The sequence below is a fragment of the Geospiza fortis genome, unplaced genomic scaffold (genome assembly GCF_000277835.1).
Source record: "Geospiza fortis unplaced genomic scaffold, GeoFor_1.0 scaffold138, whole genome shotgun sequence".
NCBI classification, from domain to species: Eukaryota; Metazoa; Chordata; class Aves; order Passeriformes; family Thraupidae; genus Geospiza; species Geospiza fortis.
In genome coordinates, this window is record NW_005054307.1 from 580313 (window position 1) to 652401 (window position 72089).

A 72089-nucleotide genomic window follows, 5' to 3' on the forward strand; every position below is an offset into this window, starting at 1 on the left:
GATCAGCTTGGAAGTTTGCCCTGCCAATATAGGGCAGGTTGGCTTCTTTTAAAGGGTCTGGATAGCTGAGACTTAAGCACCAGCAATCACACAATTTCTTCAGAAGACTGGTTTGTTCTTTGTGTCAAGGGTAATAAGCGTTCACCCTGCAACTAACTTTAGTACGACTAACAGAGCTTCACTAAATCTGTAAATCTTCTAAAAATTAACATTATAAATAGAATTTGGAAATAAGCTGTAAGTGAGGTTTGAATTTAAATACCTGAACTATTTTCATACTGACCAGCTGTATAGTCATATTTGTGTATGTTTGGACATTTTATTCAAAAACAGTTGGTTTTATGTATAAAGAACTTTTAAGTTTTTGGTTTTTTTTCTCAGGAGTCTTACTGCTGAAGTCCCTTCAAGAAGTGTGGAGTCAGGGAAAGTTTTGTTTACAGTCAGCAGAAAGGGTACCATCCTGATGATTTAGTCCCTTTGAATGTCTCAAAATCCTTAAGACTATAAAGCACTCATTAGAGTATACAAGAATTGGGCCAATATCTGTTGTGCTTCCTGCAGTGTACCAAGTTGTACAATTTTTAAGAAATCCTATTAAAATACCAAATGAGATTTGAATCTCTGTACCCATATGCTAAATTGCAAAACTGGAGCATAGGACAAAAGGTCACTGTTTTATTTATTAGAATTATAGAGCTTTCTTTGTTAATTATGCATTCATCCAACTCTGACTATACATCTATCTAGTTTAATTAAGTCATTTAGAGTGCTTATCCCATATTTAGAACTTAAACTTTTTTGAATGATGTGATTAAGCATAATGGGTTTTTGACATAAAAAGACCATCATTAAATGCTATCTTCTGTGTGCATATCTTTCTTATCATGCTTGTAATGCTCTGCAGAAGTTTTAAAATGTATTTCTGAGGGTGTGAATATGCTGAATCTTCTTTTTGTATTGAAATGCAGATGTGCAATGGGATCTCATGTTTTAGTTAATTCTTGCATTTACCATGTTTTTTGTTTCTTTTTTCAACTAGAAAAAAAAGTGTGTCCTAGAATGGTTTGGGTTGGAAGAGACCTTAAAAATCATCTAGTTCCAACACCCCTGCCATGTAGCAGGAATACTTTCTGCTAGACCAGATTGCTCAAAGCCCCAAAAGCCTGGCCTTGAACTGTCAGGGTTGGGGCATCCACAGCTTCTCTGGGCAGCATCAATCCAGAGTGCGCTCAGCAGTGCTCACTATCACCTTCTATCTAATCTAAACTTAGTCTCTGTGTGAAGCCATTCCCCATTGTTCTGTCACTACATGCCCTTGTGAATAGTTTTTCTCTTTCTTATGGGCTCTCTTCATGTACTGGAAGGCCACAATTATCTACTGCATTTACTTCTTATGAGTCAACAAAACAACAAAATCTTCTACTCAGTTGTGATTTTAGTAGTGTGGATTTTGTGGTTTATATTATCGATTGAAGCAATTCCTCAGCTTAAAGAGAATTTAATAACTTGCAATGCATTTTTTTTAATTGCTGCGCTTTAATTACACTTGTCTACATACTTGTATGTTTAATTTTTCCCAGCCTCACACACTCAGAACAAAGCCAGTACAACTCATATCTCCTGCTAAGTTCAACTAGGAAGAAAATAGAATTTCATCTCAAGGTTCCATTAAACTTTTAACTAGGAAGAATTAAATAATTCTGATTATTACAGTTTAGATCTGCGAAAGTCTCCTCAGAGCTGTGATTTTGCTTTTTGATCTTGCTCTCAAAAAATAATCAAAGCTGCTTTATATAGGAGCCTGAATTTATATTCTTTTTCATTCTCTATAGGATTTTTAAAACTTTTTCAAAAAAAGTTGATTTTTTTAATCCTATGCCTAAAATTAAAAGATGAAATCTAAATAGTTCCTTGAGAGAAATGAGATGTAGCTCCTTCATATTAAAAGCTAAAAAAGGGCTCTCTGCAAATCTGGTGTTCAATCTCTGTTTGTTTTCTAAATGTCAACTGCAAGACGAGTTTATTTAAATACTTTCTTAGTGTTACTTGTTGACACAGTTGTCTGAGTTCCCATCAGGGTGTCATTTGATCGCTGTTAGGAAAGGTGTAAATTAGACAACATCAGCAACCAAAAAAAAATATTGAGAATCTTAGAGCTGGAACAGTTTGGGTGGCCTATAAATACTTGTCATCGTTGTGTTTCACACTCTTGGGTCTTGGCTGAAGCATGCTTTCCATATTGAACTAGAGACTAGATTGAATTAAATTTATATAAGCTTTGTTGACTGCATTGCAGCATTGTGATGGTCTAAAAATGATTGTAGCTCAGATCAGTCAGGTTTTCACTGCCTTGATTTTTTAGATTACCATGCGTGCATGTGCAGATATGTACAGGCATGCATCTGTCTATATAGATAGATAGATCAAGTATGTATGTGTATACATGGGTATATGTAAATGCACTGTAACCTGTAACTGGAATCTCGCTGCTTTTTTGTACTCCTGGTGGCTGCCAGTGCAGGTGGAGTTTTGCCTACTGCATTTATGCCAGACATCAGCCCCCAAAATCCCACCAGCCCCACATGTGCTCTTGTGACTGCCTTTAACTTCTTCATGGGCTTTTCAAACAACCCTTGCCTCCCTTCCACTGCCCAGGTATCAGTTGCTGAAGTGTCCCTCCCTTGTATTTATGTGGAAAAGTATACTTGTGACAGTAATTTGGTGCACTCATTGACCCGCCTGTGGCTTGACTGGAGAAAGGGATGCCTTTTTAGTCTTGCACCTTGTTTGATCTAGGGAAGAAACAAGATTACTTGGTTGTAGAAAATAACATGTTTAGATGTGTAAAACAAGGCTGTATTGTCTCTTCCTGTTCTAGCACAAAGTCTGCTTTTTCCTAGGAGAACTTTTCTCACGGTGGGGATAGGGGAAGAAGTGAGGAGGAAGGGATCTCAAGAAAAAAAATGCACTAAAGGAGAATAGAAAAGAAAAATATGGCACCTTAAAGGATGATAGTTTTATCTGAAATAAGAGATGAGGAACAGTATTTGAAAGAAAAATGCTGTAATGTTGGCTAAACTGGATTAGTGGCCCACAATATAATGGGGGACATATTTGATAGCAATATACTCTTAAAAACAAGGGTAATTTTCATTTCATCAAGCAGAGCTTATATCTGGTTAAAATGTGTCAAACATTATAAAAACTGTAAGTATTGCTTTGGAGACCTCAAGTTGTATGAATATAATATTAATTATTCCTTTTCTGTATGTTCTTGTTTACAGACCAGTCTTTCCATATGGGGATGGGGAAGTCTTGGCCTTGTGCTTTTTCTAGTAACTTTTGGACCCTTCGCTATATTTTACTTTGCATTTTATATCCTCTGCTTTGTGGGTGGGTAAGTATATTACTTAGTGTTTTGATTAATTTGCTGTGAAAGTAAAATTTTAATGGGTGTGTTAGCAAAGAGCTTGCTCTGAAAATCTGAAGTGGCTTTATGTAATTAATGTTTCCCCATTTGAGCACCTCTTTATGAGCGAAATTGTTGTAATTGAAATTCCAATTTAGCTATTTTTAGTGGATATTAGAGGACAAATGCTCACATAAAAACAGTGGTAAATTCAGTTTATACTTTTTGTTAGTGTCAGTTCTTCTCACAGGTACTTCTAAGTACATTTCCTTTTCTATCACAATCTCATTTTCCTATCCAAGGCACTTGATTCATGAGAGTGGATGTTGTCCTGTGTGTGTGGAAATAATTCTGCACTTTGAACAAGTAGATCAGTTCAGCAGCTGTAGACTTTTCATATGTTATCTATATAGGCAGGAAGGGAGCAAATGTGAAGTTTAGCACCATTATTACATTGTATATTATGATGTTTGCCTTGTAACCATTGAAACATTTTTAATGGCAAGTTAGAATATCTTAGTGGGATATTCTTTTTACCTTCTTATGTGATACCATGAATGTATCAAATGTATCAGAATGTATGTATATTCCTGTGTATCTCATAAAAATGTAATAGAGTGTAGTAGCTAGAATTAGAACTGCTGCACTTGGGTTTCAGCTGTGTTAGGCTTGGTATTTAATCTCTGAGAAATCAGAGTAGTCAGTCTGTTAGAAAAGGGATTTAGTTAAGGGAAAACTAACTTGAAGTAAATGCTTTTATCTTGTTAAGTCTTGATACGGGTATGGTTGGCATATTTTGTTATCTGTTTGTCCAGGACAAAAGTCAGAGTTTATCCAAAGGGCAAGAGTGCATCTGCTTGCTGTTTTGTCTTACCACTTCCTTAGTACTTGCAGGATGGAAAATGACATGGGATATAATAATTTCTTAAGACAGTATCCTTCGTTCTTGCACAGTTTCAGTTGTTTGGTTTTTCAAAGCTAACAGTCAAAGCAGGGCCTCAGAGCATGTCTGAAGTCAGCTACAGTTTGGCACCATTAAACTGCATGTGGTGCCTGAGCTCGCTCATTCTCAAGTCAGCTCTCATATCTCTTTGCTGTGGTTATTGGGCTGCTTTGATTCATTTTTGTAGCTAGTCAGTAAACATTGATCTTGTTAAGGATAAATTCATCTAGTGGTAGTGTATCTGTTGGAGCAGAGTGTTTACTTACATATATAGATGTGAAGACTAAGCCCTTGCAGTAGAATGTCATCACTTCATTACTTTATTATATACATCTTGGCTGTGGCTGTGATTTGGCCCTTTTTTACACTGTTAATCTTTTTCAGAGTGACACACTTACTTTAACATGCAGCACACAGAACCATGAGTTCTAACTAGGCCAAATGGGTTTATATCTAAATTATTCTTGCCTGCTTTTTTTTTTTGTGTTTAATTAATTCCGCTGAAGTTTCACAAAATGCTTGGTCATTCTTCTGTTAGAAACAAACAGAAATTGTTACTTCATAGCTTTTGTGCTTATAATTAGTAATTATATGTCATAACATCATATATATAAATTTAGAAAACAAAACTTTAGTTTTGGTTCATGATTATAATGGTTTCCATAATATTTACTGTATGCTTCTCTGGAGTAAAATAGCTGTTTTGGACATGGATTTTTTGTGACTGAATTTTTTGTTGAAACTTGGAGTTCTTACCCAATTTCACACAGTCTTCTAGGTCTTTATGTTTTGTTCAAAAAAGAAGTGGCCCGTGTCAAAGCTTTCTGACTCCCAGTAGCCAGAAGTCCAGCTTCTGTCCCATTTTGCAGTTTTAACAGAAGAAAATGCTGAATCACAGCTGGTTGCAGTCTTAGTATTGACCTAAGCACTTAAATAATATATCAGTGAGCTGTGCAGGAAGACAGTGGTGATGCTGTATCTGTGTCAATGTAATCAATCTGTTTATACTGTTTAATTCCTATAATGTGCTGATTATTTCTTTTTGATATGCACTCAACTCTGTGATTGCACAGATGGCTTGTAGTAAATGTACTGTTGTTTTTGGTGCACATGGAAGAATACTGAAACCATTTGTATATATGAATAAAAGTTCAAAATCACAGTTTCTGTGTATTTCATTTTGTTTTGTTTCAAGACTGATTTATAAAATGTTAGCCTTTTTCCATTCAGTAATCATTCACTTAGAAAACTGACCTCAAAAGCAGGAGGCTAAAGATAGATACTGTTTACTTAACCTGTGTAGAATATTACAGGGTGGTATTCTTTTTTTCCTCTCATTCAAGTACTGGTGTAGACCCCTTTAGCTGAGTGCTGAGCCTGTCTGTTATCATCTGCTTTTCCTGCTTAGAGTGTTTCCTATCTTTTTCCTTCCCTCTTTCAGCCCTAAGGAAGTGAAATAGAAATGATATGAATTGTGGTTTTGCCAAATATAAAAATTGAAATTTCTTGGAAATTTCAATTGGTATTTCTTGAAATCAGTTGCTTTGCCATTTAAAAGTATTTGCTCTGTCATCAAATCCCATCATTATTGATAATTACGTCGATGTATATGTGACTGTCTGGCTCCATTAATGATTGCAACTGCTGACCAAATCAGGAATGGTTCTGTAGCTGCTTTTTGACTTTCACAAAGCATTCAGCTGAGACTGTTACTTTTCAGACTTGAGGGGAAAGAGATAAATCTGTGGTCTTCATTTTTTAAATCTTTTTCCTTTGTTTTGTTGTTAATCTACCCTCGAAAAAGCTGGCCATCCAGTAATTTTTGGAAGAATTTTTTTTAAATTAAGCAAAACTCAGTCTTTTCCTTTTTCTGGTCTGTTCATTTACAGAAGACTACAGAAGATTTCTCATTCAAGTATTGAAAATCCTCTTGATGAATTAAATAAGCATTTACACTAGAAGATTCAGGTTAGCTAACAGATGTCCTGAATGTTCAGGCTATGTATCCTTCTCTAATGCTCACAAGATTTTACATTAGAAAATAAAATGTGTTAGTTTCTGCCAGAGAAGAAGCAGCTCCTAGCATTTCAAGCATAAAACTGATAATACTTGAAGGCATCTAAGAAGATTAGCCTTTTTTAAACCATATTGGTGGTATTAGTATTTTTGAATGAGTCATTAACTTTAAAAGTATCAAAATATTTGAGATAAAACACAGATATAATCTATAGGTAGTTATTTCCAAGGCTTCATTCATTTGAGTAAAAGAAGAGAAGCAACTGGCTGATAGATGTTTGAAGTTAAAGTTGATTTTATGCCAAACTTGAGTATACTGTTTTCTTTAAAAGACAACTGAAGTTTCTAATAGCAAAGTCGTAGATAATCAAAAGAAAATCCAAACTTAAATAATTAAAAACAAACCAAAACATCAGTGAAATTAATACTGTGATTTTTCTAAGCAACTTCTTGTCTGTGAACTCTGATAGGTGTTATGATTTTAAAGTTGCAGGGAGCAGGAGGGCAATTAAATCTGCTTTTATTTCTTACTGTCATATGGCAGGTAAGGATGGCTGTAATGGAGTTAGAATATCCAGTGAACTCCTCTTATGTGTTGTCAAGTTACTGATAATAATTTGAGTAGTTTTTTTTTTCCCTCTTTCATGCAATTAACCTCACAGCTTCTGAATTACTGGGCCTCTGGGGGACTTCAAAAGAAATTTTTTGATTTTGGGAATTAAAACCTTTAAATGGCACATTTTAGCTTGAATAGGATTTTTTCTGTAGTCTTTTAAGTGAGAGTATCATATATCAACAGCAATCTATATTAAAAGAACATATTACTTCAGCACATTTCTGGCCTGGAATAGCTTTTTGAGTTCCTGTGGTCACAAATGCTGGTCAGCTGGCCTTTAAATGGAATGCTTTGAAATTTGTGTGTGTTTAACCATCCCAAGATTAATCTATTTCCTTTTTTTCTTTGCTTGATATTTCAAAGGCTACATCCTCTGCTTATGCTAGAATTGGGACAGACACTAGGTTTTCATCTATTTCTTAGTAAAGCCAGCTTGATGTTCATGTGTTCTTGTGCCCTAGTGTCATAAGCTGTAAATAAATTCTTGCTGTTCTAGAAGGGCAAGCACAATGTCTAAACATGTGCAGTGGTTGCTTATGCTTGCTGCATCAGTTTATTCCTGGACTATGATTTTGTGGCTTACGCTACAGTAGAGCAACCTACAGAGTTTATTTCTTCATAGTGTTGGAGTGTCTTCATATAAAAGCAACCAAAGCAACTCCTGTATGTACGTACCCCTCTTCCCAAGTGCTAATATTTGTGAGCACAGGCAGTGTGCCATCACAGCAGGCACACTGTAGCATAGACAATGCTACTTAGATCTCCTGTGTGGTAAGAATATATCAAGACAGACAATACAAGTTCGTACTTAGGGTTGTGTCAGTTATTTTGAGCAGCATGTTACAGTGTGAAAAAGCATGAGAGTAAACAGTGAGGACTATCATGTACTGTCATTATATAACTTGCTGTTAAATATTTTCTAGAGGTGAGAAAACGTGGCTGTTGTTGTACTTGGTCTTTCTTTTTCCATTTTAGGGGTTTTGTGGTTACTCTTTTATTTGGAAAAAGCAATTCAGAAAAATACCTTGAGCAGTGTGAACATTCATTTCTCCCTTGTACATCGGTTGGGATCCCTAAGGTAAGGAAGGTTTTCTGGTCTTCAGTTATAGATCAGATTTTATAACTTGGTTAGAAATAATCAGTTTTAATGTAAGAATTGTGCCCATTTCTCAAGGTAAAAGAACCTGCTTTTATCTTTTGAGTCAGCTGCAATGTGTAAATGAAATGACATATTTTTCCTTTATGAAATACAAGTTTTTAATAGGTTATGGAAAGTTTGATTTAAGTATTGTTTCTTTGTTGTGAAAAGTGAGTATGATATGACTGGCTAATATCTGTGAGGAAATTACTAAACCATTCCTTTCTAGACTACTTGTTTGTCTTGGTTTGTTTTGGGGGGTAGTAGCTCTTTCTTGCTTTTTTGTGCAAGATTGTCGTGACTTATTGTCACTATTTAGGTGTCTCCAATTACTCGATCTGTAGTCTCTCCACTTTTGATCGTGATCAAAAATTTGCCTGCCTAACTAAGAAAGTCAGACTGTTACAAAGTCTGGATTTGCAGTGCTTCAAGGATGTAGAGGTCATCTTTGTCTCTCTTCAAGACAAAGCAAAAATTCTGGAAAGGCATAGATGAATACAGAGCAGCAGTGAAATCCACTTTTCAGCTCTGTTCTTTTCTGAATACCTAACAGACACATCATTTTGGTTGATGGACTCGATTTCAGGAAATCTGCATCAGTTTAGTACAGAAAAAGTTGTTAAAAGCCAGGAGGTAGAATTTCTAGGAATTCCTGGTTGATGAACCAGTGCCATCTTCTTAGCTCAGAAATTTAGATATATCTTGGTCTAATCCATTTGCACTCGTCAGAATAAACACTTTAACCCAAAGATTGCTAATTATGGTAAATTTAATCTCACAGCTGTTCTGACTGAAGCATCCTGTTATTTCTTAGCTGTCAATTCACTACACTTCATGTCTGTCAAAGGGGTTGAAGGTTCAGCATTATCAGTAGCACATAGAAATTTACCTTGTAATTCAGCAGTATGTCTTCTAGTCACAGAACTTTTTCTATGACTGGTTCATTGCTTGTTTGGTGAGTGGCCTTTTCGCTTGAGTCTTTTAATATGTTAAAATAAATCTGAAAGTATACCCTAAACTTTAAAGTAAGGTCACTGCTCCAGATGAAAAGTACAAAGGTTAAGGCTGAAAAAGGAAAAGTCAGCAGTCAGTTAATGTTTCTGTTCTGTTAATGAAACCTCATTTTGGATAGCTAAGATTCTCGGTGCCATGTAGACTTTAGTGCTTCTGTTTTATAGTTTGTTAGTTAATGTCCTGTGTTTTGGGAGCAGATTTAGAGAAGTTTTTCTGTTTTTTAAATTTCCTCTACATGCTGAAACTTTTTTTTATGTTAATGTTGTATTTTGGGTTCAGTATGTATGTACTGGTTGCTTTATAAAAGAATAAAATCTTGTGGAGTTTTTTGTGTTCTCTTTGCAAATTCAGTAGTTTGACATCTGATTTGAGTACAGACTATTGACACAGCACTTTCCTCAACTGACCTGTCTCAACTAATCTCTGGATTTAAGTTTTGTAATACATAGGTATTTGTTTTTAGCTGACTTATGAAATGCTATTTGTAGCTGTTCACCAAATAAAATCTGTTTGTCTTCTACAATAGTGTTTTCTCTTTTGCCACTGCGCTAAAGTAGCGTTAACAAGGGTAGGTAAGCTTTGCAGTAGCAGTGCTAGTAGAGATGAGTCCCAGCCAAAACCAAACATTTTGTTTTGTGATTCCTATTTGCTATTTCTGCATTAAATTGCTGCTGACTCATATAGAAAATAATATTTTTAACTTGAATTTTTTTTCATGTTTAAAGTAATTTTGGACGTAAGTGTCTTGAACAATGAATATTCTTTCTAGTGGCTGGTGTGTATAGATTATACTTCTTCCATGAACCTGAATTCACCTGAACATGAAAATATTTTGTGGTAGTCTGAGGAGTAATCTGGTGATATTGGTTCTTTATAAGATGCTCATTTCATCAGAGTTATATTGATAGTTTTGGGGCATTTTTAGTACTTAGAGATTTTATTTAGGCTAAGAAAAATGTTCAAATGCTTGATTTTACAGAAATTAGTAATAATACAGAGCATCAGAGTTATGGCTGGATGTAATGTGTAGAATGTACCATACATTACAACACCAGATCTGGTGCTGATCGGTTTCCTTGATTGCTGCAGATTATATTTACTAGCAAATATATAGTGAATACCTCACATTAAGGAGAATACTTAGAAGATTGTATGCCTTTCTACAATTTGTTTGTTTGTTTACATACAAACAGGGAGGCTTAAAAATTAGGCTTAGACTTGCTTTTCATTTTGCAAGTCACATATAACTTCTGTGTCAGGAACCTATAGGATGGTGCAATAATGAATTGGCTCTGCAAGATACACAGTTGTCTGCAGGCTTGTATTAAAGCAATGTTGAGTGAAAGGTAAGTTTATAGCAATCTGAACTGTTAACTTGAATACTGCTTTCAGTTGAAATTACAGTTTCACTCCAACTTCAACAGAAGTATGTAATGTTTGGTTATGATACTTGGTGTCTCTAAGCTTTACCCAAAAGACCAAGAGTAGGCTTGGTACAATGTTCTCAAAGTACAGTAAGAAAACAGTGATAACAACTTACAAGCAGTAGTGGTATGTTGGATCCCTAAATAGTCTTGGAGTCTCTTCAAGTCAGTGGGTCATATCCTATGTCACAGATTTGAGGCAGATATGTAAATACCCTGTGTCTTGTCTGCTCATGAAACCCCTGTGACTGCAATTGAGGAAATAGTAGTGCAGTCTAAATGGGGCATATTTCATATTTGACAGTTAGCTAGCAGTTTCAAAAGAGGACTTCAAAAATACCCATTAGTGCAGTGAAACAAAAATCTGAAATAACTCAGTGCAGTTAGATGCTTGTGGAGCCTGGATTTGTTTGTGTTGCATCTCACTTTGTGGAGTCTGTCTCTTGCATTCCTCCCAGGTGATTCCTCCCTGCTTAAAATGAAGCAAGGAGAGGTGTCAAATATAATAATAACAAGTGATACCCATTTTTCCTAACCAATGATTTACTACTGGTAGACTGCATCAGGCTAATTGTGAGTGAAGTGACAGTCAAGTGGAACAGTTGTCATGTGAGTTGGGTCCTTCCTTTAAGTCTGTGTTCTGTGTCAGCATCTGGAAGGCAGAAGTAAAACCAAAAGTGCTTTCCAAGTGAGACTAGAGTCAGCTGTTGTACCCATAATGGAATAAAAACACATACTCTGCAATTTAGATATTTTCAGACATATCAAAAGCAAATTAAATTATACTGCAGGCACACAAAGATTTCACTGGAGATAAAGAATATAAAAAAATGGTCTAACCTTGTAGTTGGCTCTGCTTTGAACAGAAAGGTTGGACAAGATGAATTCCTGAAATCCAGGTCAAAACCTAGATCCTGTGAGCATATGAACATTCAAATTTTTTTACCAAGTAATCTTGCATATTCTCTGTGTCCTTCTCTTTCTTGTGCCTGCTGCTTTTTTTACTGCTGTATTTTCCTCTCTGTTTTCCAAATGTGGTTTTATGCATGCAGTTCTTCAAAATTATTTTGACAGTTTTGTCTGGTAATTTGTACTATGCTGTGTTTAGTAAAAATGTTTAATTATTTGGCTCTGTATAATTTTGGTGGTTTTGACACAATCAACATAAAAATACTTTGCAAATTCATTAGTCTATAGGTGGAATATGCTAATTGTTTGAATGTGACCCAGTCTTATTTATATTAAAGTAGCATTGAAGGTTCACTTGCCTTGAAAATTAAAAAAATATACAGAATTTTGCAACAAAGTATTTCTGTGTTGTGATACAGAGTTGCTTAAAATAGGAGGATGATTTTTTTTTTCTGGCCTCAGGTATTTCACTGCCATTCACTGTTAACTGATTTAAATGAACGATACTTAGGGCAAGTTTTATTCACATAGAATAAAAACCTTGGATATATGGTTTATAATTCCTTCATTTATGGTTTTGGCAGTTCTTTTTTTTTCCAATGCGGTCATAACTTTCTCTCTAGATCAAAGAAATTACTGGTTTATTTGAACAATAGTGTAAGTTGTTGGGTTGTTATTTCTATGGAAATAGAGGAGTTTATTGCCGATTGCATTGAAATTTTGTAGAAACACACTGCATTAGTCCACTTGAGAGAAGCACTGACAAAGGGAGTTCTTTTTCAGTATGTCACTTGCCAAAAGTCAGCTCTGATGAGGTCATTCTTGGAGTTAACTGCTTTGAGATGCAAATCCTTCTATAAAGTAATTTCATTACTTTCCAAAGGCTCATCTGTTGAGTATCAATGGTGCAAAAAAAGTAATTTCTCTTCTGGCATATAGAATAAACTGAGGTGGATAAAGAAACGAAAAACCCAACTGAAAATTATCTGCCTGAGATTGTACAGTCAAATTCACAAACAAGAGGGGGACTGGAGCCTTGCACAAAAACTACCTTGTGCTGTTGTGTCTCCCTCTTCCCTCCTTTCCTAACGATTTGAGTTTTATTTCCTTCTGATTTAGTAATTTAGCAAACACTTGCTCCTTTGTATTAAGCAAGAAGTAGATTTTCAGGAGTTCCTCATCATTAAGTACTATATAGAGAAAAATACAGAAAATATTGCTGCCCAGAGAGGTGGTGGATGCCCCATCCCTGGAAACATTCCAGGTCAGGTTGAACAGGGCTCTGAGCAACCTGATGTAGCTCAAGATGTTCCTGCTCATTGCAGGAGGGATGAACTAGACCTTCCAACCCAAATAATTGTGTGATTCTATGATTATATCTTCTCTATAAATTATAATAATGTAGAAAGTATATAAAGTCATTACTGGGTGTATACATATGTATCATAAGCAGTAGAGCTGGTTTTTAATTGGAACTAAACCCTGCAAAGTTACATTTCCCAATTTCTTTCAAGTGCATAGAAGAAATGAAACGTGAAGCCAGACCTATTAAGATTGACAGAAGACTGACAGGTGCAAACATAATTGATGAGCCTCTGCAACAGGTAAGTTCTAACCAGGACTATTTATTTTTTACTTTTATTCCTTTGCAAGTATTGACTATGTAATGCAGAAGAAGTTGAGTGACAAATAGAATTTCAAAATTTTACCGTATATGAGAGTGATAAATGAAAAACCCATGGGAGATGGGCCAGGATATTGGGCAATATTGGAGTATGTTTTCAGTATATTTTCTTTTCACAGTGTAGTGGTGATAAAAACAATTTGTGCAAACCAGACTGAAAAAAAGTTTCAGTGTGTAAATTTTATGGTTTCACTCCCAGTTTCATAATGGCAAAGGAGTATTGTTCACTCGCAACCCTTTAGAAAAACTGCTATTGTGTTACCAGGCACAAAAAACTGTTGTATATTTTTTTTGTCCTTTTTCAGTAGTTCTTTTTTATTTTAATTTTCTTTCCAATTTCAGGTAATCCAGTTTTCCCTGAGAGACTATGTGCAGTATTGGTATTACACACTTAGTGATGATGAATCCTTTCTTCTGGAAATTAGGCAGGCTCTTCAGTATGCACTTGTTCAGTTTTCTGCCAGGTAAGATATGTTTTTATTTACATCAGTATACTGTGGGTTGTGTGGTAGTAGGTAAATGGTTAGATTTGTCTACTAGAATAGTTCACTGCATTTTACAGAAAGAACATATAAAAATTTAAGATTATAAATAAGAAATACGATCTTTTGCTGATCCCCTAGGGGAATAATGGAGATGACATTGTTTGAAGTCATAATCTTTTGCAAAATGGCCATTTCAAAATTTAGATTGTCTAAAATCACTGAACTGCTATTTTTTTCTTTTTTTACAACTTAAGCATTAAGTTTGTGAATCATTACTTCTTTGTATTCTTCATGTAAAGAGTAGGGCCACTCCCAAGGTAAGTCTGAATTCAGTCCAAAAGTCTGAATTCAACATATGTATCACCTGAGATGATTTTTAGAAGCAGTATGGCTCTTCCATGTGTAAGAACAATGGGTATTTTAGAAAGAATAGTAGTCTGGGAAGTGAAATAGAATGTCACATATGCAAACCTTTTTTTTTAAAACAGGATTGATTGAGGACAAATGGATAGTTTGTTAATTACCTCTTATTTCTGCTGCTGTTCCCTGACTTCCTGCTACTTGATTAGCAACTTGTCTGGGAAATTCACTTCTTTAGAATGGCTGATTTCTTAGTCCAGATGCCACGTGCCTTTATATCCAAATACTTGTTTATTAAGGTTTTATTTCTGGTGTTTATTCCACTTATTGTTACTTGCTTTCTCTGCAGAAGAGTTTGTGGGTCACCTAAATATAAGTAACTTCTTGGCAATTTTAAGGTGTTATCCCCTCCCTCTGTTGACTTGACAGTGTAGATTAGTGTGCTTTTCTGACAGTGAGGGTCAAAGATAGAGAGCTGGGTTTAATACTAGGAAAAATAATTATAATATAATTACAAATATAACTATAAATATAATAACATATGATATCGTAAAATAATAAAAATCCTAGAAAACAGTATTGAAATGGTGAAAACAATGCTAAATAAACTGTTACAGCAACCAACTTATGCATGAAATGGACCAGACAACCCAGCTTCAGTGTTTTTGTCTGTTGGGCACTGTCCATTTCATTGGACAGTGTTGAGCAGTGAGTTTGTGTCAAAGTAGGTCAAATTCTTTCAAGTTTATTTTTCTTTCCTACAGTACTATAGCTCTTCAAAAATAGGCACATTTCCTGTGCAGTTGTGTTCTGCTGTCGAAAGCAAATCAATTTCACGGGCCTGCAGCAGTTCTTCTGCAGAAAAAATGATGTAGTGTATTTATAATACCTGTAGTTGGATATAGCTGAGGCAGTTTAGGTTAGTACCATCACCTGTAGTTTCATACAGCCTGTCAGCTTCTGGAGAGAATGAATACAGTGGGAATTTAGTATTCCCTGAGAGCTGCAGCTTTGGGAGCCTGTGGTAAGGCTGCCATCCAGAGGTTTTGTGTGGTTCTGTCTTGTGCAGATGGGGAATCTGGATTGTTTGATCAATGGCCCTTTGGGACAGCTCTGCTTCTTATTTACACATCTAGATTTTGCAGTAGTCTTCCCTCTCTTCCAGAGTTCCTTATCTCCTTCTCCCTGAGAAAAGAAAGAGTAGGTAAGGGAACAAAGACAAAAAAAGAAAGTGTTGTAGAAGGATTCCTGTTATAACATCTTGAGAGTTTAGGCAATAAAATACTTAGTGTGGTGTAAGAGCTATTACTGGCATCAAAGTGCATTAAACTTACTATGCACAATCAGATTGCTAGGTTGCCTAGTAAGGCACAGATAGCATAAAAATTCCTCTATTCTTTTCACACCACTAAGGAAGTAGTTTTATGTAAATCTTACAGTGACTTTTCTGATCTAAACCTATTTGTGTTGTCAGAAGAGTATGCTAAGAACCTCATATAAGCTGTGGAATCAGTTGTTGATTGATTAGATTGTGTTTAGTTTCAAGTGTGTGTTTTCTCACTGGTACGTATTCTACAAGTTCAGAAGAAAATTATGTTCATTAGATGCCTTCCAAAATGGTAGAAAGTATGGCTGAAAAAGACCTGGAGAGTATTTTACGTTTTGAACTGTTTATATCAGGACTTCGCACAGATATTTGACAGTGTCACAAATCAGAACACTATTCTAGATGCAAATGTTGACTTCCAACTAAATCAAACATAAATATTAATGTGCTGCAAGAGTGGTATTTTACAATATTTAGGTTTTCAGTGGATAGGCAATTAGGAGACTGATTTATTTCTTTGCTTTCCATGTTTATTATCAGTGTGATTCTTGGCAGGAAGGAATGAGAGGTAGGAATTTATTATTGTTGTGTTCACAATAAAATAATTACTTTCCACGGACATCCTTTACTAATAGGTCAAAGGAAACAGACTGGCAGCCTTATTTCACTACACGACTTGTTGATGACTTTGGCACTCATCTTCGAGTTTTCAGAAAAGCTCAGCAAAGGATAGCAGAGAAAGGCAATCCGATGAAAGGTAATTTGAAGTATTTTTTTATTTGAGTCTGAGTAGGCTGGTATCTTATGTGTGTGAAATATAGTTAGCCTTATTTTATAATTCAAGTTCTCTCTCAAGTTTCTAGACTTGACAAAAACATGCTTTTTAAATTTTCTTTTGCATAGATCAAGCTGAGGAACTTGTAGATACATTCTTTGAGGTTGAAGTTGAAATGGAAAAAGAAGTCTGTCGTGATCTAGTCTGCACTTCTCCCAAAGATGAAGAAGGTCTCTCAATATTATCTTCTGAGTAAATCTTTTAGTATGGGAAACTAAATTAAAATACTAACAATTGCGTTCACAATATGAAATGTATTAAAATCTTAGCATATGACTTCCAAAATGTGACAGTCTACCATACATGTATATTTCCTCTGATTTGTACATAATAATGCAATAACTAAAATGAAGCATGTACCTATGTAAGTCTTCCTCCTTTCATTGGAAAAATGTTAAGATAAAAATATTTTTTCCTGGGAGGGTGGGGATGGTTTTGCAGATTCTTACTACTTTTTGGTAGATGTGCCTTCCTTATCACTATTTTGTAGTCTTCCTGAAAAAAGCACTGTATTTTTAGGGAAAGTGTTGAAGGAGACAACCAAAAAACTGGAAGATGTTAAGTTAGGGAAAATGCATTTAAGTTAGGTTGTTGGGGTTCTTTTTAATCTTGCTATTTGGCTTTTGTTGTCTTGGGTTTGAGGTAGATCTTTTTCATCAGTGCTGCTTATATTCCATCTCAAAGGTGTTACTGTAATGCTTGGAATGTAAGAGATACATGATTGTATGTTTGAACTCAGAATTAAGGGTTTATCTATGGCATTTGGTGATACCAGGTAAGATGTGAAGTAACATAATGTAAAATTGTGCTGAGGGGTTTTTGTTTTCCTTCTCTAGGATTCCTAAGGGATCTGTGTGAGGTTTTACTGTATATATTGCTACCTCCTGGAGACTTCCAGAACAAGATCATGCGATACTTTGTCAGGGTAAGTACAGACTCTAAAAGCCATTCCAATTCTTTGTTTTAATGTCATAAAAAAATTTTCAACTACTGGTCTTATTTTCTAAAATTGATCTAATTTAATATTAGGGTATTTAAAAGCAATAGGGTCTTGATAAGTATTTAATAGCAGAGAACAATTTGTCTCAGATGTTTTGGAAGGTTATTTTAGCTCCAGAATGACAAAAGCATAAGAAAGTGGATGTTGTTTATTTTGAGGTTGTTTTTTCTTGAGGAGGCTTTTCTTGTAATTTCTTGCAGTTGCAAATTACATTTGTAGTGTTAATTGGAGGAAAATATGGTAGTGCCTATTAAATGTTTTCTGTAATTACACTTTTGTGTTTTAAGCTCTACACAGTGATGTTTAAATTATTGCAGTTATACTAGCTTTATAAATAAATGTATAAAATGATGATATAAAAATCCTTTGTTTTTTAGGAAATCCTCTCCCGAGGAATTCTTCTTCCATTAATAAACCAGCTCAGTGATCCTGATTATATTAATCAGTATGTCATATGGATGGTAAGATATGAAATGTTTTAAATCATTTCTATTTCCAGAACATTTTCATATAAAGCTTTGCTTGTATTCCCTATAATCATGTTGGATAGCTGTCTGGTATAAACATTACCAATGGATATGTTGGCAGAGATAATGAACTTAAGGCTGCTATATTCAATTTTATACATACATACACATGGAGTCTATGTATCTGCCCTCTTCATTTTGATTGTTCAGCAAAAGGTGCTTGACTGAGGACTAATGTATCACGAAATGTAAAGTTCAGTCCTCTGACTGTTCTGCTTGGCTGTTGGGGAAGCATGGCAGTACCCGTGGAGGTGTTTTTCCCTGACTGTGTTTACAGTTTGGCATTTCAAGCTTAAGAGGCTTCAAGACTGAAAACTAAGAAACATTTATTTTCTGCTAAGGAATTTCAGGGCAGTTATTCTAGGACTGTTTCTGTTAACCCTAAATAATTCAATTAAATGGGCAGAAATAATTTTTTTACTTCGATAAATCTCCAATGCACCTGCAAGAAAAGTTTTTAAAGTAGTATTGTATAGTAAAACTTTTTAAAGTAGTATTATATAGTAAAGCTAACATAAATAGAATATTTGTGCTTTAATTAACAATCTTGATTCTTTGCAAAGCAAGTTAAAACTTACTCTTAAACGTTATCCTGTGTAGTTCATGAATCAAGTTTGATTTTTTTTTTCCCCTAAGTTCTCTCTTTTTGTTCATATATTTTGTCTTATAGTGTACATTCAAATTCCGTGAAAACACCCTTGCATTTCAAAGTTCTTCTTATGTATGGAATTATGGAATGGCTTCAAGGGTATATGTACAGTGTTTCCTTCACTCCAGCCTCCTTCATTTCATGTAAAAGTTTGCACACATTCTACAGGAACCTAGCTTTAGTAAGAAAAAATAGTGCTCATCTGGACCAGAATTTTCAATTTTCAATTCCCCTTTCCTCCTACGTGTGTTCTTTATTTGTAACTTGGCCTCATTCTTTATTTACTGAACACTGCCCCCGGCTGCGTCCAGGGATAGGATTCTGAGCTTTTTATAAAGCTTGCTGTTATGATAGTGATGTCCCAAATAACTAATTTTCAAAATTGCTTTCTGAGATGAAGAAGCAAATGTGCTGGGCAAAAGATAAGGAAAAAGTTTAATACAAGTCATATGAAATGGAGATTGTTGCAGAAATTAAGGTCAGAAGTAGGACTGAAATAAATCCTGGCTCCTTTTGGAACCTTTGACATAAAGTCACACTTGAATGAAAAGATCAGTTTCTGGAAAAGAGAAGTTTAATTCCAGGCATACCACAGTCTGATACTAATTCTGTTGCAATAAAATACAAAGATTCAATACAAAATCAGAATTTAGTTCGAACTTCTCTCTTCACTGTGAAATTCACAAATTTACAAAATGTTTTAAGTTCAAGCACTGCTTGTACTATTACTTTTAAAAGCAGATTTTTAGGGAGATTTTCCCATTAACTTTGATCAATGGTATCCAGTCTTCATTCTTTCTGCTTCGTGCAGCTCATGTCAATGCTCTTCTTCAGTACAGACCAAGTATTACATTTCCATATCAAAGTAAGCATTTATAAGAGATATGGGTGAAGTGACATTTTTAGCTTCAGATGATTGAGTTCTGATGCTGTCTTTTCCCTCAGCACCTGTGTGCACATGTTGTAAAACAGCCAACCTTTCCCTGATCTCCATGCTGCATTCACAGCACAGTTTCCAGTGATCTTGGCACCACAGCAGGCTTCTTTCACTTGCACAAATTCCTTTGAGTCCCTAGAGCAGGTTCATTCTATGCCAATACAGTTTCATTCTATGCCAATGGTAAAATTGTATGTATTTAAATAGCTTAATAGTGTTTGCCAGGGTATCTGAATTAAGGTTCCAGAGAGGAGTCATGTAGATTTGTTTTTCCCTCAGTAGGTTATGATTACGTGGTAGAATGTTTTAATTATTTTTGTAATTCTGTATCTTAAGAAACCATTACTCTAGGAGCATGTGTACTTGCAGGGGATCTTGGTAAAGCTGAACCCTTTCAGTGATCTCACCATTTTGTGCCTACTTAGCTAAGGTGATAATAGCAAAAGATGGTGGATTGGATTTTGGAGATCTTCATTAAGGAGGTTGATGGACTTTCCATGTTGTTGTACTTCTTGAAAACAGAAAGTGATGGTGTGAAATAGTTTTTGACAATGCATGCTTTTTCTGTTTTAGTCCATGTAAAATTTCAGTACCAAAAGGAAAATTTAGAAGTGTCAAAGAACTTTCAAAATGCCACTTTGCAGTGCTGTATCAAACCAATTCACTTGAAGAAGTATCGTGTCTTGTACTTATAGCTGTTTTGCGTTACTTACACTGTAAAACTTTGTGTTTCAGATTCGTGATTCCAACTGTAACTATGAGGCCTTTATGAATATTATTAAATTAAGTGATAATATAGGCGAGTTGGAAGCTGTGAAAGATAAAGCAAGTGAAGAATTGCAATATCTTCGATCTCTAGATACAGCAGGAGATGGTTAGTGCTGCATTGTTTTGCAAAATATGAAGTGCACTTAGAAGGATGATCTCTGTAGAATATTGCTGCAATTAAAAAATAAAAGCTCTGATGCAACACAGTACAAAGTATTTTATTTTTTAAAAATTGCATTAAAAGTGATGAAACTCGAGTTTTCATTTTCCTAAGTGTTTTGTTGGTTGGTGTGTGTTTGATTCCTTTTTGTAAGTACAGAGAATTTGGTTAACTAAGTGTATTTCTGTTAAATCAAAACTGCCTGACTAGTGATTCTGAATTTCAGTAATATTTAAGGTATTAATGGTAGTCAGTTAACCATTAATCTGAAAAAGAGAAAAGAAAGATATTTCTTCTTGTTCACTTTCATTAGCAAGGTATTTAAACTGAAAAAAAACCCCTGGACTTTATTTAGTCATCTGCATTGCTTAATTGTCTTTGTTTTTGCTTGCAGATATCAACACTATAAAAAATCAAATAAACAGTTTATTATATGTTATTAAAGTATGTGATTCAAGAATTCAGAGGTTGCAGTCAGGAAAAGTAAGTGTTTTAAAATTTTTTTAGTTTCAAAAGAGTGAAGTTGCAAATGACTGACTAGTTGTTCGTTTTGCTTGTTTTATAATTAAGGGTTGATAGAGGTGGTATGTTTGACTTCACTTAGTTTCTTGACTCTTAATTTGGCCTAGATGTGGTTCCAAGATAATGTATTATTCTGCATGTATTGACTATTAAAATAATTAAGCATTCTATAGCTTTGCTTAGTTTTTTGACTCTCTTAATTTGGCCTAGATGTGGTTCCAAGATAATGTATTATTCTGCATGTATTGACTATTAAAATAATTAAGCATTCTATAGCTTTACTTAGTTTTTTGATTCTCTTAATTTGGCCTAGATGTGGTTCCAAGATAATGTATTATTCTGCATGTATTGACTATTAAAATAATTAAGCATTCTATAGCTAGACCTGAAGATATTGCTGTAATAGCAAGAAGTGTCATATGGGCAGAAGAAAATGTGACAGAAATGAATTTAAGTTGTGGTGACCTGCAGCCCATCAAATGCTGACATTACTTCTTGTTAATTAATTTTCTGCTACTGTCACTGCTGATGAGGTGTTTGGGGTTAATTTGACCTGTAGAGTATTACATGAACTACAGTATTAAAATCCAGCTTATCATGTAGCCGAACAGCTGCAGCTATTTTTGAAGGCAAATAATTAAGAAAACATGACCTTCTAATCTAGACCTTCATTTACTAGTGATCATGAAAAGAGCTAATCATTGAGCTGCTACTTTATTGTATGTAATTTTTTTAACCTATATGCTTTGTAGTAAGTAGAAGTTTTAAAAGTTAGTTTAAAAAAGCTTATGAACACACTGAACTGTGTCTTACAGGAAATAGATACTGTGAAACTGGCAGCAAACTTTGGAAAACTTTGCACGGTCCCTCTGGACCATATTCTGGTAGACAATGTTGCACTACAGTTTTTTATGGGTAAGTGTTAATTTATCTGATCTGTTTTATTTACAAAGAATATGCTAACTTACAGGACTGTATACTTGGAATGGCTAAATGTCAGTACTAAGAATATCCATCAGTTTTGTTGGTGGTTTTAATCCTTTTAATGCAGTAGATGGAAACAGTCCAGGAAGTTCCTGGAGTGTGTGGGAGGTACTTCCTGACATTGGTGAGGCAGCCAGTCTAGAAAGGCTCCTGTCTGAGCCTGTTGTTTGCAAATAAGGTGATATGATAATCTTGGGCATAAAATGAACACCCTCAGTCAGTGTCCAGATGACACCTAAGTTGGGCAGGAGTGTTCATCTGCTGGAGGGCAGGAAGGCCCTCTAGTGGGAAGAATGCTGAATTTATGGTCTGAGATCATTTGTATGAGATTCAATAAAGCCAACTGCCGAGTCCTGCATTTGTGTCAACCCCAGGCAGTGCTGCAGGCTCGGAGCAGAGTGGCTGGAAAACTGCCTGGCAGAAAAGCACCTGGGGGTGCTGATTGACAGCAGCTTACATGAACCAGGAGTGAGTCCAGGTGACCAAGAAGGCCAATGATATCCTTGTTTGGATCAGCAGTAGTGTGGCCAGCAGGATTAGGGCGGTGATTGCTCCCCTGTACTCAGCACTGGTAAGGTCACACGTCAAATCCTGACCTTCACTACAAGAAAGACATTAAGGTGCTGGAGCATGTCCAGAGAAGGGCAACGAAGCTGGGGAAGGGTCTGGAGCATAAGTCTTGTGTGAGTGTCCCAGGAAACTGGTGTTTCTTAGGTTGGAGAAAAGGACACTCAGGGAGGACCTTATCACTCCCTACGACTGCCTGAAAGGAGTCTGTAGTGAGGAGAGGGCTGGTCTCTTCTCCTAGGCAGCTAGCAATAGGGAGAGAGTAAATTGCCTCAAGATGTGCTGGGTGAGGTTTAGATTGGGTATTAGGAAATAGTTTTTGACCAAAAGGGTGAAGCATTGGTTTGACAGGCTGCCCAGGAATGTGGCTGAGTCACCATTCCTGGAGGTATTTCAAAGACATGTAGATGTAGTGCTTAGGAACATGGTTTAGTGATGGACTTGCAAGTATTAGATTGGCACTCTTGAACATATTTTCCAATATAAATGATCCCATGATTCTATGAACCTATTTTTTGGAAATTCAGTTTGAACTTTGTCTCCATTTGTATCATGCTGTACAAGCCTTATATTCACATGGTAAAAATGGATTCACTTTTTACATGTGCATTTGAGGATTCAGTGCTTAGTTCCTAGACTTTGCTCTCAGGTTTTTTTTACTGATTATCACCAATATGTATATATGTATACATATATACACATACTTGTCACCAATATACATATGTATTTTTTTAATAGACTCTATATGGCAAGTGTTCCAGATGTATAACCAGATCCTGGTATTCCATATGTAGTCAACATCATAGAGAATTGCTATTCCAAGATGCACAACAGTAACTAAGGTAATGTGGTGTCTGTTTTCTGTAGATTACATGCAGCAAACTGGTGGCCAAGCACATCTGTTTTTCTGGATGACAGTGGAAGGATACAGGGTTACAGCACAGCAACAACTGGAGGTACTTCAGAGTCGGCAGAAAGATGGAAAACATCAGACTAATCAGACCAAGGGTCTATTAAGAGCAGCTGCATTTGGAGTTTATGAGCAATATTTATCAGAAAAGGTGGGAATAACTTCATTCTGCAGTTTGGTTATTCTTTGTCCTGATACTTCTTTGATATAGTTATGGCTAAGTTAATATAAAATGGTTGTTATTGCATGTTGACATTTAAGCTATTGCATGTATATCTTCCTCTTTTGTGTTCCCTTTCATTTATAAAGGCTCATACTGCCACTGACTGCCTTGTCAGATGCACTGTATTCCTCAGAAGTTAGCTTTCTAGAATACACAAACTAGAGACAATGTAAAGACAGAATAAAAAAGTCTCTCTGCATATACTGTCCTTTTCCTTCCTTTTATTCTGCCCTCTACTCTTGCCTGCCCCCTTAAGAAGTGTTATTTAAAAAATGGAACTGAGTATTTGTCCAAACTTGGATTAAATTGGGTTATCAAATGAAATAGCTTCCTGTGCCTCTCTACAATTTTCTGTGTAAATTGCTCAAATATCACCATTGGGTATCTTTCAATAGGCAGTAAGGATTCCTCTGTGGAAGAAACTGCTCATCAACTTGTATTGACAAAGCACCTTTGTTCTGAATTTGTGTGTGCATAAAAACCACCTCTCACTCAGAAATGGGCAGTTGACAAACTGTTAGCCTTTCCTCCGATATTTCAGAACTTCATCCTATTATTTTTTTATTGGCTTGTTCTTGATTTCTGAATCTTAATCTTTTTCATAAATAAGTAAAAGCTGTTTATAAGTCTGAGTAAATTTGATTTAGGTACTGCTTCAAAATGTATGTATAAATTGTTTTGGAGACATTTCTAGTATTTAATAGTGAAACTTCCAGGTTTTATTACAAACTCTGAACTTGTATTGGGGGTGGATGGGATCTGACTCCTGTCATATGTTCTAGACAGTTACAGAGATACTTGTGAAAAAGAAATTTAGTTTACTTAGAGAGTTGCAGCATTGTATTGGATTTTATTTTATAAAGTAGAACTTTCTCATTTTTATGCTGCAAAAGTTGATTTAGATCTCTATGACAGGCATCTCCAAGAGTTAATATTGATGACAACTTAGTAGCAAAACTTGCAGAAACACTGAACCATGAGGATCCAACACCCGAAATCTTTGATGACATTCAGAGAAAGGTATATTCGTCCTTTATTTCGTAAGAACTGTAAATGCTATAGAGTATAAAACATAACTCTAGATCCTAGAAAAAAATTAAAATTCCTAAACTCAGAAACCTGTGTAACTATTTTTCTGTTCTATGAAAATCACACTCTTTTAAAATTGTCAACTTTTGCTTTTCCATGCATTAGCCCATGGTTTTCAAAGCAGTAGACAGGAGTAAGTGTCCTTCCTGTATGAATCTAAGTATGAAACACAGTTTAGAATTTTCATGTTTTTATTTGTGTTAATGCACCAATTTAAGAAAAATGTCATGAGTAGACTAAGACATACAGTTTTTGTTCAGTTTTACTTATCTTTTTCATAGTGAATGTAATGGTCCCATCTTAAATCCTATAGCTGTTCCCAGAAATTATTTTGACTCGTCCTTTTCTGCAAACTTGCACAGTGAAGCACTCAGAAGTAACAAGTACTGAAGAAAAAACTAATATATTTACTACCTGTAGACTTTTATCATTCAAGTCTAATATATGTATTTAAAAAGGAAAAATGAATTATTAATATTCTGGCAATAACTGACATACCCAGTCTGAAATGTTTTTATTTTAGATTGTTACTTTGATGTTATCATTCATGCTACAAATTAGTGATATGAGTTGTTGAATTTAGAATCACACTATCATGCGTGGGACTTCTCTTTAAGACTAGTTAAAGCACCTTGGGAAATCTGGGCCTTCCTTGGGAATTCTGCTGAAGAGCATAAATTTCCCTTATGTTACAAAAGAAATGAACTTCCTCAAACCTGGGTGGATTGGGTTTTTTTTGTATTCTTACTAGATGAAAGTACTTGAACAGTGGTCCATGAAAAAAAAATTAAAATATTCTAGAATTGACATGAGTATCCAAGCATTATGAATTAATTTCTGCTATGTATAGATACTTGTGTATATGCTGTACAGGTAAATTGTTTAAGGTGGTGTGGTTAAGTCTTTGTGAGGTATGGCTATATTGTATTGGCTAAACAAGAAATTGTCAGAAAGGTCACATATAGTGTCTTCCCTCCCCGTCTTCCCCTCTTCTCACCTCTTGCCCTAAGTGTTTGCAGGTCTACATTTATAGTTTATCCACAAGGAGGGACTGAGATAACCTTTTTTAAAATGGATAAAGACCAAATAGGTTTATACTGCAATTGGAAGGGTTCAGAACAGAGGACAGAAGCATTTACAGCTATGGTGCTACTTCCCTTCCTAGATGTGCATGTCTGATTAGTTAGATATTTTCTGATAACCTTTCCATTAAGAGTAAGTCAGAGACATGTATGTACAGTCTCTGTTTAAGTAGAATTTCTGAAAACTAGTCTGATTAATTAAAAAATGCAATAAGTATTTCTGAAGTTGGCATTTCTGTTTCAATAAGGTGTATGAGTTGATGCTGCGAGATGAGAGGTTCTACCCTTCGTTCAAGCAGAACGTGTTGTATGTGCGTATGTTAGCTGAGCTGGATATGCTGAAGGATCCCAGTTTCAGAGGATCAGATGATGGTGAAGGAGGTGAGCTCTGTGTCTGTAAGGGGTATTTCCTGGGACCATTCTTTTCTCTGTTTTAAAATGAAAATAAAAAAATTATCCACACTGTTTTTAGGAAATTAAATACTTCTGTGGTGTCTCACTTCCTCCTTGTGATTTTGTGTGTAAACTCACATAGGGATTTCACTGCAGTAAGTTGATTAATCTTACATAAATTCTTGTCAGGTCTTGGTAACTAGTTTGTCACTAAAAAAATATGCGGTTCTTCCGTTCTACTTTTTTCATGAAAATATTTAAAATTCTTCAGTGTATTGGGTTCTTTTGATACATAACTATACTCCTCTCTGGAAATAGAAATTGAAAGTACATAGGAAATGTGGCTTTTTAAAGCAAATAAAATCATTGTTCTTTTTAACTGAAGTAAAATCCAGTGGAAGTTGTTTTCACTGTTTAACTAGCTCCTTAACAAAGGAGTACCATGTGGGGATATACATTTTAAAAAATGTTGAAGTATTTATGTAGAATCTGTATAAACTAGCATTTCTTTAAGTGTCCTTACTGGCAATTTGAAACACTTGCATGTTGCATGCAGCATTTTACCCAGTGCCACAGTTCTCTTTCATTTTCCATGTTTTGTGGATGCATTTTAATTTATGTGTGGCCCTACAGTGGGGGAAAATCTTCTAACCTGGTTTTTCCTTTCATTTTCCTCACTGCTTCCAGAATCTTTTAATGGGTCTCCTACTAGCAGCATAAATCTGGTAAGTGCTTGTATTTTTTTTTTGTTCTCAACAGTAGAGAAAGTATGATAAAATAGTTTAACAATGTACATTACAGGTTTCACTTCACTGCAGTTGAATTTCTAGAAAAGTTTTTGAATCAAATTGAAACACACAAGTTATTAATTACTCTGTAAGATAAAACTTCTCCTTTTTGTATTTTCCCATGTTTAATTACATTTTTCATTGTTTCTCACAGAAACAGTTAATTTATGGAAAGCATTATTTCTTACCCTTACTTGCTTTTCTGAAATAGATATAAATTTGGACTTGTGTAATAATAGGTGAAAGCAAATCCTTTGAAACAGAAATCTCAAAGAATTAAATTCAAATAGACTGTAAAATGAGGCATTTAATTCTATTTTTGTTGGTTGATTATTTTTTTTCATTAGGACTTGATTTGGACACATTAAGTATCTGGAATTTATTTCAACCGTGAGTCTTTGTTTTTTTTATCTGTCCAATTTCAAGTTCAATTTTATTTTTTAAAGTTATTCTTGACCTGTGTCAGTTTGTCAAAACCTTTTCTTTGTTAAATGAGCGTGCCTAAGCCAAAAATCCAAATACATTTATTTGAAAAGGAGAAATCATGAGAAGTTTGGTATATATCTACCCCGTGTTTCTGCAGACAGTGTGTAGCTGAGCCACAAGGTATGCAAAATTCAGGTGGGCATATGAGAGTATGTTTCCAAACCTTTTAGTTTCATGAAGGTTTACATAGAGATTTACAGTCTGCATGCAGTTTCCTGGATTATGTGATGTCTGCGCCCTTCTAGTTTGTTCTTGGAAGGTGCTGCAGCTCCTTAGCAGTTCCGTTGCACTGATAAGGTCATGCTTGCATCAAAAGGAATGAGTGTTTTCTAAAGGAATACACGTACCATTAATGTTTACGTGTTTCAGTGTGGGGGTTTGTTGGTTTTGGGGTTTGTGTTTTTGTAGGTTTTGGATGTTTTTTTAATTTAAATTGGGATTTTCTTTCCTATTATTTTCCTGTTGTTGGCATCTTGAAAGGTAAAGAAAAGGGGAGTTGTTTAGCTGATACAATTTATGCAAACTCCTGGTAGATGCAGATGAAAAACTTAGCCATATTTTTTCACAAGAGCCTTTTAACCAACTGATTTCTTTAAAAGATGTTTCAAATGTCTTTTAAGTATTCTTTCTAATAATGTTGTGACATACCAAAGTTATGTTTTATGGATGAGGATTTGTCATTGTGGTGGCTTATCTGGCTAGTGGTTATTTGCTGCTTCATTTCAAGTGAATTTCCAAGCTAAGTTAGAAAGTCCTAAAGTCTTTACCAAGCACTGTTGCAGTGCAAATAGGTATTTGCATGAGACTCTTCAAAGACTTGATTTTTGTTTTTGTTGTGATAAAGGTATTTATAGAATACTACATTTATTATAAAGAGTTAGGAACATTCTAGGAGAAATACATAAGTAAATTTCTCTGTATACAGAATTACTTTTGCTTTTCTGTAGTCCATATTGTTCAGGGTGTTCGGTGCTTTTACAGGTGTTTGAATAGTGGTAGATTAGTTTTTGCTGGCTGAATTCCACATCAAGAGTAAATTTCTATACACATAGTTTAGGTCCCTTGTGTTAGTCTGTTACATAAGAAAAATAGACCTTGGAAAGGTTACTTCAAAGGTCAGGGAATTTCTGTACTTGCAGCTAATGACAATGTATTAAATAAGATTGGGTTGTGATATTTTTAGGTTTTTAATTAACTTGTGTTCCTGTGAATATATCTAATGGTAGAGATATTAGCTCGTATTAAATGTCTGTCTGTTGTGTTATCTGTTCAGGTTTCAACCTTTTAATTTACTTATATTAATAGTTGCTGTATAGTGCCTTGCCACAGTAGTTGAGTGTTTCCTAAAGTTTCTATTATAAAATAAATTGTCTGCAATTCCAACTTTCACGGTAAGAATTTGGAAGAGAGGCTCAAAACTGTTTTGAAGAAAAGTTGTTTTACAAAAATATCTTAATTGCTGCCTTTTGTTTTGATACATTAATCTACTACCTTAAATCAGTGGGTCACATTTTGGGAGTATAAAATTATTGTAAATATTTATAGACTCTTGCAGATTTCCTCTGAAGGATCCCTAATGGGAGCTTTGCATTGAGTAAATAGAAGGATTTACACAGGTGTTCCAAGACCCTGAAGGGCAGCAGAAGTGGCTGGGTTGAACTTTTGGCAGTCATTAGCATATGTCAGCTTGAACCCCACTCAGTAATCACAAAGAAATCTGAACTTGAGTGACAGTGAAGGGAAGCAGGAAAACAAGAAATAATGATGCCTTTAAAAATATAACAGTACCTTAGCGCCAGTATGGTATAGCAAACAAAATGTTCAAGCAGTTGACAGTTATTTGTATTCTCTTATAACATCACATCACTTCCATCTTATTGATAAACAAATCCTAGAGCTTTCAGAATATCAAGCACTTTATCCAAGCTTCCCCAAATGCCTTCTGTTAGCCAGTCTCAGGTGAACTCTGCTCTGAAATTGAACACTGCAGTATAGAGCAGCACACCTGACAGGGTCATGGCTGTCCAAGGGACTTGCTCAAGAATGGAATAAGTCATAGTGTTTTGTCCAACAATGACTGAAAGTAAACATAAAGATTAAAGGAACAGCCCACTTATGGTGATACTTAACCAGAATAACTCTCCAGCATCCAGTAACTTATAGATTCTTGAGGTAAAGATGATGTCTGCTGTCAAAATATTTTTGCATAAATTCATCTGTTCTACTGTTCAGCAGACATAAACTTCTAGCACTATAGCATGTTGTGGTAAAACAGATTTCCCCAGAAGGGTTTTTCTTTCTTCTACCTTTTCTCAGTCTGGGACCTTGGTGCTACAAATCTACAAGCATATTGTTCAGGAGACTCTCTACTGCAACACGTTATTCAAGCCACTTTTAAGTTGCCTTTTATTCAATGTCTAGACTTTATAACAGAAAAACTACCTTCAGTAGTAGACATCTAGGCAGAGACTGATTGAGGTGATTGAGGCAGACAAGAGCCAATCCTTGAAGAGGACTAGAGGAGGAAAGGAGTATTATGTTGGGATATTGTGGAGTTGATAATGATTCAGATGAAGAAGAGGCAAGAGCAGAGTCTTTAAATAATTGACATTTAAGTTCAGCCTGTCTTTTGATTGTAATCTTGTATATTGTTTTATGTTTAAGGAAACAGAGAAGAAACTGAATTGATGTAGGTAGAGATTTTAGTTTGATATGGGCATGGCATTGCTAACCAATAAGTCCTATTGTAGGTAACTTTTCATGATAAGTCACTATTAAACCGGCTTGGTTAATTTATAAAAGACAGCAAATAGCTATATTCATTCTGAATATGTTTCCTTCGAGAATTTGAGAATTATGGGGTAAAATACATAAAGTAACTGGGATCTGAGTGTCTGTGAATTCTACTTAGGTGGCTCCAACTCTTTTTTTTTTTAATCTGGTAATTTAAGATTAGGATGCATAATTTTAACTAAAAACAAAGCTTCTCTAAGAGACCCATTAGGTTTCTTTTGATCCCGGTAATTATTAAATATGAAGACAGAGCATTAACCAACTGAGGATGTACCTGTTCATTTTTTATGACAGAAAATATTCCTGAGGAGAATGTTGGCTGGTTTGGTTTTTTGTTTTTTTTTTACATCAAGCAGAAAAACTTTCAGTTTCTGCTGCTGTGTAATGTTTGTGTAGGGCATAAAGATATTTGAAAGAAAGCAGAATGCTATGAAGGTAAAAGCCAGAAGACCTGTTACACAACATCTATATCTCCCCAGTTGTGTGGGAGATTTTCTGGTTTTGTTTTGGTTTTTTTTCCCAATGCTCAGGAAAAGACCATTTTTAGCTGTACTTCCATTAGGATCGAGATATCAAACTGAAGTGGCAAATATGTTTGATCAAATATGAGTGGTCACAAATCTATGTGTGAAAATGATGGGGGAAATGAAATGCTCTATACTGTGCAAAGGAATGGCTTTGGTAACCAAGGAGTACAAACACCTGCATTGTTACAGTGCACTAAGCTTTTAGTATTGTGAACTGAAAATTTGAAAATTAAATAGATTAATCAAAACACATCTCAAATATGATGTATTTCTGATCTTATTTTTTTTTCTCATTTTTTCCTCCTACATTATCTCCCCACCCTGCAGTCCTTAGATGACCTTTCAAATGTCCCCACTGATGAGACCGTTCAGCTCCATGCATACATCTCAGATACTGGTAAGTGAATCTCTTACGATGTGTGATAACTTTTTTGCCACCATTTATTTTGAGTTTTGTAATATTACAGGCCCTTGAAATCCTGATTGTCTCATTTTTTTGGCCTCATAAAACATTCGAATTCATGTTTTCCATCAAGTCTTTTTTAGAAATCTTTCCAGTATTTGTTCTGTAGGTCACAGACTATATATCTATACTTAAAAAGTGATTTAATTTTTATTTCATATGGTATTATTATTATTATTACTACTTTTATCTCTGAAGAATCATTCATTAAAATTACTATTGAGTAGGGTTTATTTTAGCAATTACTTTTAGAAATTCTGAAAGACATCTTTCTTTCTAGTCACAGAATTATAATTCCTGACTGTTTCATTCTCTTAGTATAATATTTTTCTCTTATTCTTTGTGCTTCCCTACTGACTTAGCTTAGTTTAAGGAAGCAACTTCTCTTGTTATTGTGATGGCATATTTGGTTATCTTTTAAGAAACTTTGCCTAGAAAGAAATTATTTTTCTTTATTACATGAGAGTAAATAACAAAAAATCTCATCTATTATTGGCAAATACTCTAGTTAAATGAGATTACATCGGGCAATTAAATTGTGATCTTCAGATACTTTTTTGGTAGATTTTAATATGCAATATGCTCTTAAATCTATGCATTTATGTAGTGGACACATGCTGTCAGCAAGCATTCAGCTGCTTTACTTTTTAATTAAACCTGTTCCAACTCAGTGTGAGGGCAGTATGCAATCCAAGTGTAATGGTAGTCAGTCCTCAGGGAAAGGGGAAAATGAGTTGGAAGTTGAGAACTGAATTCTGCTTTTTAATTAAAATGGCATGTGGTACTTTTTTCTGAATTGAACTTAGAAGTTTCATCATTCTAACCTAAGAAAAAAAGGTAAACTTAGAACTACATAATAATATAATTTTGAGGGCAGCATGTATTGATAACTACCAGTCTGACTTTGAATACATAATGCTCCAGCTGTAGCAGGAGATGTGTACAGGTTTGTATTGCAAGATGGTATTAAACTGCATCTGTGAGCAGGTCCTTTTCCTTGCCCAGTTACTGTCCTTGCCTGTGTGTGAGGGTTATATACAGACAGGATTATCTCTGTGTGTTTCAGGATTCACACTGTCTTGGGTTGCAAAATAAATACTAATTAAGTGACTGTGACGTAAGGGGCAGCGGGACAACTTCTCTCTTTTTCTGCCTGAAGTGGTTCTGAAGATGCCACTTGGCAGTGCCCCTGGGATGTGGTCTGGTGGCTGCAGGGCCAAGTGGTCAACGTGCATGTAGAGGACAGGGCTTGTGCAACATCTGTGGTGCTGGGGGTTCCTGGCTGTGCTCTCTGGGCAGTCTTTTGGCTCCATCCTGACTGCTGCTCATTCCCCTAGGGATTCAGCACTCAACGTTCTTCTTTTAGAGGTTGGAAGGCAAAGACAAGATGCTCTGTGCCCACTCTTAACCTTTCTAGTGTGTAATTCTTGCATTGGCAGCAGCTGCCACTATCCTACAGGTACTCTCCGGGTGCTTAGACAAAAGTATTATGCTTCAGAGAAATCAAGACTGAAAGTACTGCAGATGACGGAATTGATGGTTTCTCAGATGGATTGTATTTTATGCTGTGTGGGTGCATAAAAAAAATTCAGAGGCCTTTGTTAAAAAATATTTTCATTTAGACACTGGAAAACTGTACATACTGGATATTGGCTCAATAATTGGAAATACTACATGTTGCCTATTTAAATGGTATGCAGTGTAAACAGTAGTGGTTCTAGGTTATTCTCTAAATAATATGGAAGGTTTTGAAACAATGTACTGGGAAAATTTCTGTGAGGGAGGAATGTCCTACAAGACTTAAATATTTAATGGAGATCAAAAAGATGTTTGCTTCTATTTCAGATAGCTATATGTGTTCTTTTTATTTATGAACTGACTTTTCCATACAATGTGTGTGTGCGCACACAGAGAATGCATTACATATATATGTACACACGTCTGTATATGTAGTTGACTAAAATAGCATGGGGAATGTTTTTATCCTAGAGTTAATAGCTGAGTTAATAACAAACTCCTGATGCCAATAACAAAACTGAATGCTTGCAGCTTGCAATCATTGTCTTGTATTTATAGGCTTTTCTGATGGGCAGACTCTTGCAATGTGATTAGACTGGAATTTCTTCTGGTTTCACAGTTGTCTTTCACTCTCAAGTTCTTTAGGTTAAAATATCTTTTTTTAAAGTTCTATTTACTGTTTAAAAGTTGAAATATTTTCTTTTTATGTTTTGCATGTCATTGAAACCTGTCTAACTTTAAAGCTGCCTAATCTCTATTTAAGTTTAAGTTTATTTAAACTTATATTAAGTTTAGAGGGTACTGTGCAATGTTTAAGCTAAAGGGATAGTTTAGTCTTCTGCTTGCATGTCCATTTTTGTCTTTTAAGTCTGTCATTCCAGACATTTTTTCACTTCACATTTGTGTCCTTTCGTCTTCCTTCTTTCTGTTTGTTCCCTTTTTATTTTTGTTTTTAAAACTGCTAGTCTATGCTGACTCTGACCCATATGCTGTGGCAGGAGTGTGTAATGACCATGGCAAGACGTACGCCCTGTACGCCATCACCGTCCACCGGCGAAATGCAAACAGCGAGGAGATGTGGAAGACATACCGGCGCTACAGCGACTTCCATGACTTCCACATGAGGATCACTGAGCAGGTAACCCATCTCATGGAAACCTTTACAGGTGCACTTTTCTGCAGTTTAGTAATTGGTGACTGTATGATTGCTCTTTGAAAACAAAATGGAACTTAGAAAGTCTCCCCCTCTTCTCATACGGCTTAATTTTACTTTAAATCTTTGTATGGAAGTGCTGTTGGTCTCCAAGAGAGTTAATCATATTTGTCAGAGATTAAGAAATAAAAACTGAGGTTGGGAAATAGGTATTTAGGTTTTAGGTGAATGTTAAGAATTGGTGGGGTCACAAAAGGGAGAGCTGGTAGCACTTCACTATACTACTAGCAATCTGCCTTTTACTGCTGTACTTGTATTCTCAGACTCTTAACCCTCCTAAAATGAAAGAAGGAAGAAATAGAGAGTTGTAATTCACCATCTGGTACAAAGTAGAACCTACTGACATGAAAAAAGGATGAAAACACGGTGCTTTTAAAAGGAGGCTGAAGTGCTTTTAAACCAAGCCTTTGGAGAAGTCAGATTTAACTGCATAACCTTTGAACTAGTCAGAAGTGTCAGATTATATCCCTTTACTCTGTTATTAATTGAGAGTCATAGAGAACAAATTGTGTGCAGGTAAGTTAGCATTTTAAAGTTACAGCAGTAATAAAAATTGAAAAGGCTTTATTAAAAAAGCAAACGTGTTGAATACTTGGATTAATTAGAAATGAATTCTGACTTTCCTTTGAATTTCTGATAGTCTTAGTGTGCTGTCAATAAATTTGAAATACCGATTTTTGTACTCCTTCAAATTGATTTTCTTAAATTAATTCAGTGTTTTGAAGAATCCTGGATCTTAGAGTGAATTAACATTCTGCTGATACGGGACAATCACTTAAAACTAACATAACTTCAAATGAGTAGAAATAAATAGCAAATGCAAAGATGTTCTGGTTGCTAAGTCTGATTGAATTTACAGTGATAGAAATGTTAACCTAGAGCACTAAGATTGCAAAAAGTAATGTTAAGCTAGAGCACTAAGATTGCAAATAGTAAACAGATTTCTGTGATTCACTGTGGCATCTCAGAGGTTCCCAACAGTTTTGCTTAGTCTTGACAAGAAAATAGACATTCTTGCCGTCTTGTGTGCTTGTCTAAGACATTTTTATTGACATATGAAGGGTAAAAGTTAGAATCATTGATTTAAAATTAGTAAGAAGATCAGGGACTTTTTCCCAGAGCAAATAGATAGTTGATATAAAATGGAATTGAAGTTAGCAGTTGAAAGTATCTAAGGGTTTTTCCTTAGACCACTGGATAGATTCACACCAGTTCCTTTAGTGAGTCATGTAATAAATACCATTTGAAGTAGATGGCTATATTTAAAATAGAGGCTGTTAGTTGCTTATATTGCTTCTGGTTAGATATAAGAGTCCAAATGAAAACTAGACCATCTTCTGTTCAGTTATTTTCCCATATGACCTGCTTGCAAGGGAATGGGGTTTCTAAAGTTGTAAAGTGGTGTTCTTTGGTGCTTCCTGCAGACTATAAGTTTTATATGAGCTTTGTGACCTTCCGAAGTTTAATGATGCAAGAACAGATCTTGCAGGGACTGGATGGAATGAATTTCTTTAAGCCTGTAATGTTGTGGACTTTTGTAGAGAGGAAAAGGATGCAACCATTTCCAGATTGTTTCTTAAAGCCTAGAATACTGTATGTTTCTCTCTTTACCACCTTAAGGATATTATTTACAGAAAGTGTGCATTCTGTATGGGGATAGTCCATTCATTCTAATTCTTCAAATTTTATTCTTGTCATTTTTAAATTTTTTGTGCATTTTACCAAATATATTCAGCCTTATTAAGTGTTAGGGCCTCTTCTTCCCCTTCTCCTTCCCTGGGACCGCCATTCTTCCTACAAAACTAGATCAGGATGTATGTCAACCATATACAGTGTCAAAGAGTACAGTGCCAATCACTCTCATTACCTGGAGAAAAGGCACAGATCATGACATCTAGAGCAAATTGTGATAACCTGTGTGTAAACTGTGTGCTGCGATCTCTCCAGGGAGAAAAGCTTAATTATTTCCTTGATAGGCTTGATCAGGATAGGAAAGGAGGGAGATTTTAGAAAGATTTACAAGTTCTCTTGAATATCCTTACTCTTTATATAGTCTTATAATCGTAGTAACTTCATTCCAGATAATAATAATGGTAAATTTTGAGCAGGCCTAAGCCTTTTGCACACTCTATTTGTTTGTATTTCAAAAGTGTACTTCAAAAGAGAGTTTCACAAGAAATTAAATTTTACCCTTGATAGTCTCCTGGGAATTTTCATGCATTTTTTATTGACAGCATACCTCTCTCTTTAGCTTCTCTAAGAATTCTCAGTTCCAGGCATGATGCAGAATTCTTTTTGTCAGGTGTTAGATGATGTATAAGAATAGGTGGATAGAGTGTCCTTATATGAAGACTTGAAACTCTTGAAAACAGGAAAAAAATCTTCTCTTTTTTTCTAGTTTGAAAACCTTGCAAATATACTAAAACTTCCTGGCAAAAAAACATTTAACAACATGGACAGAGAGTTTTTGGAAAAGAGGAAAAAAGACTTAAATGCTTATTTGCAGGTAAGCTGTTACTGGGGTTTTTCTAGCTCTGTGCTTGGAATGGTTTTTTCAGAGGTGGCTTGTCTTTGTGTTTTTTTTCTTTTGGAAAAAAAAAAAAAGAAAAAGTTGTGTTGTAGTTGGTACACAAAACTAAATAATATACCGTAAGAACTTGATACTATCTCATAAGTTTGCATTTTGTTTGGTGTTTTGGTTTATTCTCAGCCAGTTCTGTCACAGCTTTTCTGAGCTGATGAGGTTCTGGATATGTTGGTTTTGAGCTTTATGCCATTGACCTTCTCCTGCTGACATGTTTGTGGTGACTTTCTCATGTGCTGCTGTGTAAGGATTTCTGTGGCACCCACTCCAGCACTGTAGCAAATCACACAGTTCCTCTGTTCAGATAAGGCCTATATCAGCCCAAACAAAAAAATTCAGTTGTCTTCCTTCATAGGGACTTCCTGGTCATTTAGCACTAAAATTTGTGGACCAAGTCAATGAACATGTTAACAGTAAATAATGAAGATGAGTAAAACACTGTGAAATCACTGTTTGATGATAGAGGTGTATATTTTTCTGTGAGATGCTATAATTACCATGGTGGTTAAAATTATGGTAAGTACTAAGAAGCCCATTGTTTCTATCTTGAGACTAGTGTAATGTTGGAATAAAATTTAGGAATGAAAATATACATTGCTACATGTGATGTCTTTGATTGTGTTTTGTTAATTATGTACTAAAATAACTTTTTAAAATTATTTTATCAGCTCTTGTTAAATCCTGAAATGATGAAAGCTTCTCCAGCTTTAGCCCATTATGTGTATGACTTCCTGGAGAATAAAGCCTACAGCAAAGGGAAGGGAGATTTTGCACGGAAGGTAAGAATGTTTTGTACAGTCAAAGGAACTTTAGAGCATTCATTCATGCAATGATTGCATTAAGCAGACACGCTGAACTGATATGAAAGAGCGATACAGCACTTTGAAAATCTTGCAAATGAGACTTGCTTGAAAACTTTCAGTGGCAAAGTATCTGAGGACATGCAGAACCAAAAAATTACCATTTTTTATAATAGGTAAATCTGTTTGTATGACAAGAAAATTAACTTTTGAAACTGGACACAGTAAATTGCACTGAGACTTCTCTACTGGTCTAAAAGTGTGTGTGTGCAAGTTGCTTTCTGTCAAACATCTGTGATTTTTTTTTAATGATCTTGTTCCTTCTGATTTCTTTTTTCAGTTCTTTATTCTGTATTTGCTGCTATTACCATGCTTTCCACTCTTCAGCCCAAAACACAATACGCATTTCCCTTCAAAAGCACCTGTTATGTATTTAGGTGCAACCATCCAGAGTCATTGGTCAAATTCAGGGCTCTGGGCTCTACATCCTTTTTGTTAAGCCACCAGAACTGTCTTCAGACAAGTGGTTCTTTGTTCAGTTGACCAGTTTGTGTGAGCATCTGCTTTGCAAATGTAGCCATTTCTAAAGTTTTAGCAATTTAGATACAAAAATCATCTGCAACTCTATTGTCACCTCAAGTTACTGTCCTGCCTATATTCCTTAAATAATTAACAGTGAAATAGTTAAATATTTATCAAGGTTTCTATAATGACTCAGATGTGTTTTCTGGCTTACAAGATTCTTTATACACATAACTTTTTAAAGGGCATCACTCTGGTATTTGTGCTTCTGTTTGGACTGGATTCAGAGTATGTACCAAAAGAAAAATTGTAACGGTGCCTGTGAATCCACTTTATGTTTTTAATTATACTTGCCATGATACACTACTATTGCAGTGCTGTTTAAAATAGGCATGTTGCAAAGATGAAGAGTTGAAAGCAGAATTGAAACATCTGGAAGTAGAAAGCTTGGAAGGGAGGAATGGTATTGAATGGAGAAGAAAAGGAAAATAAATTTAAGCTAAGAAAAGCCAAGGGATGGGAAATGAAAATGACTCAGGAAAACATCTGTTGAAAGATGTAAATAGCTGCAGTAGGGCTGTAACAAATGAGAAATATAAATGGAAGTAAAATTAAAGCTGTATTCCGCATTCTGTAATGAAGTTAAATAATTTGAGTTGTAAGAACAACTATTATGTTATTGTTCTCTGTGCCATGTTTCTCATAGTTTATTAATATGCTGGTGTCCTCATAGATTATACAATTCTGGTTAAACATCTTCCCCTTCAGATGGACACGTTTGTAAATCCACTGCGTAACTCTATGAGAAACGTATCAAATGCAGTCAAGTCTATCCCTGACAGCCTGGCAGAGGGAATGACTAAAATGTCAGACAACATGGGTAAAATGTCAGAGAGATTGGGACAAGACATAAAGCAATCATTTTTCAAGGTAAGAAAATACTGGTGGTTAATACATACTAGTAAATTAACAGAAGAGTCACTATTGGCTCGCTGAAACTTATGTTATATAGAAGTCAAGTCATTAAACAGAAGACCAATCTGTTTTGTACCTGCACCTTTTAATAAGGTTCAGCGGTGATTTTACTGCAAAAATGGAAGTCTTTGCAATTAAGTAATGTGTTTTAAGATGGCATCTACAGATTGTTACAGTTCTCCACTTAGTTCAGTGAAGTAACTCGAGAAGAACATGAGATTCATGGCTTATTTTTTAACTAACCATTCTCAGTCAGCTAATTTCCTGCATCTGCTGTTTTTGTTAGGGGAAAAAACCCATATATTTTGAAACTTAGAAGAAGGAGATAGCCTCTTTTCTGCTTATTCCTTGCTGAATTCTGGTTTAAATTAAGGTTTTTTTCTGTCTTTACTGCCATCTTCCCTCATCTCTTACATTCATAAGATATAATACTTTAGAGGTGAGGAATGGTAGCATGATATGCAATTTGGACGTCCTATGAAAATAGTTCTGTTCAGAACACGTTCATCTTCCCTTTGTTTCTCTGGTCTTCCCCTTTCTGTGTGTAGCTGTAAGGTCCGTGGTCAGGGGTTGTTCCATTTTGTGCTGTATATGGCAGATGTAGAACAGCAACTGAAATGGGTGAATTAATCCTTAAATCATGAAAGGGAATAATAAACTGGGGCCTGGGGAGATATGTGAGGTTTCCTAATTACTTGCAGGGCAAAATGACTGTCTCTGGACTTGATCATTGCTAGTAACTTCCCTGGTGTGTGACTAGCAATATAGTTGCAGCTGTACTCACTGGGAAGCCTGTGACTAGGCAGGAGTTAAGATAAGGAAGAAATATCAAAAGAAATATCAGTTTTTTATAAGAGTTTTCAAGTATTTTTCACTTGTAGCACTAGGCACTTGACAAATTAGATGTGAATGTCTTAAAGATATTGATAATTTTGGTAGGTATACGGAAATGTATACAGATTTGATTTTTGGTTTTGGAAGGTGAAGGAGCTGCTGTGTATTTATCCACAGCTATGTATATATTAGTTTGCAGTTACTTTTGACCAAATGTTGTTGTTTTATATTTTCATAACCAGACTGCTTATGAAATTTTTTTCTGATTTGTTCATACTCGAAAGTATTTTTTTCTTTAATTAACAGCCTTTTTTATTGTAGGTGCCACCTCTGATGCAGAAAACCTATTCAGATCCTGACCATTGCCGTGTTGCAGCACCAATTGATGACAACGTGAGTCTGACATTTGTCCTTTCAAAGTTGACACCTCTAAAACCAAATAAAAGAGTTACTTATTCTGCATTGAGTTACACTTCTTTTCTGACACTATACCAGGCACTTCAAAGCAGTTCTAAGCTTTTTAAAAAGAAATCTGTATACTTCCTTTTAAAATTAATATTTTTGCTAGCACTGTAATGGTTTGCACAACATTGGAATAACTGTGAAGAGTGCATGTGCTATTGTTTCTGTGTTTTATGGCTGGGGGTTTCATTTTTTTTTGGCGTTTTTCTCTTCTCCCACCAACATGTTTTTTATAGGCCAATCTGTGTAACATAATCTACTAAAAAAGTAAAATTATAATCCTTTTCTTAATCTTCAAGCATAAAAGCACAGGATAGTCATGCAGGTTACAATGATGTCTATGTAAAAAGCAGTTAATTGCAGTGAAATGTCACTGTTTTTAGCATCCATAAGAAAATGGTGCCCAAGAAAATCTCCTTCCTGAGTTTCTGTGTAAGGCAGCTGGAAGCACAGCAACCAGGAAGAGGTCATGGATGAGGTCTCTCTTTAGGACACACTTACATGTATTAATTTTATTCAACTTCTGTAATAACTGTTGACTTTTGAAATAGCTGCTTCTTGTCATATTTTAAAAATACAGTGTATCTGGTTTTATATTTAATTTTCTGTCCTTGTTTGCTACTATGATGTTATAGAAGATTTAGGGAAGATTTCATATTACGGTAAAATACAGAGTAAAGTGTTTGTCGTTGTTGTGCTTATACTGAAGTGTTTGACAGCTAAAGTAGCTTCTAAAACTTTAGCTTTCTTGAACTGAAATAAAAGTTTATTGTTTATTCTTTTACTTGGTGATCAGGTGGATGACAATATTCCGCTGAGAGTAATGCTCCTACTTATGGATGAAGTCTTTGATTTAAAGGAGAGAAATCAGTGGTTAAGAAGAAATATAAAAAATCTGCTCCAGCAACTTATTAGAGCAACATATGGTGACACAATTAATAGGTACTGCTTTTCTTATATAGAGCAATCATGTATGTGAGAATGTATAGTATCTGTCTATACATCCTTCTTGGTAATACTAAATTATTGTGCTTTAAATCTGCATGCATTCCTCCTCGAAGAAAATCAATAAACTAAGTGCAAATGTGGTATAAAATTGAGATAAACACAAAGCATTATTGAAAGAAAAATTCCAGTAACTCTCACATGCCAGAGAATTTACAAAAGAGATTTCACATGTACGAGTTCACATTTCTGTGAATGTAACCTAATATTTATTCTTTTTGCCCTGTTTTACCACTATTCCTTTTTTTATTCATATTATTTATTACTTTCTGCACTATTTCTGCTTACATCTCTTTCATGCCACAAATGATACACTAGCACTTTCAAATTATGTGAACTATACTGAGTTCCTGTGTTAAGTTTTTGCTCTCACATTTAAAAGATGGAAGTGGGAAAGCAAAAGGACTCCTATGGGGTCTGTTTTGGCCACTCCATGTTCTTTGTACTTCATGTGTACACTTACTCATGCAAATGCAAAGACAGTTAATGATGCTAATTAAGTAATGTTTCTTGCCCTCAACTAGAAATATACAGTTTCCAGGCTTGCCTACTAATAATTTGTTTCTGAAACTTGAGTAAATGTAAACAGCAACAAATTCTAGGTACAGGTTTGGAACTGCATTGTTACTTTTGCTTTAGTACTGTGAATCAAAAATTTTATTTCTAGATGGTGAGAAATACCTTCCTATTACTTTTTTTCAGGACATTCCTCACTGTGTCTTTTCTTTTTACCCTTCACAATTATATTTGTGATGTTTTCATCATCACTGTTAAACATACAGACTTGTGGTAGCAGTAATGAGTTACCTATGTGGTAAAATAACACAGGGTTTTTCTCAAGTAATTCCTTATGGCCAGTTGCAAACTGTCTTGAGAACTGTACTTCCAAGAACATACTGCCCTGTTGAACAACTCTGAATGCTTTTTGCTGTTTCCAGATTGTAGTATAAGCAACAGTTTCTGCACAGGCTGCTACTTCCTTATTGCAGAGATGTCTGTAGTGTCGTACTAGTTTGCTTCTGCATTTAGAACCATTTCAGATACTTATGACTTCATCTGGTCAGCAGTCATACCTTGTCCTGGCAGGTTCTTGGGATTTATTAGCATTCTGCAGAAAAATCATCTTTTTCTGTTTCTTAGAAAACTAAATTCAAGTTGTGGTTAGGGAAACAGTCCTGGGATTGTGGTGATCCACAGATGCATGTATCATTTCTGTAAGCATCCTAGATTTGGATATAGAGCTGTGTGTATAGGTTGGTGAATGAAGGCCTGATGAATTATCAGTCTGTATTTCCTGTTAAGTATTGTGAAGTAACTGCACACATTGCGTCTCATTGTATTTTGAGATTCTGAGTAGGTCCTTTGCTTACAGAAGCAGAATAAGAGTACTCCATGAAGAACGTGGAGTGCTCTACAAGCAAACCAGTTATCTAATGCTGATGGGAGATGCAACAGCAGCTTTGCAGCCAACTTCATTATCGTATATTTATCCAAAAAGAAAAAAGTTTAGCTTTAGGGAGTGATCAGTGAGCTTAGATTTCTATCCTGAGAATCAGTGTTTGCCTTCCTATTGTGCAGTATTATAGAACCTACTTACAGAGTTGGAGAAAGTTAAAATTATACTTTGTTTTCCTTAGAATGCTCATTAAAATGCTTCACTTATGGGTTGTCTGCTTTAAAAATTAAACAAGAGACTTGTTGCTTTGGTTTTAGAAAAATAGTTGATCACGTTGATTGGATGACATCTCCTGAACAAGTAGCAGATGCAGTGAAACGCTTCAGGTATGTCTTTTATCACAGATGTTAAATCAAAGCAGTCACCAATTGATGTCTAATATCTATATGTCTTCCTTCTCTTCTTACATGAGGAAGTTATTATTCTCCAGAATGCAGTTGGATCATACACTGCTTTTTACACATGTTAAGTGAGAGAAAGCAGTTGTCACATGGAAAAGACATTTCTTAAAAACTATTTTTAAGTTTTCTCCTCTACCTAAAAAACTTATTTGTCAACCAATCTAGAGGAGCTAGGGTACAGGTATACTTAGAAATTTTATAATTTATCACTCTAGTGATGTAATGTTTTGTTTACCTTGATGAAGGCATGTACATACCTTGCTTTTAAAGGCAAACAATTAGTGCTAAAAGAGCCCTGTCTCCGAGATAATGTTTCATTTTGGATAGATACAATGGAACTGAAGTCTGAATTTGAAACTATCAATTTCCTAAAAGTTTTAATGGCTTCTAAATTGGTGTTGAGGAAGTGTTACACACTTTTTTTCTTTCCATATAGTTTGGGGTTTTTTTTTGTTGGGGTGAAAGTCAAAGTTGGGTAATGTATTCTCCAAAGGGTCATACTTTGCAAGTGTACTGTTATTCTTTGATTAAACTGTAATGCATACTTTTTATTCAGAAAAGCAAATGTCTTTCACTGAGGCAGAATAGCTTATCAGAGGCATGTCTTTTGCATTGGACTTTTTACTACACTGAAACTATTTCTTCTCAGCTTTAGCTTGTTGAAAAGCTAACTGCTGGTGTCAAAATTTTGATGAAGCAATTAATAGACCTGGAGTCTCAGTAGCAATAAAGCCTGGTAAAAGTAAGGCTTAGGTCTATTTTATGTAAGAACTATGTGGTTTTTGAATGGTTTTGATTTGCATTGTTTTATTAAAATGTCATTTCTTCTGATCCCTAAACTAAAAAAGTATATGGTAGCTCCTGATACGTTGAGTATATTGTACTACTTGCTTTTGATTTCTTGATCGTTTTCATCATTCTTCATTTTCTTTTTCTCTTCTGATATTTGAAGGGTGTGTTAGGTTGTGCAAATTACTTTCTTATATTTATTTTATGAGATAACCTTGAGAGATTTAAAAGAGCTTTTCACTTGATAAAATGTTAATGTATTTTGACAGATTTGCTTTTATTACAGAGACGCTTTTTGGCCTAATGGTATTTTAGCAGAAACTGTTCCACGAAGGGACAAAGCTATTAGAATGAGAACAAGAGTGGCAGGGAAAACCAAATTGCTGGAGGTAATGCCAGGTAAGTGAGTCTGGGATTAAAGCCTAATAATCTGTACGATATATTGTTACTGAAATTAATGTCAATATTCTTGTTGATTGTTTTAAGTACTATAAAGGAATCTTGATATATGAACTGTATTTAAATAAAAAAAAATTCTAATTATTAAAGCATTGGACATTTTCATGTGTACTGTCAGTAATTCTCTTAGAGCCATCCCAGTATTAAGTTTCTAGAGGATTAAGTTTTGCCTGAAATGGGTATATTCCAAACCAGTACGATTTCTTGCAAACATGGTTTCCACATGTATAGGGTAAGAGTGAAGTCATTTTCAGAAATGCTCTCTTCTGTAAGAGAACTTTTCGTTTAGTCGTGTTGTGTAGAGGCACTGCTACCTCAAATTTCGGGCTGCATAGTTTGAAAGACTTAATATTCAGTTTAAGTTCGTTGTTAACATGGAAGCAAAATTTAGCTTAAACTTCTGTGTGGCTTCTGTTTTTGTAGATGAACTGAAGCACATCATAGGTGCTGAGACTACACGGAAGGGCATTCTTCGGGTCTTCGAAATGTTCCAGCATAGTCAGCTGAATAAGAGAATGGTGTATGTGTTTCTGGAGAGATTCCTAGAAACCTTATTTCCACAAAATAAGTTCCCTGAGCTGTTCCACAAACTGCATTCAAGGTCAAAGCAAATGCAGAGATATAAGCAGAGACTACACTCTACTCAAGCGCCTTCTCTACAGAAAAGGTGACACTTCAAATCCATTAAGCTGGTGTTTGTTTGTCCAGGATTAATTACTTGGGCAGATTCTCTGGGGCTTCAAACTCACATGCCGTCATTTCTGCACCAGTCTTCTAGTGTCACATATTAGATTATTAATGCATCTGTAAGACCTGTGGATCTTCTCATCTTCACTTGTAGTTCAACCATGACCACAATGGTTTGTGTGTCTTAAATGATTTGGTGCGTCTTCATGCAACATTGGGAAGAAAACTGGCCCAGTATATCAGAATGCTGATCCCTTCCGTTCCTGAGTCAATGTTTTGCCAGCAATGCAAAGTGCCAGACTGTTCAAGTAAAGCACAACTATGGTGATACAATTGAAGAAAAGGGTGTTTTGGCACTGGGAGATAGTGCAATGTGTGAGAGTCAGGTGGTATTGTTCGGTGTTACAAGTGTTGAGGCTCTGTAGGGCTATCTTAACATTCCTGTAAAGGCTGAATTAACCAGGAAAGCAGTCTGTGGAATAACAGGTTGGTAGGAGCAGGGAGAATAGCTATAGCCCCATCATAAAAGTACATTTATTGAATAAAAGTGGAGGTAAGGTGGCTTTTATGCCACATTTGCATCACCTTTCATATTTTGAAAATTAAACTAACCTTATATCTAATGGGAGTTTTAGTAAAAGCAGAGGTGCAGTAGAAACAAACCCTTTATTCTGATTATTCTGTAGCGTTTAAAGGCCATATGCTGCTCTTACAGCACCTGGCATACATTTTGCATGTAACTTCAGTGGAGAAGGAGCATCATATTTATGTTCAATTGGTCTATTGGAACATAAGTCAAGCTGGTAGTTGTAGAAGGAAAGGAGTATATATTTCGAAGAGGATAGATACTGTGTTAGACGATGAGGAAGTTGCACTAAGACACAGTTTACACACAACTCCCCACTAAAATCTGGAGTATTTTTGGGATGTGAAAGAGCTATGTCCTACTTAATTGAAAGATTCCTTACCTTTTCGTGTGTAAGCCTCATATGGAAAAATGTTAGAATTACTTGGTTCCTCACAGGTAAAATATTTCATTAGTCATATGCAAACACTTGGAAATCTCTGAATGCATCTCAGTGTATATATGAAAATAAAAAGGAAATAAAACTACAATATTTTTTTAAATAATTTTTTTATTTTTTGCATAGTGTAAAATTTTAATAAAAATTTGACATCAAGGCCCCACATCCATCTGTTTAGTTTCATGGAAGAAGTTCTGTCTGATTAAAAATACAGTAACATTTGAATAATCCTGTTTGGCCACAGCATATCTCAGTTTGTGTTTTCTTTTTCATAGTCCCTGACTGTTTGAGTGCTATCTTGAGTGAATAGAAGGTAATCTTTTAGAGTCCCTTTTTTTTCTGAACACTAAACACAGGGTAAAATACAGTTATGGATCAAGGATACCAAGGATCCTTGTAATTTGTGTCTTAATGGGAGCAAATGGTCCTTTTATGCAAGAGAGAAACATAGACCTTTGATGAAAGCGTTCTGAGACAAGATAAAAGGCTCTCAAAGGACCTCGTTAAATTGACTGACACTTCTATATAGATAATTTTTCTCATGGACTCTATTAATGAAATGTAGCCTTTTATCATACTACTTAATGATGATCATATTGTACTGTTAACATTCTCATACAGTATGCATGGGCTCAAGTGCACTTGTTTTTTCTTTATTGCAGAACTAAATGCTGTAAATTAAATCCCTTTCTTTTGTAATCCCTAGGAAGACAACTTGGTAAATATAGAAGAACCCCTCTCCCTTCCTCTCTGCAGGTTCTGTGGAAATGTGATGGTTAAAAGCTTTTAAATTTAACAAAATTCTTGAGTTCTGTGTGAAGTAATCAACATAGCCAGCTCCTATTGTTTACATGCCTGTATCTTCCTCTGTCAGGGTGCTCATGCATAACTGATATCTGACTGATGAAAGATCATTCAGCAGTTGTTCTTGGTGATACAGTAAATATCTCATTAATCCTACCAAATCTAAATCTGTCTTTTAAGTTACTGAATTTGTTAAGCAGTATGAAAGTGAGAAGTTCAAATACTGTTTTGTCAAATCTGTGGAACCTTTTATCTATCTGTAGGTACCATGAAAAATTTCATCAGGATGGTGATAATATACAAATTTGGCTTTTTTTTTATTATTTAGTTATCTGGTACATCTCTGTACAAAAATAAAATAATATCTCTAGGAATGTGAACTAAACGTAATACACCATACTTATTAGTCATTTTACTTGAATTTATTGAATTTATTGAATGAATTTATTACATATACCTATACACACATTTATATAGGCATGTGTGCATACGTATATATGTATTGAAGTTTTGTCTTCTGTATTTAATTACAGAATGTGGCTTCCTAATTCAGTGGTGCCTGTTGGCTGGCAAGAACCATCAGAAATGAGCACTTTTTATTAAAGCAAGTTTGTATGTATCTTTCTTTAAAAGGTTTTCCTGTCGACAATTTGAATTACCCACGCTGTCAACCCATGCAGCCTATATCCTAGGAAGTCTCCAAAACTGAATGTTAATATACAGCACTTAAGTGTCTGGGTGTATCTTCTGGCCTTTAAGTGCTGTGACTGGCCGCTGAAAATAGTGCCACTGTCAACAAATGCACTTGTTTTAGCCTTAATTATTTTTAAGAGAAAATAAGCAATTGAATTTTTCATTTGGTTCATCCTCAAGCTTGTGCTGCTGGTGTTTGCTAGAACTAAACAGTTAATTTTAAGTGCTACCAGAATGTGTACCAAAATGAAACTATATAAATTCCACAATCTAAATTTTAATTTTGTGCAATATTTTCATTTAATGCATGTGTATTTGAATAGCTGTAAAATAAATGAATTTTTAATGTTCTGAAGTCTAGGTTAAAAATGTCTTCTCAGGTGAACAATTCTGCATTCTGTTGTTACTTTAGTTTATTTAAGGACTTGTTTTAAAAGTCTTACTTGTTACTCCTTTGTTAATTCCTTTGTTCTCAATGATCCTTGCTCTCCTGAGCAAAGCTCATGTATTACAAGGGAAGAATCTGAAGAACACATCTCATAAACTCATAGAGCTGTTATAAATTACTTGTGCATATCATTGTACAGTAAGTGTCAGCTGTGTGCCTAATTGTTCTATTGATGCTTTTCCCCTCCCCTCCCCCTCCTCTCGTTTCTGTAACAAAGAATGAACATGAAATGGACTGCCATGGTCACTTCTACTGAGTGGCAGAGGACTCTGAATTTTTTTTGGAGTTTGCATTTATGTTCTGTCCAATAGAAAGCTAAAAAATTACACTAATAAAGTATTAACAGGATTTGTATGAGTCTCCATTTATTTTTCAGATAACTTTCTCATAGCGGGTACGAAAGGTTGCTAAAGATAAAACTATTACTGTTTAAATAAAACAAGCATTCTTTGAAGTTTTTTTAATGTTTTATAAACTGGGTTTGCTTCTAACAAAATAATCTCTACATTCATTTTTGACCACTGTTTGCAGAGTCCTGTGTTCTAAAAAGAAGCAGAAACAATAGGATTGTATGATGTAAGAGGGGTTTATATTGCAGGTTTTAAAAATCTGTCACTCTTTCCCCCTGGGTTTATTTTTGCAGCAGCTGGGTCTACCATGGGATCACAGTTGTTACCCTTGACCTGTTTATTCCAGCTGCTTCACATTCATCAAAAAGATGTCCTGAGCTAGAGAGATGTTAGTTCATTGACCCTTGAGTGAAGTGTTTACCACTTTTGCTGCAGGATATAGGCATACATCAGGAATTTTACTAGCTGATTCAAAGTTCTTATTTGTTGAAACAGTTATCCTAGGGTAATTTCGTGGCAAAAATACACTCCATAATAAGCTTATTTTTTGAAAACATCTTAAAATTATCTGCCCTTTGCTAACTGAGGCTTATATGTGTCTGTGGTTTATTTAAATCTTCAGTCTATCAGATTATTTAGTTTTGGTTTTGATGTCTAATGTAGTGTGATTGCTAAAGTTTTTTTGGAGTTCAGTAGTCAGCATCAGTTTTCCTTAACATGACTACAAATTCCATAATTTGGAATTCTTCCCTTGGAAGAAGGGAAATTATGTCATAAAAACAATTAGTCCACTTTTGTTATGTATTTCAAAAGAAACTAAGCTTTAGTAAACACTTGAAATGTGTACACCAGTATATGTGTGTCCCTCCCCAAAATATGTTTGACTACTTTTGTATTCATGGCTCAAGTAACTGTTTCCCAGTTATTTGAGATATTTGCCATGTCTCTGAATTACTATGGCATGTTGGGCTTGGGATAATCTGCATGGGTCAGTTAAATAATTTGATACCTGGTTCAGCAAGGGCTAACTGGAATTCTCATTTGGCACGTTAGAATTGGACTAGTCCGCAAATTAATTCTGAGGTTGGGTTTAAGTAAACAAGATTATATTGAATTTTTTGGCAATCAAGACATATTAAATGGAAACAAGGAACGTAGATTTCAAAAGCTGCATTTTTGTTTCTCACCATAACACAGGTCCAAAGTAGTCTTTAAAGGTTTTTGTGCTGAAATTTTCTCAGCTTGAGCTCTGAAAACATGTTAATTCTGAATTAAATTGAAAGATAATGGTGAAATTTTTCTGTTAGCAACTTTTGGGAGTTTTAGGTAAGAGATCATAAAATTTATTTGAATTGGGAACATTCTTCTTATTTGGAGCATGTGGAATATGGTTCTGCAAGTTACCTGGTAATTCCCTGCACAGAATAGCCAGAACTTTCACTTCTGTTTTTTTTCTTAAAATAGCCAGCCTGTGTTAGGGTAAATACAAAACTTTGCAGATGTCATCTCCCCTACAGCTTTGTTATTTTTTCAGTGTGACAGTGAAGTTGGAATTTGATTATCAAAGGCAATGTGTTTGTTATCAAGAACTTCATACAAAGCATTCCCTTATAGTCTGTTTAAAAAATTGGTTTCACATCTTACTCAATTTTATGTTATCCATGTTGATTTAAAACACTGGCTTCCCCTTAATCCTAAACATCATTTCTGCAGACAAACAAAGAGACCTGCTTATGTCTAATGTAAAAACACAGGTATCTGGGGGAAAAAAAGGGTTAGGACCTACATGAAATATTCTTTGTCTTGTATCAGTGCAAAAGTGAAACTGGGATGTCATGTGTTTAGAAATTCACCAGTTTTGCTGACTTTGTAAAGAAAACATGGACTCATTGTTCTCCTGTGGATCTCAAGGAAAAGTATTTTAATTTTCTTCTTGTTGCACGTGGGTTCTAAGTGTTGCTGAGGCTAGTGGGGAGGTAAGTGCCTCTGAATGGGTTGGAGCCTCACTGTTCTGCTCATGAGGGAAGTGTAGCCTGTAGAAATCTGTAGAACCGACAGGGGTTCTGTAGAACCAGCACATGGGGCTGTCAGCACTGAAAGAACTTGCTGAAGCCCCTGAGTGATACCACACAGAAACATTTGTGCTGTTCTACTTGCTATAAAATCCATCCTTTTTTACTTTCTGTCAATGGTATTGCTATTGCCAAGAATATTGTGGTGTCTAGCGGGTGTGTCATCCTGAGCCTAAGGGGTGTAGTAATACTGGATAGGGGGCTCTTTGTGTAGGTGGACTCTTGCCTTGACAGTCATACTACTTCTGTCCTAGTATTGTGGACTACAGTTGAAAAAAATCCATAAGAACCAATAATAAGGTGAATTTTAAATAATAATTACAATTAATTATTAAGAATAATAACTTAAAATTAGTTTAACTGGAAACTTTTTTACTGATTATTTATTTATTCAATGCCATGTCAAGTGATCGCTTACCTAGCTGATAAAGATTTGGCTCTCATAGTGGGTCTATTAACCCATTTCTTAGAAAACAAACAGTAAAATTCTGTACTCATTTAACCACAACATGTAAAGTACAATATTCTCAGTTAATTAACTTGAGAGAGAATTGAATTATCTGAAAAGAGAGCACTGCAGAAGATTGGTAGGTCAGAAATATCTCTCAACTTCAGATTTATTTTGAAAACTTAAATAAAACCTCTATTGACATCTCATTCCAATACTTTAAGCTTTTACACTGTTAATACAAGTTAGAAATTGATTGAAGTTTGCGGCATAATTGGTTTTTTGTGCATCTCTAATATTGTGTGCATTTGTGCTTCTGAGACTTACACATTTTGTATTGAGCATTTCACATCAGAAAAATATTAGTACACCTGCAGTACTTGTTTTCTTTCCCATTAGCTGCTTGTAGGTTTTTATCACAGATGAAGGGAAGCACTCTCCAAATAAACTGCATAGTCTTTGCAAACTGCTTTGGTAGGTCACATCAAAATTAGTTACATTTTCTCAGCTAGAAAATACTTCTCTTTTGTTAAAAGACAAAAGAGACTACGTGCCACCACTAGGAATTGCCAGAGATAATGTTTATTTCTTCTGAATATTTTTTATCAATCAGTAAATCTCATGTTCATTCTTAGAAGGAAACCTAAATCAAGGAAGTCTAACATGTAGCATTATGTTGTATATATGTACATAAGTGTATGTTATGTGTTGCAAAGTAAAGAACTAAGTACCACCCTCCTGACCATTTTGGGGGAACTGTGCAGTTTTAAAATCAAATATGGGGAAATGGAAAATGATTCTTTTTATTTTATTCAAATATAATATGCCGATCTTAATGCCTTTTTTTTTTTTGGTATGATCCATTAATTGCTGTGTGAGCAATGTTTTGACCAATGATTTTGCGTTCTACATGGTGGCCATACCTCTTAAGTTAAATAAGAGAGAAACCACTGTTAGGACTTCTGTTTCTGTGCCTATTTTTTATGGGCCTGGAATAATTTCATGTAAATTAATCTTCTCTCTCCTAGTAACAATTCCACATGCAAGCTAAATTCCGTTCTTAACAGCCTGCTGCATCTTTTAGGTAATTTAAATTTACAGATCTTAATAAAAATTGTGCAAGGATAATTACCTGAGATTTTCCATACTTCCACAGTGTATTACCCTAACACATCAGGTTAAAAATATTCTACTCTTGATTTTTTAATTAAATTATGTTTGAAGTAAACCAGACAATTCTAGTATTGTTTGTACTATTGTCAGTACGTGGTACATCAACAACTGTTTACTCAGTGTAGGAATAAGTTTGAAAGACTGTTTTTTGTTAAACAAATGTAAACTCACAAAAAATGTAAAATATTTCCAAATACAATTAAACCTGCTAAATCACTTTTTAAAATTTGCTCTTTTTCAACTCTATCGTCAAAAATCACCATTTTTGTTGTTGTTGCTGTTCCTCAAGTTGTTTTGTTGTAAAGTACAAGCGCAGGATAGTATGTTTCTAAAAGCAGATGTATTTTGAAGAAGATTGCACAGTGCATATGTAGGGTTGAATGATGCATGTGACAAGGTACTTGTGGGCAGGCAGCAAAGTTACTGAGCTCAGTTAAGAAGAAGTGGAGTAGAGGAGCTGAAACTCTTGAACTGTAGAGGTTAAAAGGAGGTCGGGCACTGAAGTTCTTGGATCTATACCCCTTCCTCTTGTCCATCCTTCCCACTCGCTGCAGTGTTTTGGTTATGCTTTATGGCTTCAAAATTCAAGAAACTTATCTCCTGGCCTGATTTACTGCTGACATTTCATAAGAATAATTGGTTGTATGCGATGAAAATAAATACTTCAGAAATATTTATGAATTTTTATCCAAAGCTTCATGGCAGCTAGTTCCAGGCCTCTGTTCTCATTTATTCTAACCTTGAGCCATGTTCCTGGTCTACATTCCTCTTTCTTCACAAAGAGTTTTATTTCTGTTGTTTCTTATCAGTGTGTGATGGTCCAGTAGTGCCTGAGATCTGCTTGGTATAAAGTGGTTATGTATGTCAGTGTGATCAGTGCATGTGGTAAGGGAGCTCCACTGGGGGAAAACTGACACACAGCAGGTGTGCAAGGAGTAAGCAAAACCATTTTACTATGATAAAGATCATGAAACTGAAGGCCAGAGAATGTCAACTATTTCTAAGACCCCTGACATTTTCATAAAATGTTCTTATGGTACACGCTTGCCATCATCTGTTCAGCTGTGGAGGGTTTTAGAAAAAAATGTTAATTCAATGCTGCTCTCCTTAATAGAGTCCCAAAACTTCATGTTACTGCACAGAAATCTGTAATCTTAAAACATAGTGGAAGATGTCATTTGAAGTATTTTCTTCCAAAGCACTTCTGTTCTTTGTGCATTGTAGCACATTTGGGGTTGTTTGTGAGTGGGATCATGCTTTGAACTTTGGTTTGAGGAGCACAGGGGTTTGTGTTTCTGAGCCCCACAGGATAGGGCTGAATATTTGCTACAGCCAGGTGTGATGCAAGATGGGCACAGCCTCACACAGACAGAGGTAAGCTCCACTGAAGGCTTTTGTTCTCATAATTCTGGTGCTTTTGGGAAGAGGGAAAGGTCTGCTTTGAAAGCTGCACTTCTGAAGTTCTCTGTTCCTACAGACCTGCCGATCCTTTGTGTCAGAAGAGGCTTTTCTGAAATTACACGGGCTGTGGGTGTACAAGGATGTTGTCCTGGATTTAGCAGTTGGATATGGCATCTCTTCTATTTAACCTTATCCTGCCAAAAGTCAGGGATCTCCTTAGCATCTGAGTCATCAAGAGATGTACTTGCAGGCCAATTTGGTGAAAATCTGCCATAGTTTCCCTTTTAGGAAAGGAGATTTCAGTACGAACAGCTTGTGTGGAGCCTGCTCTGAGCAGAAGCCTTGAGGAACACCTGGAGAGTCCTCCAGCTGAGAGTGGGCCAGGCTCAGCACTGAGCCCGTGGGAGCCTCCATGTCTGAACAGGAGACACTTCCCAGGCAGTGGAATAAGAGTTTTTCACTCCAAAGTGTGGTGTGACCAGAGGAATGGCATTCAAGTATAGTGGCATTGAGGTGATTTGCGCCCTCACAGGTAAAGCCTTTCTTTCATGGAGCCCCAGACTGACCCTATTCAAATTTATGGTTCTGCTTTCAGGGGCACAGAAAGAACTCAAGGCTCTGCAGGGAACAATTTGGTCCATTGCTTTTCATTTTAGTCCTTCCCAGGAGCTTCAGGATGGTGCTTATGGGTTTCAGCTTATTCTCTGAGTGATAACTAGTAGGATAGACTTGAATGATGCATATAAATAAATCCATGACTTTTCCAGCCTGGTGCTACTGATGCCTTGAGAGGCATCATGCCTAGAACAGAAGCTAGACAGTGTTAAAGGAATAAAGTAGTTGCTTATTAAAAAGGCCTTCAAAGGAAACACCTTGGGCAGGACAAGAGCCCGGCCATGGCTACACCCAAGATGGACTCCAGGTTACGAGTTTTCCCACTTTTATAAGTTTTGGTCCATTTACATACTGGGGTTAATTGCCAATTACAGCTTGAGGTTATGAAGTCCCATCCTCCCAGATTGCTCTCCTCAATTCGCTGTTGTTTACACTTTTTGAGCCTGAAGCTGCAACAGTGTCCTTGGTTCTCAGGCTGGAAAAGGATTTGTCTGACTAAACTGTGAAGAGAACTTGCCAACATTTTATATGAAGTTCAGATTTATATCCTAATGCAGAACAGAATCTGGAAAATATGAAAGCTAAAACTAAAGGCATCACTACTTTAAAACCCTGTCTTTAATGCTCTTTTATTAAAAAATAGAATTTAACTGGTTACACCACTATATTTTTGCTTTGGTGTATCAGTCTTGGCTAGGCCAACTTCACAGTAGTTGGCACTTTTACCCTCTTGGAAAAAAAAAACAACTTTCTTGCTACAGGTGTTTTTCTTTTTCTGTAAGGGGGTTCTAGAAGGTCACAGAAGCATGAAATGTATCCTAATTCAGCTTAGCTGCTAATCACAGAGAGAGAAAGGAAAGTGTGACTGAGTATTGAGTAAATGTCAGTTGGCACCTGTTTTCACAATCTCAATTTGTTTTTCTTCTCACACCATATTACACCTCTTAATTTAATTTGTGACTAGCCTTTTCTCCTTCCAGCTGTCCAGGGCTGCAGGGCACACGTTCCAGCTGGTGTTATCGGGGGCTTTGCTTAGCCTGAGGACTGAGCTGAGCAAATCACCCAAGTCCCACAGCCATCCAGGACCTGGGTGCTCTCTTGCTGCCTTATCTCACTTACAGGCTGGTAACTTGATTCCCTGGACCTGAAATGGAATATGCATATTTCAAATACCTTTAAAAAGTCTTTCCCATCCTAACTATGTTGTTTTGGGATTAAAATGGACTTTAGGTAACAGAGTGGCCCATTCAGCAGCTTTGCAATAATTATGGTGCTAATGTTGATTTAAGTTTGTTTTTTTGAAGAGGAAGCTTGCTAATGGCATTTGCAGAAGGGTAGGCTGCCTGGCAGTTGTACTCTGAGTGTGTCACGTGTAAGGGCTGCATTCTCCTCTCCCGTGTGAAAGCACATGAAAAACAGCAGGGTTGGAGAAATCCAACATCCCACCCCCGAGCCCCAGAAAAGTTTAACGCAGTCCCAGAGTGACGTTCAGAGAAGTAGCAATTTTAATTTCTTGGACCTCGGGCTACGATAGCTTAATCCTTCCTCTCCAGAGCAGCTATCTTCAAAAATAAGATGTCTGGAAAAATTAACAGACAGACTGAGAGGTGATGAATTTTTAAGATACAGAAGCCAGAGTTATCTCCAGAGCTTCTCTTTGTGTAGATCTTGGCATTCCAGGTCAAGAGAGAAGGAAATTGCCCAGCCCTGTTCTCCCTGAGCAAATCTTTCTTGTCTTCTGTCAACTCTGAGTTTCTAAAAATTATCATGTGCGTTTGTTGTAGTGCATGTTATTAAATAGGCTGTTAATTTGTTGTACAGATGCTAATTTGTTACCAGCTCTGACTACCACTGAAATCTGCTAGCTAAGGATACTTCCATCCTGATTTTTTTTTTTTACAAAAATCATTGTTATAAATTCTTTGACTATTTCTCAGTTCACAATTTCTCCCGTTTTAATTTGGGAAAGTTCTGTATAGTTGTATGGTCCCTATGTTAAATGATACTGCTTCTTTTCCTCTCCATAAGTTGTTCCAGAGTGAATACATTAGCAGTTGTCTTTGAATAAGTAGTCAGATTGAAAAATGTATTTCTGAAATTGGGTTCTCAACAGAAGAGCTGTGTGAAGGGATTTTTTGTTGACAGTTTTTGTTTGTTTGTTTAGTTTGTTGTTTTTTTTTTTTTTTAGAGGGGGTGGATTTGGATGGAAAAAAAATTGGAAAACCTTTTATCTAGATGCAGTTTTGGTCAGCACAGGCTGTGTTGCAGGTGGTATTGGAAGGGCAGGCATCAGACGCATGGTCTTGGAGGTGGAAAGGGCAACGACCTCAGTGGGAGTGGCTGTCAGCCCTGCCAGCTCACAGAGGCTGTTTAATGAGGTTCTAGAAAGTCTTTTTAATTTTCCCAAACCCCAAATAATTGCAATGTTTGTATTAAGGATGACCCAATATTGAATTTCATTTCAGCAGGTCATTCTCTGTTGCCCTTCTCTATCATTTTCTTGGCTTTGTGTAAAAGCTCCTGGTGGGCAAAGGATCTGACATCTATTGAAATGTTACCCCATTCTGCATGTATTTCATGGATGTGGGATGGATATTTGAGAAGAAACAATCTTTCAGTCTATGGGTTTTGATTTTTAGTAAGTCTCTGCTTGCACGTGATGACTAAAGAGGAATTTTTGGAAAAGTCACTCTTGTCACAGCTGGTGACTGCTTGAAGCTTGAAACTTAACACATGTTGAGGCTATCATCATATAGGTTATTGCAGTTTGCTTTGTTCCCCAGCCTTGACAAGGGCAATCTTACCTCTCCAGAGGACTGCCACTGCCACTGTATTTTTAACAGGAGCTACTATAATTTTCTGCTCTTCCTGCTGTAGCTGTTTTCAGAGTATATGATCTTTTAGTCTCCCAGAACCTGTAGGAGCAGCAACAGGAAAAATTAGGCTGCAGAGAGATCCCATAACAAAGTCAGAATAGTACATGTTGGCAGTTTTTGGCAAATGATATTTTTAAAAACTTCCACATGCTCATTTTGATTTGAAATAGTCCTTTTTTTTCCCCCCAAGAAACTGTCCCAGCTGTACTACTTTGTAGTTCTCATAGACCAGCTTCCTGTGTACAGCAAATAACTTTGAGCATATGTGAAGAGTCTGGTGCCCAGGTCCAGTGTGGTGGCTGCTCCTGCAACTGGGGAGACCTGGGTCACCTTCCCAATCACCCTGGTGCAATGCGTGAGATAGATACATCCACTGAGTGATAGAGATTCATTTCTCTTGATTTTTCTGATGTTTTCTCTCCTTGTTGTGCCTGATATTCAGCAAAATTATGCCATTGAAATTGGAAACTTCTCTGTTTTGAATTTCCATATTTCTTTTTCATCTTTCCCAGTCTGCAGGTTTATCATAAAAAATTATTAGGCTCTGCTTTTTTTGCCTATATTTACTTATATTTTGTGCTGATTGCCACTACTTTGAGTCCAAAATGTGTAGATGGTAATACCTGATTTTCACAGATTTCCAGCTGAACTCAGAAAGTAGGTTTTTATAAAATGTTGGAAGAGATTTCTGACTTGTTGGCAGTCATCCCTCTCTCTTGCCTCACTTTTCCATCTTTATTTTAACCCTTACATTGAGCCCTGCCCTTTCAAGAAGGTATCATAGGGCTGATATGGCAAAAAATTTTATTTGTGTACCTATTGCTGATGGCAGAAATGTCAGGTTAAACGTGAGCATTTGCAGGTTAATCTGTAGAGGCTGCTGAATTTCTCTTCCATTCTCTCTAAGGAAGGATTACTGCTGCCTAAAACTGTTACACTGAGATAGGAAAAAACTGAAGCTTGGAAGAGAAGTAAACACTGGGAAATTTTATTTGACTAATTATGTCTTGTGGGAACAGGCTGGATTGAACTTCCTAAGATCCTTCTGGGTTCTGGTAAACTTTTATTTTTCTAAGTGCAGAGAAATTCCCTGACAATAAAACAAAGACTAAGGCACTTGGCTTTAAAGTAGGACCACTTAAAAATAATTATTCCATTTTTCCTGCAGTAAAAGTTGCTATTCTGAGTATTCCAGGCTCAGCAGATCTTGAAAAGTAATGAGGAGCAACATCTGAACAAAGTCTTTAAGGAGAAGTGGTGCATCCTTTTCCTGCAAGGAGGAAGAGGCTTCTCTTGAGAGGAGCTGCATGTTCAGCTCCTCTCAAGAGAAGGCTTCCTGGTTGAAAGTGCAGCAAGATTCTCTACAGAAGAAAATAGAGAGATTTATTTTATCAGTTGTGAATAATTGACTCAAATTGATGAAATTAGACTTTTAAAATAATTACCTGTTTTAGAAGGTCCCTGTTTTATGGATACTGTAGTGCTTATATGACTTTTCTGTCAGACCTGAACAACTCTCATCCTGTGTCTCTTAAGTTGCTCACATACAACTTCACTCCCAGCCCAGCACAGAGGGGGAAGGAGGCAGTAAACCTGTTCCTGTGTGGCAAAAGAAGAGCTACAGAGGTGGGGAAGGGCCTGCAGCACAAGTCTTATGAGGAGGGAACTGAGATTGTTTACCCTGGAGAAAAGGAGGCTCAGGGGAGACAGACCTTATGGCTCTTGACAAATGCCTGAAAGGAGCTTGCAGTGAGATGAGGGTCAGCCTTTTCTTCCAGGTTGCAAGTGACAGGACAAGAGGAAATGACCTCAAGTTGCACCAGAGGAGGTTCAGATGGATATTAGGAAAAATGTATTATCCAAGCATGTTGTCAAGCACTGACACAGGCTGCCCAGGGAAGTGGTGGAGCTGCCATTCCTGTGGGTGTTTAAAGGGAGTGTAGATGTGGCACTTAGGGACATGGTTTAGTGGTGAACTTGGTTAATGTTTGAACTCTATGATGTTAAAGATCTTTTTCTATCTAAATGATTCCATGATTCTCTGCTAAATCTGTCTGAAACCTCTGCGGCTGGAAGGACATGGCCTGTGCACTCCCTCATTGGTCTCTGCCTGAAGGACTCCAGTCCTGCAATATTTCACTGATTCAGCCATCTGTGTTCACCTGGATCCATTTGCATGGCTGAGAATTAAAATTGGTGTTTAAGGTCTTTTGATGGCAGTACCAAATAACTGAGAGCTGCTGTTTGTTCAAGCTACCTTTGTTAATTGTGCCCCCCTGCCTCTTTCTGTTTGGGTTTTGTAAGCACACATTTTTAAGTTAGACATGCTTCACTACCAAATTTACTCATTGAAGGAAACTTTCCTGCCTCTGGTTTTTATGGCTGACCACCCTGACATGAGCACAGATGCAGGTTTCCCTGAAAGAACTTCTTTTCCAGGGTAATTGTGGCTTTGGTTTTGGCTGCTGACTCCTGTGCTGGTATCATGGTGTGTAACTAAGACAGGAAATACATGACTATAGCTGTTGCCTGTCTTGTACTTCGCTTGTTACTGACAAGCTCTCAGACAAATGACATGTTCAGAGCAGTATGTTTCTCCCAGTGTTCATTGGCAGATCAGGGTTTAATAACTGGTAATATTTGGGTGCCTGTAGACAGAAATCTATTGACCTAAAAGTGCAATTAATAACTGTAACTGCATTTATTTAAAAAGTTAATATTTTATGTGAAAAAATTCTTAAGTAATACTCAAACTGAGAGATATCAAGCATTTATTGAAAGGTGACCTAGATTTTTCACATGCAACTATGCCTAATCTAAGCACACTGAAATATAACAATATTGTCTAAATTCAAGGGGAGAAATTAGATTTGGTTTTTTGCAAGGTTTGGCATAGTGGTGGTGTCCTCCCAGCATTTCCCCTCACAGAGGGATGGCTGCAGGGCTTTCTGGCAATGCAGAAAGAAGTATGCTGCTGCTTTTTTCTTTTCTTATATTTACCAAGAAGGAGGAGCACTGTCAGCAACCATAACAAACTTGAGCAGAGTGAATTTCTCAATGACCTGATGACTGACTGGTTTTAATGACCCTCAGCTTTTCTCTGGGTCATTAACTCGCCTAGGTAGTCATTAATCCCCAGGAAACATCCTGGGTCTCACTGTTCACTGTTTAAAGACAGGACAGTCTCTTGCAGATATTTTTCCTATAAAGCATCCAAAACACATATTCAACTAATTTTTTTTTCTTTCCAGATGTTCCAGTGTTTTTCAGTCTCCAGGAGGAATCTTCTCTTATCTTAGTGATTTATTTTGGTCTGATGTTGCATTGGTATGCAACTAGTGTACATCTGTGAATTGAAGGATTCCACATCCTCTGGTCTTGGGGCCTTTACTCTCATTTCATTAAATGAACTGCAAAAGCCTGTGCACAACATAATGATTGTTGTGCTTTGAAACATATAATTTATTGACCTAATTCTTGCTTTCTGTCCTTTACAGTCACTGTGCTGTACTGGTGCCCAGAACAGCAGCCTCTTGCAGGGGACAGAGGGGGTGATGCTGTAACAGGCACAAACCCACAAATCCATGAACTCTGGGAGCCAGGGATGAGGAGCCCTGGGCCTCAGCAGCCACAGCATGGCTTGAATGGATGATGGCTCAAAGAACCAGAATTTTTTAATTCCACTCTTGTGTGCTCTTATAATATAGGACTTCTTAGAGTTATCAGGATGGTTCTTTGAAAAAATTTACACGATGATGAAAAAGCATCTGCTACAAGGCACAGCTTAGTCCCAGAGAAAAGAGCTCATTTCTGGTGCTGGTCTAGGAGATGCAGCCATGCATTGGTGCACCAAACACCTGACCTGGCAGTGGTGGGGATCCTGACACTGAGCATGTCATGGGACACTGCTGAGAAGCCTCAGCTCCTGGTGCTCTCTGTAAACAAGATCTTCCCTTAGTGTTGAATGCTTTCGGATCTGCAACATCTGAAATGAAATGGTTTGTAACCTCTGTAGAGGCTGATCTCTCGGTTTTTCACACAGCTTGCAAGATGATGTTCTTTTCTCCAAACACAGAACTTGAAACATTCCTGTTTCAAGAAATGAAAAATACCAGGTTGTGTCATGTTGCCTGTGTTAGAGTAATCCCTCTGGAGGGCAGAAGCACAGCTGTGATGCCTGTGGAGGTTCCCAGTAAAACTGTTCTCTGTGATGCACCTCTGGGTGTGTCTCTGTGTACACCCAGGACCTTGAATAGGTAGAATGGCCAAACTTTCCCAAAATGCCAGAAATGCTATGGCAGAAGAGTAGAGCTCAGGCAGTGAAAAATTATCCCAGACTTGTATTTCCTCCTGTTCAATAGTGATCACAGAGTTTGTTGTGGTAAATCTTCCATTTCCTTCACTGGGTAAGGTGTTGGTGGGTGAGATCAGGCCCTGTGTGAGAAGTAGCTCCTTCATCTTCATCATCTTTATTTATAGGAAATAGTTTTCATTTTTTTCTGCAGACCAGGGCTGAATTACTTTGTACTGATTGCTTTTTTTTTTTTTAGTATCTATTCAAATATCATTTTTGTGTGTTCAGATACCTATCAATTTTTTATTTTACTCCAGGTTTTTCCAGGAAGCCAAATTTACAGCATCTTTCCAATACCAAGCTCCTCTGTTGTCATTTTGTGAGGAAGGCAAATCCCACCTCCTGTAAAGAAAGAGCTTTCCATTGAACCTACTTCCACTTTAAAAGTTCTGCCTCTGAAATAAGCCCATGATCAGTTTCTCCACCCTAAATGCAATTATAAATAACAGACCTGTTGCAAAATAATTCTACCTACCAGAAACAACTTTAAAAAATTATTTGCAGTTGGAATGCCCAACTTTAATATATCTTTACTTCTAGAGATGAGGTTTTTTTCTCTTTTGGTGTTGTGCCTATAAATAAGATGTAGCTGCCAAAGTAAAATTGAGTTGGTTTTCATTGTTTATTCTGTAGGCACACACAGGTCCAAGTCCCAATGCTGGAGTCAGGCTGAAAACAGCACAAGTATGAAACAACATTGCCACCTCCTGGTTGAAAACTGAGCTGAATTGGATGGATTGCAACAAATTTAAACAGATTTTATGCCACAATATTAATGCCTGCTTTTCTGGCTAGCTAATTGTATGCCTGGTCAACAACTGTGATGAGTCAGGATCCCTGGGAGAGGATGCCACACAGGGAAACCACCACAGTCGTGTTTATTACCTTTAGTCAGCTCTGTGGTCCCTTTTAAGCCCCAGAATCCAGAGGGGCATACATAACGAAAAACTTAGAGATATTAGGTAATTATAGCCGTGGGAAATCTAACCAGTTAGAGCTGTCTTTTCTGCATTAAAAATGGAAAAATAATTGTAGTGCCTGATATATTCCTGTAATGACAAGACAAAGCAAATATTTAAATACTAGACCTCTTTAAATTATCCCTTGGAGAAAACAGTGATGGGCAATGTAGATGTTTACCAAAGTAACACTTTGTTTTCAGAATTTTGTACTAATTCTCCAATTTGATATCTGGAAATGAAGTTAACAAATATTGTTTTAAGCACTGTTAAATATCTCCATATTTAATGTACAATGGTATGGATAAATATTTGCAGGCCTATTGAGCTCCAAACAAAGAGTGACTTCCTCAACAAGTAGGAACTGCAATATCAAAACTGAATCACTTCGCTGATCTGGTATTTTTCTAGTGAAACAAGCAACCTTGCATTTACATTCCTACTGCACATACTATTTTTAAAGACATATATTTAGCTGTTGGCATAAGTCAGTCTAAAGAAACAGAAGCTCTAGACCTTAAGACACAATATTTTACAAACAAACTATATCCCTAATGGTTTCAAAGGGAGTGTTTTTTCAGGACTCTCTGGCTGGGAGCTCTGTGGGAGGAGAGCCCTGCTGCAGGTCCCCTCTCCTGGCAGGTGCCTTTGCCTTGACCCTGTGCAGGGGTGGCAGTGGCCAGTCCTCTCCCCAGCTGCCCAGTGATGTGTGTGCTGGTTCTTGGCTCCTGGTTCTCCCTGTCACTGAGGTCTCCTTCTGGACACTAATAACAGAGACAAGCAACACTCTTGGTTCTTTGCACCATTTTCATTAAAACATAACTTGTCTTCTTGCCCTGTCCTCTCAACGGGCCACACTTACTGTCAGCTGTTTTCTGCCACACAAATGGCATCTGAAATGGCACATATGCTAGAACACCATAATTAAAAATTATTTATGAAGGCTGAAGTTATTTCCTTGACCTTTTCTCAGCTGTGAAGGAAATCTGTATGGAAGTTGTATAGACATACATCCAAACTAAGGATAAATCCACTTATCCAAAGTGTATGAGCAGTGGTTAAATGCTTTATCATCCAAACAAAACCAGGTAAACTTCATTTACCTTAAGCACCCTCTAAGTATGTTAGATATATTATGCTCTATTCTAACCTCATGTATTTAATTTGAGCAAGTACAAATATTGATATATGGCTGTAGATTACAGTATCTCTTTTCAGGTTAACTGAGCTTGTCTCTACTCTCTACAGCCGACTGAAATTATCTTACATTGCTACCTGGCCATAAGGAAAAGCTGCAGAAGAAAACTTACCCATGAGAGAAATCTTTTCAGTATGCACTTTGTTAAATGGGGTCCAGAAAATGGATGTTGAAATAATACTGAGGGTGCTAATTACTTATTATTGCTTATTGCTGAAATAGAGAAGAAAAGAATTCCCAAGCTTTTGAAAACTGGAGCTCAGAGGTGAATCTAGTTCTGTCCAGCACTTTTTTCTGGAAGCTGAAATATCATCCTGCAATGTGTGACGTGCCAGGTAATGTGCTATCTGAAAGAGCTCTTGGTGTTGAGGAACTGATAAAAATAATACTCTGAAATGTTTTTAAACTGGATGTTGGAGGCTGCTAATGCTCCTGGGTAGTTTGTGTGGCAGGAACATCCAGTCCCAGAGCGGCTGCAAGGTCTCAGTTGCAGGGTTAACCTCACAGCTGGTTGTGTGCAGCCACAGCAGGACAGGGCTCACATGCCCTGCTTCCTTCCCAAGCCTGGGTAAATAGCTGAAGGGGAGATATATGGTGTCATTTATCTGCTGGGAGCTGGACTGAACTGACTGAGTCACTTAGCAGAGGTCATTACTTGGAGATTTGCAGCTGTCTCAGTCACATGTCACATTGCTGGGAGGAAGACTTTAGACTCTCAGCCATGAAGCACTTGCAAAGTAATGCATTAACTCCTGTTAAATTCAGCACTCGTTCTTCCTTTTTCAGGGTTTGCTTGGTGAAACAGCAAAATGAAAGTGTATGCCTGGAGACAGAGCTACAGCACTGAGCATTGCTGCTGAAAATGTGAGGAGAGCTGCCAGCTAATTAACACATCCAAGCCCCTAAGCTTTCCTGCTGAGTTACAGCTGCCAAGGGACTATTCAGGGAGCTGCCCGGGAGCACAGTGGTGCTCTGTGCCTTTTTCTGAACTTTTGATATGTGAGCAAGTGACAAACTGGAAGAAGAAAAACATTCAAATAAATGCTTTTAAAGGACCCCAGGAATTACTCGTAAGCACGAGTTCCTGTGAATGGCAATACATGAGATTTTTTAAAAATATCCTGCTTGGAAACATTGAAGATGTGCTCAATACAAAAGGGTTGATTTAGGAGGGAGGGATTTTCTTCTTTCATATTTGTAATTCTGACACCTTCTAAGAGTCAGATTTGCCCCATCCCATTATTTCATCGACTGAGATCCAGATTTTCAGAAGTAGTCAAACTGGTAAGTGTATTTCAAAATGTAATTCTAAAGGGCTCTTGGCCACCTGGAAACCCAGTGTATGATTTACCCTCTGAGCAAGGCTGGAATTTGTCCTGTGGGAAGGCTGGGACACACATGTGAATGGGCCTTTCTTTTCTGTGGCACACAAATGAGACAGGAATTGTGGCCTTGCAAGAGGCTGTGCACCTCTGCCCTGTGTCCTGGGTACCTGTCAGCCCTGCCCTGGCATCCTGGCCCCTCCTTTTCCTGTCTCACATCCATGGCTGCCATTAGCTCTGTTCTGTAGCTAGATCACAGACCACTTGAAAGAGTTGCTCATGATGGACATGACCTTTACATCAGGGAGAAGACTCCAAGGGGAGAGGGATCTGGCCTTCCATGGGCAATCATTGGGTCTTCACTTTGACAGAGCAGTGCCACAGCTGTTCCTTATTTTGGCTTTGCTTTTTCTTTTGGCTTTGCTTTTCCTCCCCATGGGCTGGTGCTGGATACAGACCATGCCGGTTCCTGGCTGCACCCACTGCATCCACAGCCCATGGACAGACAGGCTGGGTGGGTATTCAGGAAAAGTAACCCAGCAAGACTGCTGGAGAAACAGCACAAGCATACAGCAGGGCCTGCTGCTTTCCTTTGCTATCAAAACAAAATTGGCTTTTCATTCCACCTTTCCCTTGGTAACCAGCCTAGTGAATCATTGGCCTGCTGGCCAAACCAGTGTTGGGGCTCAGAGCAGGTTTCAGTGTGTTTTCCTGTGCCATCAGTCCTGCTGCAGGCTTTTGTAACAAACCCTTGGGCAGGCACATCCACCCGCCCTGAAAGTGTGTCACCTCCCCTGGAAAGGACTGGATGTTGTGTCCCAAGTTATTAGCTCTTCAGGTTAAGAAAGTCAGGCTCCAACTTCAATTCCCATAATTTTCACTTTTTTTTCCTCAATAATCAGCAAATCTACTACAGGGACTATTAGTTTAAGTTTTAGTAATCAGTAAGTAAATAAATACAAACAAAATAAGTACCATCTATTATTACTATTATTGCAGCTCAAATTCTCTAGCTAAACATTTAGAAATATCAAGCTTAAGGCACAAATTTGTTGTTTCTTCCTTCCCCCTGCTGGATCTTTCAGTTTATGAAGTTTGAGCACCATTCAGAGAGATATAAATATAAAGTGATTTACATGGTGCAGTTTGTGTCCTTAATATCTTATGGAAAAATTGCTTTCCTGCTTAACAGGACAAAACATGTCAAGTTAAACCCCAGAAGAGCTCTTAAAGAAGGCTTAAAAAGATAATATTGCTTTTTCAGACACATTTACAACAACTAGAGTAGAAAATACTGGTGAGCTTTAAATCCACTGGTGGACTCATAGTGCCACCTAGTGAATAGGGAAGAATTAGCCACCTTATACAACCCTCTACTAAACGCATTTATTTTTTGCAAATACGTCATGAAGTTTGAAACAGTAGCTTTGAGACTAAATACACTTTCATCGGATTTCAAGCTTGAAATGTTTGGACATTAAATACACGTTGTATTTAGCCTTGTGAAAAGGCTTGTCTCCTTGATAAGGTCTTGCCACTGGGTGATATATATCATGTAATGGACTTTTTTCCCAGATATGGGATTTCCCAGAAAGCCTGTGCAAGTTTTGTTTTGTTTGGGTTTTTTTTTGTTGTTGTTGTTGTTGTTTATTTTTCTTTTTTTCTGTTTGTTTGTTTGGCCTCTTGAAAGTTTTCCCATGCTGTGTCTGTGTAAACCTGTTTTATGCTCAATCCCTGTCACAGGGGTATCTTGAACATTTTATATTGTTCCTAAGTGACGTTTTCACTGGGATTTAAGGATATGACATCAGGAAATCAAGAGCAGATGAACTATTTTTCTCTTTAATTAATTGGGTGAGTTTGTTTTGTTTTGAGGTTGTTTTGTTTGTTTGTTTTTTGTGCTGCAAGTTTGGTTGTTTCTTTGGATTTTTATTTGAAAGGGGAACTCTCAGATGGTAGACTTTGATTTGCAATATTAATCCCTATTTTGTGTCTGTCAGTCCCACGGTGATTGCTTTCTGCTTTGTGGAACTTTTCACTGAGATATGTGCCGTAAATATTTGGTCTTACAGAGAAGACGTATAGGAAGGATACTTAGTGTTTTGCCTTTCTTGTATATCACTACTTGGGTGAATGCAAACAGGTTTTAAAAGGTATTTGCTTCAAAATATGCAAAGAAAAAAGGGAGCATTTCAAGTAACAGGGAAGTAAAAGCAAGAAAAAAGATAGCCTCTTTGTATTTGGCAGAAGTATTTTCTGTAATTTTTTAATTGCATTTAAGCCATCTGAAACACACTAAATTCTTACTGGAAACAAGAATATTTACCATCAATAACCTTGATGTGTCACAGTGTTTGCTTCATGCTTTGAGCTATTTGTCTTTTGCAAGAAGAGAGATTCTTGAAGAAGAAATTCTTTTTTGTAGTTTTCATCCACTTGCTTTAATTATTTGGGAAAAATGTCTGTATTTCATTCCTGCATTTTTTGTTTATTTTGGTAACATTTGCTATCATTTCCCTCATACTCTTGTCCATATACTAGGAGCTCCCTGCCTGTAGCTGATTGCAAATAAAAGCTCCCTTGTGGCTTCCTTGTATCTCAGTGTTGTGGGATAGCTCTGATTAAGTTGTATATTATTTTTGTGTTTTCCCTCTCCCCTGCTCTGAATAGAACCCTTTGGTTAATTTTACAAGGATGTAAAGGTTTGTGATTGCTCTGCTTGGAAATGAGGGAGAGACCCTGTTCCCAGGTGCCTCAAAATGCACTTCCAGGTTGGATGAACCCCTTTTTGAATGGGGCCATGGCAAATTGTTGTAGAAAGAAAATGCAATTAGGGAAACATCAGCCCGAGCTCCTAGATATGAGTCTTCAGGAAAACCAAGCAGCAACAGATGCATGGTCTTTTGCTGACCTACAAGGTCAAAAACTGGCACATTTACGAGAAAAATGCTTTGGTGACTAATGGAACCCTTACAGTAACATCCTTTCCCAGCCCTGGAGAGTGGCCACTTCAGCTTTGTCAGAAAACTGCCTCTGAATTGTATCACAGCCCTGATAACTAACTCTTTCAGAGTAGAAACAAATTCTAAAGCACTCAAAAGCATCTCTGATCTTTTATCTTTATCCATACTGTGGTGAAAGGACTGCGTGCACTCTGGGCACACTATGAATAGGGATGCAATGAGTGTGCTGGCAGGTACTTTTTTTCTAAGAGGCTATTCTATTTAATGCATTGAATCAAACTCTTATGAAGTTAAATTTCAGATATAAAACTAAAAAGTCTGAATTTAGAGGCTTATTGTTTCTTGAATAACTCCCTTGTGAATAATGTGCATTTGTTTTAACGTGAGAATCTTTCATGGCATAATCATGTAACACTGACTGGCCTCATTAATAGGTGAGGCTAGTCAGTGTTACATGATTATGCCATGATATTGATCATTATGTAATTTTTCTTCTTCAACATGTGTATTTTTAGGCTGTAATAGGAAGACAATGGTCTTCCAAATTCTTAAGATCTCAAGTTCTTAAGATTTTTTGAGAGTGTCAGAATGCATGTTGGATTTTTCTTTAATATTTAAGTAATGCTTTACTACACTCTGTAGTTCTTGTCCCGAGACAATACCAGAAACAAGCAAAGTAGAAAATGGTGAGGATCTCAGGCTGGGGAAAGGTTCTGACACTCAATGTTTATACTTACAGCATGGAACAGGCAGCTCCAATGGCATGGAGACAGACGCCTTTCAAGCCTGTTCTTGCTGAGAGCCAGCACAGGCCTTGGTGTGGGATCACACAGCTCAGACACTCAGAGAGGCTGTATTTGTTTGGCTGCAAAGTCAGAAAAAGGACATTTGCTTGTCCATTGATGAGTCACACCAATGGTTTTCCAGGTGTTGTTGAATTAATGACAATTTCCCAGAGCTGGAGAGAGAATCTTGTGTTATATCCCTGTTCCTAGTGCCCCTCACATGCTCCCATTCCTACCCTGCCAACCATCAGGAAAAGTGGTGTTTGAGCAGCTCCTCATCATGGCTGCATAGAGACCTCACTTGGCAAGTACAAGTTCCTTCATGATTCCCCCATCCAAAGTGATGGCACGTTTTTCTTTCTCTGCTTGCTGCTCTGGGTCCATCCTGGAGGAACAGGTTCACTCACCAGAGCAGCAGCTTGGCTTTTAATATTGGCCATGCAATAAGTCCACTTCACACCAAAATGACTCTATCAATCAATTACTAAATGAAGTAAATTAATATGTTTGAGATGCTCTGCTGTTTTTTACTAGTTTTGCTACTTTTGGTGTTAGCAGTAGTTTCAGAGGCACCTCAGCTTTCTGTATACTTTGTCAGCTTCTGTTTGGTTAGCTGTGTAAGGGCTGTGTTTTTGGAAGAAAAGGAAAGAGACTTTCAATAAGATCTCAAGGCCTTTTAATTTTTGTCCTTTCCAGCTGAGATAGCTCTCTTTAGTCCTTAACAACTGTAGTCAAATGGCAACTAGGGACTGAAATAATTTTTACTATGAAAAATATACTGAAAGTTATGTATATTCACCACTGGTTTCGGGCTACTGTAGGCAGCTTGCTTCAGACTCTCAGAGGGTCAAAATCAGAAGCCTAGACTTTCAAATGCAATGCAGGTGGATACAGATATTAACAATGCATAGCCACAAACAATCACCAGTGCTGATGGGACTCCAGGGAACATTAGTCTTGCTTCCTTAACTCTGACTTGTATGCCAACTAGAGCCAAGATTTCTGTATGTATTTCTTGTTTATATGCACTCTGTGATTGTATTCTTAGTGAAGGAACAGAATTATTATTTTTGTAGTACTGCATTTGTTTGCCCTGCTGAAGCTGATGCTAATGGTGGAAGCATGTAAAGATTAGACTGATTTTCCTGAGCTGCTCTTATCAAGCAATGCTTCTGCTTTGGCATCCAGCAAGTACCTTGATATATACACTTGCACTCCATAATAATGCTCAGTGACTCTTGCTGAGAGGCTCTCAAGAGCTATTCCTACTGGACCAGGATTTGCAGAGAGATGCTGGGAACATCAGCCACTGGCTGCTACCATTATCCTGTGGATGCATGACTGTGCATGCCTGCACTAGCTGATGGATGAAAGATAACTCCTTTTCCCCTGCTAGATAGCACTGTGTCTTAGGGCAGAAAACTCTGCACCACTCTATGCTTAGTTTTATCAGCACACCTTTTCACTTTGTTTTAGAAGTTGGTTTTGTTGTTGTTGATTTGGTTTTTTTTCCAAACTGGAACATGTTTTTGTATTCTGATGTAAAATACCTATTCAGTTAAAGACATGTTATTGCTATGGTTCACAATATGGGGGAAACCATATCTCAGATGCTTTATTTATAGTAAAGGTAACTTGTAGTCTTAGGCTTGAAATGTGTCTAACTAACAATGTGCTGATGAGCAGAGTTGTGCTTTTGGAAAGCTTTCATTCTGTTGCAGAACAATTCAAAAAGCATGACTGTTTGAGAAGTTTACAGGGTGGAAAAGATGACTTGGGTTCTTGAACATGTACCTTCACATTGAAGTTATCCATTCACACACCTCACATGATTTGGCAGCCTAACATAGAAATGCATCTAGCTCAAAACTAACCTTGCCTCATTGAGGCCTGGGGTGGGGAGAGAAAGGAAAAGTTACACAAGGAGTAAAGCAGAAAATTTATAGCTTCAGCTGACAGAGGTTTGGCACAACAGGCTGACTTCAAAGTGTACTAATACTCTGCAGAGATCAGTAAACATGATTAATATATACTCTGTGGGTTATTATTTTCTCTGTGTGTGAAGTTATATAAAAACAAAACCAGCTTTTATATTTAATGTCTAATATGTTCCATATGAGGGAGTGTGTATCAATATGTCCCTACTAAGGGACAGATTGGGGACAAAATGCCCATGCTGAGTAGTAACTTAGTCTGCAAATAGTGCAACAGCATTCTTCTAATGAGAAAATAATTAGCGTATGCATTTAAATCTCCCATATCAATATATTTGGAAAACCAGCAACATGTTACTCCAACTTTTCTCCTCTGTAGTCTCCTATTGGTCTCCTAGACTGGTTTTCTATGAATTTTCTCCCTGGGGTCTCCTACTGGTCCTCTTTAACAGGCAGCCTGGGGAAATATGTAGCTCTGATATTAATTTTTATTCTGTGGTGGGTCTGCTGTGTTTGACTATGTGGTCTGTGCTACTCATTTAGGGGTGGATTTACTGGAAATTCTTTCCCAGAACCCACTCTTCCTTTGTGCATCTTTTTTTAGCTTAGTGGGTGATGCATCTTCTCATCAGCTGATGTTATGAGCACAGAGCAGTGCACTGGTGTGCCTTGTGTCTCACATGGTAATCATGCTCTGATTCAGGTGTCCTGAGTCATCTCTTCACCTTCCTTAGCTTTCTTTAAATGTCAAAATTTATGCATTTTGTGAATTTGTATTTTGTAGACATAGAAGAGTCTCCTTTAGATATTTGTAGAGCAGTTAAACTCCAGCTGTTCGTCTATCTATCTAAGGGTATAATCTGTTCTGTTCTGTTGTCATTGATCTTTCAGCTGCTAAAGAAATTTGGTGTCTGTAAATGGCCATGTCATTTCCCTGCAATTCTCTTACTTCCTTTTAAAATGGTGGGAGCAAGAGGGAGAATGAATGTTTAATGCGTTTACTTTTTTCTTCTATTTCTCCTTGAAATTATTTGTACCAAAGCTATATGCTGTTAAACTGTAAAATTTCCCTGTTTCTCCTCCTTTCCTCTGCAGCTGCTAAGCAGTTGGCGGCCAGCTGTAGCTTAAAAGGAGAATTTTGATGGCGTTTCTGATTTTCTGCTGGCATCAAGGCCAGCTCTGCCTGCAGCCCCACTTGGGTTTGCTGGGCTTTGTGCAGCATATGTGTGCTCCCTGTGCCCTAACTGCTGCAATTACTGTGAGCCTGGAGAGCACAGCCTTTTCCCACTGTTATATAAACTACCTTGGCCAGCCTGTTTCAGCTATCCTTTCATCTATCTACAGGCATTGCTTGCCATGGCCTGCCAGTGAATGTAGTGAAAGGTGCTATATTTGTCTTCATTCAACTTTTGTAAAAAGCTGCTATCAAAGGTAAGACATTAACTTATGAAAACCAAACACTGAAATACTGTAGATCCCAAACTGAAGTCCACAAAATGCTTTTATGCAATGTGCAAAGACTTGCCCAGTTGTGTAATATGGATTATCCCCTTCTTAAAAGGCAAGATAAATTTCTATTCTTTCTAGTAGGAATGTGGCACAACCAATGTTTATAACAGCAATAAACAAAAGATCCTTTCCTTTTTGGGACTATTATTTAAAACAAAGCATTTTGAGGTGTAAATCTGCAGGTGTCCAAGACAAGCCAAGCAGGTGGGTTTTCTGATGACTTCAGTCCTTTCTCTACCTGTACATCACTGACAGGCCAGCTGGCAAGGGCGGCAAGACTGGGATGTGGCCCTTTGTTGTGATATCCTGCCACTGCAGAAGAGATTCCACTCTCTGACCTTCACCTGTCCATTTAGAGACGGGCCATGGATATCCTGGATGTTTGAGGTCTCCCATTCTGACTTTCATACTAACACTGACAATCAAA

At 36.7% G+C, this 72089-nt stretch overlaps 1 protein-coding gene across 3 annotated transcripts; it reads left to right on the forward strand.

Moving 5' to 3' along the window:
• The first annotated feature begins 3281 nt into the window (after positions 1-3281).
• SNX13 (sorting nexin 13) lies at positions 3282-48051 on the forward strand. Of its 3 annotated transcripts, none has more exons than XM_031066771.1 (25): positions 3282-3397; positions 7960-8062; positions 12984-13073; positions 13496-13617; positions 15961-16082; positions 16229-16330; positions 16997-17085; positions 17538-17621; positions 20009-20147; positions 20596-20684; positions 21539-21638; positions 23142-23335; positions 24323-24427; positions 25827-25959; positions 26659-26696; positions 30893-30962; positions 33512-33684; positions 36158-36265; positions 37012-37122; positions 38434-38595; positions 39796-39867; positions 40733-40878; positions 42655-42723; positions 43874-43986; positions 44470-48051. In XM_031066771.1, exons 3-25 carry the CDS (start codon positions 12996-12998, stop codon positions 44715-44717), a joined length of 2667 nt encoding a protein of 888 aa, XP_030922631.1. In that variant the 5' UTR covers positions 3282-3397; positions 7960-8062; positions 12984-12995; the 3' UTR covers positions 44718-48051. The 3 variants fall into 3 exon arrangements, with proteins under 3 accessions (XP_030922631.1, XP_030922632.1, XP_030922630.1); XM_031066772.1 differs by having other exon boundaries at positions 33545-33684; XM_031066770.1 differs by lacking the exon at positions 38434-38595 and having other exon boundaries at positions 3289-3397.
• The last annotated feature ends 24038 nt before the right edge of the window (positions 48052-72089 follow it).

Coding starts and splice junctions, on each gene's coding strand:
- SNX13 (XM_031066771.1), top strand. CDS start 12,996: ATGAAACGTGAAGCCAGACCTATTAAGATTGACAGAAGACTGACAGGT. Junction 21,639..23,141: donor TGCACTACAGTTTTTTATGG/GTAAGTGTTAAT, acceptor TGTTTTCTGTAG/ATTACATGCAGCAAACTGGT. Junction 25,960..26,658: donor ATCAGATGATGGTGAAGGAG/GTGAGCTCTGTG, acceptor CACTGCTTCCAG/AATCTTTTAATGGGTCTCCT.